Genomic DNA, 72089 nt, shown 5'->3' on the forward strand with positions numbered 1-72089 from the left:
GAGAGAGAGAGAGAGAGAGATGCTAGGCTTCTCTGAGAGAGAGAGACAGAGTGAGACAGAGAGATAGAGATTCTGGGTTCCTTTGAGAGAGAGAGAGCAATACATGCTGGCTCTTTGAGAGAGAGAGATAAACAGAGAGAGACAGAGAGGATATAGGCTCCTTTGAGAGAGACATGCTAGGATTCTTTGAGAGAATTAAGTAAAGAGAAAAAGTATGCAATTATACTGACTTTTATAATTACCTATAGAAGTACATTTCCCAGTATTTTCTGTTTGTTCGGATTCAGATAGCTGTCTCATTTAATTTAATTATTCAGTCTGAAGAAATTCCTGTAGCATTTATATTCCTTGTGTAGGTGTAATTCACATGTCATACAATTCATCCCCTTAAAATACACAATAGAGTGGTGGCTGGTATATTCGCAGAGCTGTGCCACCATTGCTACCATCAATTTTCAGATATTTTCATTATGACACAAGGGAGAACTGTCCCTAGCCGTAGGTAATCACGAATCTACTTTCTGTCCTGTAGGCTCGGCTCTTCTGGACATTTCCTATAAGTGAGAATCATACAATGTGTGAATCTTTGTGTTTTCCTCCAGTTAGCATGAAAACTTAGGGTTTCACCCATGTTGTGTGTATCAGAACTTCATATTTCTCATGGCTGAATAATTCTCTCCCTTTAATGTTCCTTGTAAGACATGTCAGCTAGCAACAAGTTTCCTCAGTTTTTATTTACTTAAGGATGTCTTTTTTCACCTTCATCTGTGAAAGGTAATTTGCTGGATATAAGATTCTTGTTTGAGTTTTTACTTCCAGCAATGAGAACATGTTGTCCCCACTGCCTTCCAACTGCTATCATGTCTGATGAGAAGTCAGCTGTTAAGCTTACTGGAGTGTACATGTATATCACTTTATTTTTCTCTTTTTGCCTATAAGATCTTTATCTTTGGCTTTCGGTATTTTGCCTATGATGTGCCCAGATGGAGTGCTCTTTGTGTGTATGCTACTTGGAATTTATAGAGTTTCTTGGATGTATGTATTGCTTTTTGGTCACATTTTGGGAATTTTCTGCCATTAAATACTTTAAATATTTTTCTGTTCCTTTCTCCAATCCTGCTTGTATTCGCAATGCACGTGTGGCTGCACTTATTGATGCCCCACATTTCTCTGTGGCTCTTCGTTTTGCTTCACTCATTAATTTTTCTCTCTGTTCTGCAAAATCCATAGTCTCCATGGATCTCGCTTTAAGTTGGCTGCTGGTTACTTCTGCCAGCTCAAATCCACATTTTGGTTATGGTTCTTAACTCCAAGATTTCCATTTGGTTCTAAAAAAATACAATTTCTACCTCTCAATAGTATTCTCTCTTTGATGAGCTTTTTTCACTGTACCTTCCTTTAGCTCTTTACGTATGAGAGCTGTGAGGAAAGGTACCCACTTTGTCCCTGCCTGCACCTCCCAGGAGTAGAGCACTCCAAGTAGAGCTTCTGATACACAGTGCATGGGTTTGGTAGGTAAGGTTACAAGTCATGCCTCAGATGCCACAAACTCACTATTCTTACCGACAAATACTCAGTTGTCCTGAATGAATATTTCTTAAAATGCTGTATACCTTTAGGATAACTTCTAGAGACTATAACGGCCTTAAAAGTAATTTTTACCTATTACTTTGTTGATTTACAATTTGTCTTTCTAGAAGTCCCAGTCCTCTTCCACATGATTTTTAAACAATATTTGTTGTGGCTAGAAGAGTTAACATAAGACCTACCGTCTACCAGATGTTTTTTTTAGTGTTTAGTGTAGTATTGTTGGCAGTGCCGTACAGCAGATCTCCAGAGTTTATTCATCTTCCTTAACTGAGACTTTACACTCCTTGTTTAGTAAATCCGCAATTCCCATGACCCTAACCCTGGCCAACACCATTCCACCATTTGGTTATATGAATTTGACTACTTTAGATACTACATGTTAAGTGTATTCATGCAGTATTTCTCTTTCTGTGACTGGCTTGTTTCATTTAATGTTCTCAAGGGTTTCATCCATGTTGTTGCATATTGCAAAATTTCCTTTTCTCAAGGATAAATTGGATTCCATTGTATGTATAAACCACATATTCTTTCCCCATTCATATGTCGATGGACATCTTGGTTGTTACCACCTCTTAGCTATTCAGAATCACGTTGCAGTGAACAATGGAGTGCAGGTGTCTCGTTGAGAGCCCGATTTTAGTCCTTTTGTGTCAATAACCACAAGTGTGGTTGCTTGATCATACGGTAGTTCTGCTGTTAGTGTTCTGAGGGAGCTCCCGTCCTTGCAAGCTTGGAAACCCTGCTTTCAGCTGCTCTACAAAAGCAGGTAAAAGGGGATCCTGCATCACTTCCAGTCAGTGTTCTTGATGCTTTCTGTTGTGCGTTTTCTAGATCAACTGGATGACTCTTCTGGCAGCTATGTTATCAAGGATGACACCAAGCCCCACATTCGAATGTGAGTTTGAACAGACATAGAACCTGGGCGTCCAACCAAAGTGTGGATATTTTTACCCTCCTTGTGTTCCCCCATAGCTCCTTCCTCACAGGGGCTTTAGCTCCACTCTGGGGAGAAGTGGTAGATTTCTCTGGGTGTATGTGGGAAGCTTTTCCAATATTCCTTCTATGTGGACATTACATAGATGGTCCCATGGGGACATATTCCCAGGAACCTGGGATAATAGGTAAAGTGAGAGAGATAGAAATACAGGGAGATTATAGTCTCCTTTTAGAGAAAGAGAGAGAGAGAGATGTTAGGCTCCTTTGAAAGAGGGAGAGTGTGAGTCTAGGCTTCGTAGGGAGAGAGATAAAGGGTGAGATGCTAGAATCCTTGGACAGAGAGAGAGATATGCTAGGCTTCTTTGAGAGAGAGAGGGGGGTGAGAGATGCTGGTCTACTTTGAGAGTGAGAGGGGGTAATGGTTGGCTCCTTTGAGAGAGAGAGTGAGAGAGAGAGAGAATCTAGGCTCCTTTGAGAAAAGAGAGATATACAGAGACAGAGAGGTGCTATGCTTCGAGAGAGAGAGGGATGCTAGTCTCTTTTGAAAGAGAGAGAGTTAAATGCTAGTCTCCTTTCACAGAGAGAGAAACAGAGAGAGATGCACAGAGAGAGATGATAGGCTCTTTTGTGAGAGAGAGAGAGGGATAATAGGCCACTCTGAGAGAGAGAGAGGGGGGCTGAGAGATTCTAGGTTCCTTAGAGAGTAAGAGAGATATACAGAGACAGAGAGATGCTAGGCTCCTTTGAGAGAGATGCTAGGCTCATTACAGAGAGAGACAGCGGGACAGTGAAGAGAGAGTATCTAGACTAATTTGAGAGAGAGAGAGAAAAGCTTGGCTTATTATAGAGAGAGAGACAGACAGAGATGCTATGCAACTCTTAGAGAGAGATTCTAGACTACTGTGAGAAAGAGAGAGAGATGCTAGACACCTTTGAGAGAAAGAGATAGATGCTGGGATCATTTGAGAAAGAGAGAGAGATACTAGACTCATTTGAGAGAGAGAGAGGGAGATACATGCTAGACAACTTAGAGAGAGGGATAGACAGAGAGACACTGAGAGATGATAGGCCCCTTTGTGAGAAGGAGAGATAGAAAGACAGGGAGTTGCTAGGCTCCTTTGGGAGAGACAGAGAGAGAGATGATTGGCTTCTTTGAGAGAGAGAAGGAGAGATATTCTAGGCTACTTTGAGAGAAAGAGAGAAATACAGTAACAAAGATATGCTAGGCTCCTTCGAGTGAGAGAGACATGCTCGGCTCCTTTGAATGAGAGAGATAAAGGGATACATGCAAGGCTCCGTTGAGAGACACAGGGAGAGAGTGAGGGATGCTTTGCTCCTTGGAGAGAAAGAGAGAAAAAAGACGGAGATTCTAGTCTCCTTTGAGAAAAAGAGAGATAGTTAGACAGAGAGATGGTAAGCTCTTTTGAAAGAGAGAGAGTGTGATGCTAGTCTTCTTAGTGAGAGTGAGAAAGAGAGAGATGCTAGAATCCTTTGAGAGAGAGAGAGAGATGCTAGTCTCCTTTGAAAGTGAGCGAGTGAGATGGTAGGTATCTTATCGAGAAGGAGAAAGATAGAGATCCTAGAATCCCTTTAGAGAGAGAGAGAAAGTGATGCTAGTACACTTTGACGGGGAGGGAGGGAGAGGGAGAGACGATTTACTCCTTGGAGAGAGAAAGAGTGAGAAGGTTGACACTGTTGAGAGCGAGAGAGAGAGAGGGAGAGAAATGCTAAGCTGCTTCGAGACAAAGAGAGAGGGAGAGATAGAGATATGCTAGGCTACTTTGAGAGAGAGGGAGGGAGAGATATGCTAGGCTCCTTAGAGAGAGAAAGCGGGATAGATTTGCTAGGCTTCTTTGAGAGAGAGAGAGAGCCCGGGAGAGACAGAGAGAGAGATGCTAGGGTCCTTTTAGAGAAAGAAAGATATAGAGAGACAGAGAGACCCCAGGCTACTTTGATAGAGAGAGTGATGCTAGACTCCTTTGAAAGAGAGACAGAGAGAGATACATGCTAGGTTCCGTTGCGAGAGAGAGAGACAGACAGAGAGAGATGAAAGACTCGTTAGAGAGAGGGAGAGAGAGTGAGGGATGCTCGGCGCTTTTGAGAGAAAGAGGGAGATAGAAAGACAGGGAGATTGTAGGCTCCTTTGAGAGAGAGAGAGAGAGAGAGAGAGAGAGAGAGAGAGAGAGAGATGCAAATCTTCTTGAGAGAGAGAGGAAGAGAGAGAGATGCTTGGCTCCATTGAGAGAGAGATGCTGAGCTCCTTTGAGAGACAGAGAGAGAGATGCTACTCTACTTTGAGAGTGAGAGACATAGGGATGCTAGACTCCTTTCAGAGAGAGAGAGTTATATATGCAAGGATTCTTTGAGAGAGGCAGAGTGAGGGAGAGTGACTCTAGTCTCCTTTGAGAGAAAGAGAGAAAGGTAGAAAGAGAGATGCTGGGCAGATTTGAAAGAGAAAGAGTGTGATGCAAGGTCTCTTACGGAGACAGAGAAAGTGAGATGCTAATATCCTTTGATATATATATATATGTATATATATGTATATATACTATACTTCTTTGAGAGAGACAGAGAGAGAGGGAGAGAGATGCTATTCTACTTTAAGAGAGAGAGAGAGAGGGCTGGTAGGCTCCTTTGAGATAGAGAGAGAGAGAGATGGTAGGCTTCTTTGAGAGAGAGAGTGAGAGAGAGAGTGTCTAGTCTGATTTGGGAGGAAGAGAGAAATGTAGACGGATAGATATTAGGCTCCTTTGAAAGACAGACAGTGTGATGCTAGGCTTCTTAGGGAGAGAGAGAAAGAGAGCGATGCTAGAATCCTTTGAGAGAGAGAGAGAGATGCTAGGCTTCTTTGAGAGAGAGAGAGTCAGAGTGAGACAGAGAGATAGAGATTCTAAGTTCCTTTGAGAGAGTGAGAGCAATACACGCTGGCTCCTTGAGAGAGAGATAAACAGAGAGACAGAGAGAGAGGGAGAGAGAAGATAGGCTCCTTAGAGAGAGAGAGAGGTTGAGGGATGCTAGGCTCCTTTGAGAGAAATAGAGAGAGATAGAAAGACTGAGATTCTAGTCTATTTGAGAGAAAGAGGGAGAGATAGAGAGATGTTATGCTCCTTTGAAAGAGGGAGAGTGTGGTGCTAGGCTTCTTACGGAGAGAGAGAATTTGAGAGATGCTAGAATCTTAGAGAGAGAGAGAGAGAGAGAGAGAGAGATGCTAGGCTTCTCTGAGAGAGAGACAGAGTGAGACAGAGAGATAGAGATTCTGGGTTCCTTTGAGAGAGAGAGAGCAATACATGCTGGCTCTTTGAGAGAGAGATAAACAGAGAGAGACAGAGAGGATATAGGCTCCTTTGAGAGAGAGATGCTAGGATTCTTTGAGAGAATTAAGTAAAGAGAAAAAGTATGCAATTATACTGACTTTTATAATTACCTATAGAAGTACATTTCCCAGTGTTTTCTGTTTGTTTGGATTCAGATAGCTGTCTCATTTAATTTAATTATTCAGTCTGAAGAAATTCCTGTAGCATTTATATTCCTTGTGAAGGTGTAATTCACATGTCATACAGTTCATCCCCTTAAAATACACAATAGAGTGGTGGCTGGTATATTCGCAGAGCTGTGCCACCATTGCTACCATCAATTTTCAGATATTTTCATTATGACACAAGGGAGAACTGTCCCTAGCCGTAGGTAATCACGAATCTACTTTCTGTCCTGTAGGCTCGGCTCTTCTGGACATTTCCTATAAGTGAGAATCATACAATGTGTGAATCTTTGTGTTTTCCTCCAGTTAGCATGAAAACTTAGGGTTTCACCCATGTTGTGTGTATCAGAACTTCATATTTCTCATGGCTGAATAATTCTCTCCCTTTAATGTTCCTTGTAAGACATGTCAGCTAGCAACAAGTTTCCTCAGTTTTTATTTACCTAAGGATGTCTTTTTTCACCTTCATCTGTGAAAGGTAATTTGCTGGATATAAGATTCTTGTTTGAGTTTTTACTTCCAGCAATGAGAACATGTTGTCCCCACTGCCTTCCAACTGCTATCATGTCTGATGATAAGTCAGCTGTTAAGCTTACTGGAGTGTACATCTATATCACTTTATTTTTCTCTTTTTGCCTATAAGATCTTTATCTTTGGCTTTCGGTATTTTGCCTATGATGTGCCCAGATGGAGTGCTCTTTGTGTGTATGCTACTTGGAATTTATAGAGTTTCTTGGATGTATGTATTGCTTTTTGGTCACATTTTGGGAATTTTCTGCCATTAAATACTTTAAATATTTTTCTGTTCCTTTCTCCAATCCTGCTTGTATTTGCATTGCACGTGTGGCTGCACTTATTGATGCCCCACATTTCTCTGTGGCTCTTCGTTTTGCTTCACTCATTAATTTTTCTCTCTGTTCTGCAAAATCCATAGTGTCCATGGATCTCGCTTTAAGTTGGCTGCTGGTTACTTCTGCCAGCTCAAATCTACATTTTGGTTATGGTTCTTAACTCCAAGATTTCCATTTGGTTCTAAAAAATACAATTTCTACCTCTCAATAGTATTCTCTCTTTGATGAGCTTTTTTCACTGTACCTTCCTTTAGCTCTTTACGTATGAGAGCTGTGAGGAAAGGTACCCACTTTGTCCCTGCCTGCACCTCCCAGGAGTAGAGCACTCCAAGTAGAGCTTCTGATACACAGTGCATGGGTTTGGTAGGTAAGGTTACAAGTCATGCCTCAGATGCCACAAACTCACTATTCTTACCGACAAATACTCAGTTGTCCTGAATGAATATTTCTTAAAATGCTGTATACCTTTAGGATAACTTCTAGAGACTTTAACTGCTTTAAAAATAATTTTTACCTATTACTTTGTTGATTTACCATTTGTCTTTCTAGAAGTCCCAGTCCTCTTCCACATGATTTTTAAACAATATTTGTTGTGGCTAGAAGAGTTAACATAAGACCTACCGTCTACCAGATGTTTTTTTTAGTGTTTAATGTGGTATTGTTGGCAGTGCCGTACAGCAGATCTCCAGAGTTTATTCATCTTCCTTAACTGAGACTTTACACTCCTTGTTTAGTAACTCCGCATTTCCCATGACCCTAAACCTGGCCAACACCATTCCACCATTTGGTTATATGAATTTGACTACTTTAGATACTACATGTTAAGTGTATTCATGCAGTATTTCTCTTTCTGTGACTGGCTTGTTTCATTTAATGTTCTCAAGGGGTTCATCCATGTTGTTGCATATTGCAAAATTTCCTTTTTTCAAGGATAAATTGTATTTCATTGTATGAATAAACCACATATTCTTTAACCATTCATATGTCGATGGGCATCTTGGTTGTTACCACCTCTTAGCTATTCAGAATCACGTTCCAGTGAACAATGGAGTGCAGTTGTCTCGTTGAGAGCCCGATTTTAGTCCTTTTTGGTCAATACCCACAAGTGTGGTTGCTGGATCATACGGTAGTTCTGCTGTTAGTGTTCTGAGGGAGCTCCCGTCCTTGCAAGCTTGGAAACCCTGCTTTCAGCTGCTCTACAAAAGCAGGTAAAAGGGGATCCTGCATCACTTCCAGTCAGTGTTCTTGATGCTTTCTGTTGTGCGTTTTCTAGATCAACTGGATGACTCTTCTGGCAGCTATGTTATCAAGGATGACACCAAGCCCCACATTCGAATGTGAGTTTGAACAGACTTAGAACCTGGGCGTCCAACCAAAGTGTGGATATTTTTACCCTCCTTGTGTTCCCCCATAGCTCCTTCCTCACAGGGGCTTTAGCTCCACTCTGGGGAGAAGTGGTAGATTTCTCTGGGTGTATGTGGGAAGCTTTTCCAATATTCCTTCTATCTGGACATCCCATAGATGGTACCATGGGGACATATTCCCAGGAACCTGGGATAATAGGTAAAGTGAGAGAGATAGAAATACAGGGAGATTATAGTCTCCTTTGAGAGAAAGAGAGAGAGAGAGATGTTAGGCTCCTTTGAAAGAGGGAGAGTGTGAGTCTAGGCTTCGTAGGGAGAGAGATAAAGGGTGAGATGCTAGAATCCTTGGACAGAGAGAGAGATATGCTAGGCTTCTTTGAGAGAGAGAGGGGGGAGAGAGATGCTGGTCTACTTTGAGAGAGAGAGGGGGTAATGGTTGGCTCCTTTGAGAGAGAGAGTGAGAGAGAGAGAGAATCTAGGCTCCTTTGAGAAAAGAGAGATATACAGAGACAGAGAGATGCTATGCTTCGAGAGAGAGAGGGATGCTAGTCTCTTTTGAAAGAGAGAGAGAGTTACATGCTAGTCTCCTTTCACAGAGAGAGAAACAGAGAGAGATGCACAGAGAGAGATGATAGGCTCTTTTGTGAGAGAGAGAGAGGGATAATAGGCCACTCTGAGAGAGAGAGAGGGGGGTTGAGAGATTCTAGGTTCCTTAGAGAGTAAGAGAGATATACAGAGACAGAGAGATGCTAGGCTCCTTTGAGAGAGATGCTAGGCTCATTACAGAGGGAGACAGCGGGACAGTGAAGAGAGAGTATCTAGACTAATTTGAGAGAGAGAGAGAAAAGCTTGGCTTATTATAGAGAGAGAGACAGACAGAGATGCTATGCAACTCTTAGAGAGAGATTCTAGACTACTGTGAGAAAGAGAGAGAGATGCTAGACACCTTTGAGAGAAAGAGATAGATGCTAGGATCATTTGAGAAAGAGAGAGAGATACTAGACTCATTTGAGAGAGAGAGAGGGAGATACATGCTAGACAACTTAGAGAGAGGGATAGACAGAGAGACACTGAGAGATGATAGGCCCCTTTGTGAGAAGGAGAGATAGAAAGACAGGGAGTTGCTAGGCTCCTTTGGGAGAGACAGAGAGAGAGAGATGATTGGCTTCTTTGAGAGAGAGAGGTAGAGATATTCTAGGCTACTTTGAGAGAAAGAGAGAAATACAGTAACAGAGATATGCTAGGCTCCTTCGAGTGAGAGAGACATGCTCGGCTCCTTTGAATGAGAGAGATAAAGGGATACATGCAAGGCTCCGTTGAGAGACACAGAGAGAGAGTGAGGGATGCTAGGCTCCTTGGAGAGAAAGAGAGAAAAAAGATGGAGATTCTAGTCTCCTTTGAGAAAAAGAGAGATAGTTAGACAGAGAGATGGTAAGCTCTTTTGAAAGAGAGAGAGTGTGATGCTAGTCTTCTTAGTGAGAGTGAGAAAGAGAGAGATGCTAGAATCCTTTGAGAGAGAGAGAGAGATGCTAGTCTCCTTTGAAAGAGAGCGAGTGTGATTGTAGGTATCCTATCGAGATGGAGAAAGATAGAGATCCTAGAATCCCTTTAGAGAGAGAGAGAAAGGGATGCTAGTACACTTTGACGGGGAGGGAGGGAGAGGGAGAGACGATTTACTCCTTGGAGAGAGAAAGAGTGAGAAGGTTGACACTGTTGAGAGCGAGAGAGAGAGAGGGAGAGAAATGCTAAGCTGCTTCGAGACAAAGAGAGAGGGAGAGATAGAGATATGCTAGGCTACTTTGAGAGAGAGGGAGGGAGAGATATGCTAGGCTCCTTAGAGAGAGAAAGCGGGATAGATTTGCTAGGCTTCTTTGAGAGAGAGAGAGAGAGAGCCCGGGAGAGACAGAGAGAGAGATGCTAGGCTCCATTTAGAGAAAGAAAGATATAGAGAGACAGAGAGACTGCAGGCTACTTTGATAGAGAGAGTGATGCTAGACTCCTTTGAAAGAGAGACAGAGAGAGTTACATGCTAGGTTCCGTTGCGAGAGAGAGAGACAGACAGAGAGAGATGAAAGCCTCGTTAGAGAGAGGGAGAGAGAGTGAGGGATGCTCGGCTCTTTTGAGAGAAAGAGGGAGATAGAAAGACAGGGAGATTGTAGGCTCCTTTGAGAGAGAGAGAGAGAGAGAAAGAGAGAGATGCAAATCTTCTTGAGAGAGAGGAAGAGAGAGAGATGCTTGGCTCCATTGAGAGAGAGAGATGCTGAGCTCCTTTGAGAGACAGAGAGAGAGAGATGCTACTCTACTTTGAGAGTGAGAGACATAGGGATGCTAGACTTCTTTCAGAGAGAGAGAGTTATATATGCAATGATTCTTTGAGAGAGGCAGAGTGAGGGAGAGTGATTCTAGTCTCCTTTGAGAGAAAGAGAGAAAGGTAGAAAGAGAGATGCTGGGCAGATTTGAAAGAGAAAGAGTGTGATGCAAGGTCTCTTACGGAGACAGAGAAAGTGAGATGCTAATATCCTTTGATATATATATATGTATATATATGTATATATACTATACTTCTTTGAGAGAGACAGAGAGAGAGGGAGAGAGATGCTATTCTACTTTAAGAGAGAGAGAGAGAGAGGGCTGGTAGGCTCCTTTGAGATAGAGAGAGAGAGATGGTAGGCTTCTTTGAGAGAGAGAGTGAGAGAGAGAGTGTCTAGTCTGCTTTGGGAGGAAGAGAGAAATGTAGACGGATAGATATTAGGCTCCTTTGAAAGACAGACAGTGTGATGCTAGGCTTCTTAGGGAGAGAGAGAAAGAGAGCGATGCTAGAATCCTTTGAGAGAGAGAGAGAGATGCTAGGCTTCTTTGAGAGAGAGAGAGTCAGAGTGAGACAGAGAGATAGAGATTCTAAGTTCCTTTGAGAGAGTGAGAGCAATACACGCTGGCTCCTTGAGAGAGAGATAAACAGAGAGACAGAGAGAGAGGGAGAGAGAAGATAGGCTCCTTAGAGAGAGAGAGAGGTTGAGGGATGCTAGGCTCCTTTGAGAGAAATAGAGAGAGATAGAAAGACTGAGATTCTAGTCTATTTGAGGAAAGAGGGAGAGATAGAGAGATGTTATGCTCCTTTGAAAGAGGGAGAGTGTGGTGCTAGGCTTCTTAGGGAGAGAGAGAATTTGAGAGATGCTAGAATCTTAGAGAGAGAGAGAGAGAGAGAGAGATGCTAGGCTTCTCTGAGAGAGAGAGACAGAGTGAGACAGAGAGATAGAGATTCTGGGTTCCTTTGAGAGAGAGAGAGCAATACATGCTGGCTCTTTGAGAGAGAGATAAACAGAGAGAGACAGAGAGGATATAGGCTCCTTTGAGAGAGAGATGCTAGGATTCTTTGAGAGAATTAAGTAAAGATAAAAAGTATGCAATTATACTGACTTTTATAATTACATATAGAAGTACATTTCCCAGTGTTTTCTGTTTGTTTGGATTCAGATAGCTGTCTCATTTAATTTAATTATTCAGTCTGAAGAAATTCCTGTAGCATTTATATTCCTTGTGTAGGTGTAATTCACATGTCATACAATTCATCCCCTTAAAATACACAATAGAGTGGTGGCTGGTATATTCGCAGAGCTGTGCCACCATTGCTACCATCAATTTTCAGATATTTTCATTATGACACAAGGGAGAACTGTCCCTAGCCGTAGGTAATCACGAATCTACTTTCTGTCCTGTAGGCTCGGCTCTTCTGGACATTTCCTATAAGTGAGAATCATACAATGTGTGAATCTTTGTGTTTTCCTCCAGTTAGCATGAAAACTTAGGGTTTCACCCATGTTGTGTGTATCAGAACTTCATATTTCTCATGGCTGAATAATTCTCTCCCTTTAATGTTCCTTGTAAGACATGTCAGCTAGCAACAAGTTTCCTCAGTTTTTATTTACCTAAGGATGTCTTTTTTCACCTTCATCTGTGAAAGGTAATTTGCTGGATATAAGATTCTTGTTTGAGTTTTTACTTCCAGCAATGAGAACATGTTGTCCCCACTGCCTTCCAACTGCTATCATGTCTGATGAGAAGTCAGCTGTTAAGCTTACTGGAGTGTACATGTATATCACTTTATTTTTCTCTTTTTGCCTATAAGATCTTTATCTTTGGCTTTCGGTATTTTGCCTATGATGTGCACAGATGGAGTGCTCTTTGTGTGTATGATACTTGGAATTTATAGAGTTTCTTGGATGTATGTATTGCTTTTTGGTCACATTTTGGGAATTTTCTGCCATTAAATACTTTAAATATTTTTCTGTTCCTTTCTCCAATCCTGCTTGTATTCGCATTGCACGTGTGGCTGCACTTATTGATGCCCCACATTTCTCTGTGGCTCTTCGTTTTGCTTCACTCATTAATTTTTCTCTCTGTTCTGCAAAATCCATAGTCTCCATGGATCTCGCTTTAAGTTGGCTGCTGGTTACTTCTGCCAGCTCAAATCTACATTTTGGTTATTGTTCTTAACTCCAAGATTTCCATTTGGTTCTAAAAAATACAATTTCTACCTCTCAATAGTATTCTCTCTTTGATGAGCTTTTTTCACTGTACCTTCCTTTAGCTCTTTACGTATGAGAGCTGTGAGGAAAGGTACCCACTTTGTCCCTGCCTGCACCTCCCAGGAGTAGAGCACTCCAAGTAGAGCTTCCGATACACAGTGCATGGGTTTGGTAGGTAAGGTTACAAGTCATGCCTCAGATGCCACAAACTCACTATTCTTACCGACAAATACTCAGTTGTCCTGAATGAATATTTCTTAAAATGCTGTATACCTTTAGGATAACTTCTAGAGACTTTAACTGCTTTAAAAATAATTTTTACCAATTACTTTGTTGATTTACAATTTGTCTTTCTAGAAGTCCCAGTCCTCTTCCACATGATTTTTAAACAATATTTGTTGTGGCTAGAAGAGTTAACATAAGACCTACCGTCTACCAGATGTTTTTTTTAGTGTTTAATGTAGTATTGTTGGCAGTGCCGTACAGCAGATCTCCAGAGTTTATTCATCTTCCTTAACTGAGACTTTACACTCCTTGTTTAGTAACTCCGCATTTCCCATGACCCTAAACCTGGCCAACACCATTCCACCATTTGGTTATATGAATTTGACTACTTTAGATACAACATGTTAAGTGTATTCATGCAGTATTTCTCTTTCTGTGACTGGCTTGTTTCATTTAATGTTCTCAAGGGGTTCATCCATGTTGTTGCATATTGCAAAATTTCCTTTTTTCAAGGCTAAATTGTATTCCATTGTATGAATAAACCACATATTCTTTCCCCATTCATATGTCGATGGGCATCTTGGTTGTTACCACTTCTTAGCTATTCAGAATCACGTTGCAGTGAACAATGGAGTGCAGGTGTCTCGTTGAGAGCCCGATTTTAGTCCTTTTGGGTCAATACCCACAAGTGTGGTTGCTGGATCATACGGTAGTTCTGCTGTTAGTGTTCTGAGGTAGCTCCCGTCCTTGCAAGCTTGGAAACCCTGCTTTCAGCTGCTCTACAAAAGCAGGTAAAAGGGGATCCTGCATCACTTCCAGTCAGTGTTCTTGATGCTTTCTGTTGTGCGTTTTCTAGATCAACTGGATGACTCTTCTGGCAGCTATGTTATCAAGGATGACACCAAGCCCCACATTCGAATGTGAGTTTGAACAGACTTAGAACCTGGGCGTCCAACCAAAGTGTGGATATTTTTACCCTCCTTGTGTTCCCCCATAGCTCCTTCCTCACAGGGGCTTTAGCTCCACTCTGGGGAGAAGTGGTAGATTTCTCTGGGTGTATGTGGGAAGCTTTTCCAATATTCCTTCTATCTGGACATCCCATAGATGGTCCCATGGGGACATATTCCCAGGAACCTGGGATAATAGGTAAAGTGAGAGAGATAGAAATACAGGGAGATTATAGTCTCCTTTGAGAGAAAGAGAGAGAGAGAGATGTTAGGCTCCTTTGAAAGAGGGAGAGTGTGAGTCTAGGCTTCGTAGGGAGAGAGATAAAGGGTGAGATGCTAGAATCCTTGGAGAGAGAGAGAGATATGCTAGGCTTCTTTGAGAGAGAGAGGGAGGAGAGAGATGCTGGTATACTTTGAGAGAGAGGGGGTAATGGTTGGCTCCTTTGAGAGAGAGAGTGAGAGAGAGAGAAAATCTAGGCTCCTTTGAGAAAAGAGAGATATACAGAGACAGAGAGATGCTATGCTTCGAGAGAGAGAGGGATGCTAGTCTCTTTTGAAAGAGAGAGAGAGTTACATGCTAGTCTCCTTTCACAGAGAGAGAAACAGAGAGAGATGCACAGAGAGAGATGATAGGCTCTTTTGTGTGAGAGAGAGAGGGATAATAGGCCACTCTGAGAGAGAGAGAGGGGGTTGAGAGATTCTAGGTTCCTTAGAGAGTGAGAGAGATATACAGAGACAGAGAGATGCTAGGCTCCTTTGAGAGAGATGCTAGGCTCATTACAGAGAGAGACAGCGGGACAGTGAAGAGAGAGTATCTAGACTAATTTGAGAGAGAGAGAGAAAAGCTTGGCTTATTATAGAGAGAGAGACAGACAGAGATGCTATGCAACTCTTAGAGAGAGATTCTAGACTACTGTGAGAAAGAGAGAGAGATGCTAGACACCTTTGAGATAAAGAGATAGATGCTAGGATCATTTGAGAAAGAGAGAGAGATACTAGACTCATTTGAGAGAGAGAGAGGGAGATACATGCTAGAAAACTTAGAGAGAGATAGACAGAGAGACACTGAGAGATGATAGGCCCCTTTGTGAGAAGGAGAGATAGAAAGACAGGGAGATGCTAGGCTCCTTTGGGAGAGACAGAGAGAGAGATGATTGGCTTCTTTGAGAGAGAGAGGGAGAGATATTCTAGGCTACTTTGAGAGAAAGAGAGATATACAGTAACAGAGATATGCTAGGCTCCTTCGAGAGAGAGAGACATGCTCGGCTCCTTTGAATGAGAGAGATAAAGGGATACATACAAGGCTCCGTTGAGAGACACAGAGAGAGTGAGGGATGCTAGGCTCCTTTGAGAGAAAGAGAGAAAAAAGACGGAGATTCTAGTCTCCTTTGAGAAAAAGAGAGATAGTTAGACAGAGAGATGGTAAGCTCTTTTGAAATAGAGTGTGATGCTAGTCTTCTTAGTGAGAGTGAGAAAGAGAGAGATGCTAGAATCCTTTGAGAGAGAGAGAGAGAGATGCTAGTCTCCTTTGAAAGAGAGCGAGTGTGATGGTAGATATCCTATCGAGATGGAGAAAGATAGAGATCCTAGAATCCCTTTAGAGAGAGAGAGAAAAGGATGCTAGTACACTTTGACGGGGAGGGAGGGAGAGGGAGAGACGATTTAGTCCTTGGAGAGAGAAAGAGTGAGAAGGTTGACACTGTTGAGAGCGAGATAGAGAGAGGGAGAGAAATGCTAAGCTGCTTCGAGACAAAGAGAGAGGGAGAGATAGAGATATGCTAGGCTACTTTGAGAGAGAGGGAGGGAGAGATATGCTAGGCTCCTTAGAGAGAGAAAGCAGGATAGATTTGCTAGGCTTCTTTGAGAGAGAGAGAGAGCCCGGGAGAGACAGAGAGAGAGATGCTAGGCTCCTTTTAGAGAAAGAAAGATATAGAGAGACAGAGAGACCCCAGGCTACTTTGATAGAGAGAGTGATGCTAGACTCCTTTGAAAGAGAGACAGAGAGAGATACATGCTAGGTTCCGTTGCGAGAGAGACAGACAGACAGAGAGAGATGGAAGACTCGTTAGAGAGAGGGAGAGAGAGTGAGGGATGCTCGGCGCTTTTGAGAGAAAGAGGGAGATAGAAAGACAGGGAGATTGTAGGCTCCTTTGAGAGAGAGAGAGAGAGAGAGAGAGAGAGAGAGATGCAAATCTTCTTGAGAGAGAGGAAGAGAGAGAGATGCTTGGCTCCATTGAGAGAGAGAGATGCTGAGCTCCTTTGAGAGACAGAGAGAGAGAGATGCTACTCTACTTTGAGAGTGAGAGACATAGGGATGCTAGACTCCTTTCAGAGAGAGAGAGTTATATATGCAAGGACTCTTTGAGAGAGGCAGAGTGAGGGAGAGTGACTCTAGTCTCCTTTGAGAGAAAGAGAGAAAGGTAGAAAGAGAGATGCTGGGCAGATTTGAAAGAGAAAGAGTGTGATGCAAGGTCTCTTACGGAGACAGAGAAAGTGAGATGCTAATATCCTTTGATATATATATATGTATATATATGTATATATACTATACTTCTTTGAGAGAGACAGAGAGAGAGGGAGAGAGATGCTATTCTACTTTAAGAGAGAGAGAGAGAGAGGGCTGGTAGGCTCCTTTGAGATAGAGATAGAGAGAGATGGTAGGCTTCTTTGAGAGAGAGAGTGAGAGAGAGAGTGTCTAGTCTGCTTTGGGAGGAAGAGAGAAATGTAGACGGATAGATATTAGGCTCCTTTGAAAGACAGACAGTGTGATGCTATGCTTCTTAGGGAGAGAGAGAAAGAGAGAGATGCTAGAATCCTTTGAGAGAGAGAGAGAGATGCTAGGCTACTTTGAGAGAGAGAGAGTCAGAGTGAGACAGAGAGATAGAGATTCTAAGTTCCTTTGAGAGAGTGAGGGCAATACACGCTGGCTCCTTGAGAGAGAGATAAACAGAGAGACAGAGAGAGAGGGAGAGAGAAGATAGGCTCCTTAGAGAGAGAGAGAGGTTGAGGGATGCTAGGCTCCTTTGAGAGAAATAGGGAGAGATAGAAAGACTGAGATTCTAGTCTATTTGAGGAAAGAGGGAGAGATAGAGAGATGTTATGCTCCTTTGAAAGAGGGAGAGTGTGGTGCTAGGCTTCTTAGGGAGAGAGAGAATTTGAGAGATGCTAGAATCTTAGAGAGAGAGAGAGAGAGAGATGCTAGGCTTCTCTGAGAGAGAGAGAGACAGTGTGAGACAGAGAGATAGAGATTCTGGGTTCCTTTGAGAGAGAGAGAGCAATACATGCTGGCTCTTTGAGAGAGAGATAAACAGAGAGAGACAGAGAGGATATAGGCTCCTTTGAGAGAGAGATGCTAGGATTCTTTGAGAGAATTAAGTAAAGATAAAAAGTATGCAATTATACTGACTTTTATAATTACCTATAGAAGTACATTTCCCAGTGTTTTCTGTTTGTTTGGATTCAGATAGCTGTCTCATTTAATTTAATTATTCAGTCTGAAGAAATTCCTGTAGCATTTATATTCCTTGTGTAGGTGTAATTCACATGTCATACAATTCATCCCCTTAAAATACACAATAGAGTGGTGGCTGGTATATTCGCAGAGCTGTGCCACCATTGCTACCATCAATTTTCAGATATTTTCATTATGACACAAGGGAGAACTGTCCCTAGCCGTAGGTAATCACGAATCTACTTTCTGTCCTGTAGGCTCGGCTCTTCTGGACATTTCCTATAAGTGAGAATCATACAATGTGTGAATCTTTGTGTTTTCCTCCAGTTAGCATGAAAACTTAGGGTTTCACCCATGTTGTGTGTATCAGAACTTCATATTTCTCATGGCTGAATAATTCTCTCCCTTTAATGTTCCTTGTAAGACATGTCAGCTAGCAACAAGTTTCCTCAGTTTTTATTTACCTAAGGATGTCTTTTTTCACCTTAATCTGTGAAGGTAATTTGCTGGATATAAGATTCTTGTTTGAGTTTTTACTTCCAGCAATGAGAACATGTTGTCCCCACTGCCTTCCAACTGCTATCATGTCTGATGAGAAGTCAGCTGTTAAGCTTACTGGAGTGTACATGTATATCACTTTATTTTTCTCTTTTTGCCTATAAGATCTTTATCTTTGGCTTTCGGTATTTTGCCTATGATGTGCACAGATGGAGTGCTCTTTGTGTGTATGCTACTTGGAATTTATAGAGTTTCTTGGATGTATGTATTGCTTTTTGGTCACATTTTGGGAATTTTCTGCCATTAAATACTTTAAATATTTTTCTGTTCCTTTCTCCAATCCTGCTTGTATTCGCATTGCACGTGTGGCTGCACTTATTGATGCCCCACATTTCTCTGTGGCTCTTCGTTTTCCTTCACTCATTAATTTTTCTCTCTGTTCTGCAAAATCCATAGTCTCCATGGATCTCGCTTTAAGGTGGCTGCTGGTTACTTCTGCCAGCTCAAATCTACATTTTGGTTATGGTTCTTAACTCCAAGATTTCCATTTGGTTCTAAAAAATACAATTTCTACCTCTCAATAGTATTCTCTCTTTGATGAGCTTTTTTCACTGTACCTTCCTTTAGCTCTTTACGTATGAGAGCTGTGAGGAAAGGTACCCAATTTGTCCCTGCCTGCACCTCCCAGGAGTAGAGCACTCCAAGTAGAGCTTCCGATACACAGTGCATGGGTTTGGTAGGTAAGGTTACAAGTCATGCCTCAGATGCCACAAACTCACTATTCTTACCGACAAATACTCAGTTGTCCTGAATGAATATTTCTTAAAATGCTGTATACCTTTAGGATAACTTCTAGAGACTTTAACTGCTTTAAAAATAATTTTTACCAATTACTTTGTTGATTTACAATTTGTCTTTCTAGAAGTCCCAGTCCTCTTCCACATGATTTTTAAACAATATTTTTTGTGGCTAGAAGAGTTAACATAAGACCTACCGTCTACCAGATGTTTTTTTTAGTGTTTAATGTAGTATTGTTGGCAGTGCCGTACAGCAGATCTCCAGAGTTTATTCATCTTCCTTAACTGAGACTTTACACTCCTTGTTTAGTAACTCCGCATTTCCCATGACCCTAAACCTGGCCAACACCATTCCACCATTTGGTTATATGAATTTGACTACTTTAGATACAACATGTTAAGTGTATTCATGCAGTATTTCTCTTTCTGTGACTGGCTTGTTTCATTTAATGTTCTCAAGGGGTTCATCCATGTTGTTGCATATTGCAAAATTTCCTTTTTTCAAGGATAAATTGTATTCCATTGTATGAATAAACCACATATTCTTTCCCCATTCATATGTCGATGGGCATCTTGGTTGTTACCACCTCTTAGCTATTCAGAATCACGTTGCAGTGAACAATGGAGTGCAGGTGTCTCGTTGAGAGCCCGATTTTAGTCCTTTTTGGTCAATACCCACAAGTGTGGTTGCTGGATCATACGGTAGTTCTGCTGTTAGTGTTCTGAGGTAGCTCCCGTCCTTGCAAGCTTGGAAACCCTGCTTTCAGCTGCTCTACAAAAGCAGGTAAAAGGGGATCCTGCATCACTTCCAGTCAGTGTTCTTGATGCTTTCTGTTGTGCGTTTTCTAGATCAACTGGATGACTCTTCTGGCAGCTATGTTATCAAGGATGACACCAAGCCCCACATTCGAATGTGAGTTTGAACAGACTTAGAACCTGGGCGTCCAACCAAAGTGTGGATATTTTTACCCTCCTTGTGTTCCCCCATAGCTCCTTCCTCACAGGGGCTTTAGTTCGACTCTGGGGAGAAGTGGTAGATTTCTCTGGGTGTATGTGGGAAGCTTTTCCAATATTCCTTCTATCTGGACATCCCATAGATGGTCCCATGGGGACATATTCCCAGGAACCTGGGATAATAGGTAAAGTGAGAGAGATAGAAATACAGGGAGATTATAGTCTCCTTTGAGAGAAAGAGAGAGAGAGAGATGTTAGGCTCCTTTGAAAGAGGGAGAGTGTGAGTCTAGGCTTCGTAGGGAGAGAGATAAAGGGTGAGATGCTAGAATCCTTGGAGAGAGAGAGAGATATGCTAGGCTTCTTTGAGAGAGAGAGGGAGGAGAGAGATGCTGGTCTACTTTGAGAGAGAGAGGGGGTAATGGTTGGCTCCTTTGAGAGAGAGAGTGAGAGAGAGAGAGAATCTAGGCTCCTTTCAGAAAAGAGAGATATACAGAGACAGAGAGATGCTATGCTTCGAGAGAGAGAGGGATGCTAGTCTCTTTTGAAAGAGAGAGAGAGTTACATGCTAGTCTCCTTTCACAGAGAGAGAAACAGAGAGAGATGCACAGAGAGAGATGATAGGCTCTTTTGTGAGAGAGAGAGAGGGATAATAGGCCACTCTGAGAGAGAGAGAGGGGGTTGAGAGATTCTAGGTTCCTTAGAGAGTAAGAGAGATATACAGAGACATAGAGATGCTAGGCTCCTTTGAGAGAGATGCTAGTCTCATTACAGAGAGAGACAGCGGGACAGTGAAGAGAGAGTATCTAGACTAATTTGAGAGAGAGAGAGAAAAGCTTGGCTTATTATAGAGAGAGAGACAGACAGAGATGCTATGCAACTCTTAGAGAGAGATTCTAGACTACTGTGAGAAAGAGAGAGAGATGCTAGACACCTTTGAGATAAAGAGATAGATGCTAGGATCATTTTAGAAAGAGAGAGAGATACTAGACTCATTTGAGAGAGAGAGAGGGAGATACATGCTAGACAACTTAGAGAGAGATAGACAGAGAGACACTGAGAGATGATAGGCCCCTTTGTGAGAAGGAGAGATAGAAAGACAGGGAGATGCTAGGCTCCTTTGGGAGAGACAGAGAGAGAGATGATTGGCTTCTTTGAGAGAGAGAGGGAGAGATATTCTAGGCTACTTTGAGAGAAAGAGAGATATACAGTAACAGAGATATGCTAGGCTCCTTCGAGAGAGAGAGACATGCTCGGCTCCTTTGAATGAGAGAGATAAAGGGATACATACAAGTCTCCGTTGAGAGACACAGAGAGAGAGTGAGGGATGCTAGGCTCCTTTGAGAGAAAGAGAGAAAAAAGACGGAGATTCTAGTCTCCTTTGAGAAAAAGAGAGATAGTTAGACAGAGAGATGGTAAGCTCTTTTGAAAGAGAGAGAGTGTGATGCTAGTCTTCTTAGTGAGAGTGAGAAAGAGAGAGATGCTAGAATCCTTTGAGAGAGAGAGAGAGAGAGATGCTAGTCTCCTTTGAAAGAGAGCGAGTGTGATGGTAGGTATCCTATCGAGATGGAGAAAGATAGAGATCCTAGAATCCCTTTAGAGAGAGAGAGAAAGGGATGCTAGTACACTTTGACGGGGAGGGAGGGAGAGGGAGAGACAATTTACTCCTTGGAGAGAGAAAGAGTGAGAAGGTTGACACTGTTGAGAGCGAGAGAGAGAGAGGGAGAGAAATGCTAAGCTGCCTCGAGACAAAGAGAGAGGGAGAGATAGAGATATGCTAGGCTACTTTGAGAGAGAGGGAGGGAGAGATATGCTAGGCTCCTTAGAGAGAGAAAGCGGGATAGATTTGCTAGGCTTCTTTGAGAGAGAGAGAGAGAGAGAGCCCGGGAGAGACAGAGAGAGAGATGCTAGGCTCCATTTAGAGAAAGAAAGATATAGAGGGACAGAGAGACTGCAGGCTACTTTGATAGAGAGAGTGATGCTAGACTCCTTTGAAAGAGAGACAGAGAGAGATACGTGCTAGGTTCCGTTGCGAGAGAGACAGACAGACAGAGAGAGATGAAAGACTCGTTAGAGAGAGGGAGAGAGAGTGAGGGATGCTCGCCTCTTTTGAGAGAAAGAGGGAGATAGAAAGACAGGGAGATTGTAGGCTCCTTTGAGAGAGAGAGAGAGAGAGAGAGAAAGAGAGAGAGATATGCAAATCTTCTTGAGAGAGAGGAAGAGAGAGAGATGCTTGGCTCCATTGAGAGAGAGAGATGCTGAGCTCCTTTGAGGGACAGAGAGAGAGAGATGCTACTCTAATTTGAGAGTGAGAGACATAGGGATGCTAGACTCCTTTCAGAGAGAGAGAGTTATATATGCAAGGATTCTTTGAGAGAGGCAGAGTGAGTTAGAGTGATTCTAGTCTCCTTTGAGAGAAAGAGAGAAAGGTAGAAAGAGAGATGCTGGGCAGATTTGAAAGAGAAAGAGTGTGATGCAAGATCTCTTACGGAGACAGAGAAAGTGAGATGCTAATATCCTTTCATATATATATATGTATATATATGTATATATACTATATTTCTTTGAGAGAGACAGAGAGAGAGGGAGAGAGATGCTATTCTACTTTAAGAGAGAGAGAGAGAGAGGGCTGGTAGGCTCCTTTGAGATAGAGATAGAGAGAGATGGTAGGCTTCTTTGAGAGAGAGAGTGAGAGAGAGAGTGTCTAGTCTGCTTTGGGAGGAAGAGAGAAATGTAGACGGATAGATATTAGGCTCCTTTGAAAGACAGACAGTGTGATGCTAGGCTTCTTAGGGAGAGAGAGAAAGAGAGCGATGCTAGAATCCTTTGAGAGAGAGAGAGAGATGCTAGGCTTCTTTGAGAGAGAGAGAGTCAGAGTGAGACAGAGAGATAGAGATTCTAAGTTCCTTTGAGAGAGTGAGAGCAATACACGCTGGCTTCTTGAGAGAGAGATAAACAGAGAGACAGAGAGAGAGGGAGAGAGAAGATAGGCTCCTTAGAGAGAGAGAGAGGTTGAGGGATGCTAGGCTCCTTTGAGAGAAATAGAGAGAGATAGAAAGACTGAGATTCTAGTCTATTTGAGGAAAGAGGGAGAGATAGAGAGATGTTATGCTAATTTGAAAGAGGGAGAGTGTGGTGCTAGGCTTCTTAGGGAGAGAGAGAATTTGAGAGATGCTAGAATCTTAGAGAGAGAGAGAGAGAGAGAGATGCCAGGCTTCTCTGAGAGAGAGAGACAGAGTGAGACAGAGAGATAGAGATTCTGGGTTCCTTTGAGAGAGAGAGAGCAATACATGCTGGCTCTTTGAGAAAGAGATATACAGAGAGAGACAGAGAGGATATAGGCTCCTTTGAGAGAGACATACTAGGATTCTTTGAGAGAATTAAGTAAAGATAAAAAGTATGCAATTATACTGACTTTTATAATTACCTAAAGAAGTACATTTCCCAGTGTTTTCTGTTTGTTTGGATTCAGATAGCTGTCTCATTTAATTTAATTATTCAGTCTGAAGAAATTCCTGTAGCATTTATATTCCTTGTGTAGGTGTAATTCACATGTCATACAATTCATCCCCTTAAAATACACAATAGAGTGGTGGCTGGTATATTCGCAGAGCTGTGCCACCATTGCTACCATCAATTTTCAGATATTTTCATTATGACACAAGGGAGAACTGTCCCTAGCCGTAGGTAATCACGAATCTACTTTCTGTCCTGTAGGCTCGGCTCTTCTGGACATTTCCTATAAGTGAGAATCATACAATGTGTGAATCTTTGTGTTTTCCTCCAGTTAGCATGAAAACTTAGGGTTTCACCCATGTTGTGTGTATCAGAACTTCATATTTCTCATGGCTGAATAATTCTCTCCCTTTAATGTTCCTTGTAAGACATGTCAGCTAGCAACAAGTTTCCTCAGTTTTTATTTACCTAAGGATGTCTTTTTTCACCTTCATCTGTGAAAGGTAATTTGCTGGATATAAGATTCTTGTTTGAGTTTTTACTTCCAGCAATGAGAACATGTTGTCCCCACTGCCTTCCAACTGCTATCATGTCTGATGAGAAGTCAGCTGTTAAGCTTACTGGAGTGTACATGTATATCACTTTATTTTTCTCTTTTTGCCTATAAGATCTTTATCTTTGGCTTTCGGTATTTTGCCTATGATGTGCCCAGATGGAGTGCTCTTTGTGTGTATGCTACTTGGAATTTATAGAGTTTCTTGGATGTATGTATTGCTTTTTGGTCACATTTTGGGAATTTTCTGCCATTAAATACTTTAAATATTTTTCTGTTCCTTTCTCCAATCCTGCTTGTATTCGCATTGCACGTGTGGCTGCACTTATTGATGCCCCACATTTCTCTGTGGCTCTTCGTTTTCCTTCACTCATTAATTTTTCTCTCTGTTCTGCAAAATCCATAGTGTCCATGGATCTCGCTTTAAGTTGGCTGCTGGTTACTTCTGCCAGCTCAAATCTACATTTTGGTTATGGTTCTTAACTCCAAGATTTCCATTTGGTTCTAAAAAATACAATTTCTACCTCTCAATAGTATTCTCTCTTTGATGAGCTTTTTTCACTGTACCTTCCTTTAGCTCTTTACTTATGAGAGCTGTGAGGAAAGGTACCCAATTTGTCCCTGCCTGCACCTCCCAGGAGTAGAGCACTCCAAGTAGAGCTTCCGATACACAGTGCATGGGTTTGGTAGGTAAGGTTACAAGTCATGCCTCAGATGCCACAAACTCACTATTCTTACCGACAAATACTCAGTTGTCCTGAATGAATATTTCTTAAAATGCTGTATACCTTTAGGATAACTTCTAGAGACATTAACTGCTTTAAAAATAATTTTTACCTATTACTTTGTTGATTTACAATTTGTCTTTCTAGAAGTCCCAGTCCTCTTCCACATGATTTTTAAACAATATTTGTTGTGGCTAGAAGAGTTAACATAAGACCTACCGTCTACCAGATGTTTTTTTTAGTGTTTAATGTTGTATTGTTGGCAGTGCCGTACAGCAGATCTCCAGAGTTTATTCATCTTCCTTAACTGAGACTTTACACTCCTTGTTTAGTAACTCCGCATTTCCCATGACCCTAAACCTGGCCAACACCATTCCACCATTTGGTTATATGAATTTGACTACTTTAGATACAACATGTTAAGTGTATTCATGCAGTATTTCTCTTTCTGTGACTGGCTTGTTTCATTTAATGTTCTCAAGGGGTTCATCCATGTTGTTGCATATTGCAAAATTTCCTTTTTTCAAGGATAAATTGTATTCCATTGTATGAATAAACCACATATTCTTTCCCCATTCATATGTCGATGGGCATCTTGGTTGTTACCACCTCTTAGCTATTCAGAATCACGTTGCAGTGAACAATGGAGTGCAGGTGTCTCGTTGAGAGCCCGATTTTAGTCCTTTTTGGTCAATACCCACAAGTGTGGTTGCTGGATCATACGGTAGTTCTGCTGTTAGTGTTCTGAGGTAGCTCCCGTCCTTGCAAGCATGGAAACCCTGCTTTCAGCTGCTCTACAAAAGCAGGTAAAAGGGGATCCTGCATCACTTCCAGTCAGTGTTCTTGATGCTTTCTGTTTTGCGTTTTCTAGTTCAACTGGATGACTCTTCTGGCAGCTATGTTATCAAGGATGACACCAAGCCCCACATTCGAATGTGAGTTTGAACAGACTTAGAACCTGGGCGTCCAACCAAAGTGTGGATATTTTTACCCTCCTTGTGTTCCCCCATAGCTCCTTCCTCACAGGGGCTTTAGCTCCACTCTGGGGAGAAGTGGTAGATTTCTCTGGGTGTATGTGGGAAGCTTTTCCAATATTCCTTCTATCTGGACATCCCATAGATGGTCCCATGGGGACATATTCCCAGGAACCTGGGATAATAGGTAAAGTGAGAGAGATAGAAATACAGGGAGATTATAGTCTCCTTTGAGAGAAAGAGAGAGAGAGAGATGTTAGGCTCCTTTGAAAGAGGGAGAGTGTGAGTCTAGGCTTCGTAGGGAGAGAGATAAAGGGTGAGATGCTAGAATCCTTGGAGAGAGAGAGAGATATGCTAGGCTTCTTTGAGAGAGGGAGGGAGGAGAGAGATGCTGGTCTACTTTGAGAGAGAGAGGGGGTAATGGTTGGATCCTTTGAGAGAGAGAGTGAGAGAGAGAGAGAATCTAGGCTCCATTGAGAAAAGAGAGATATACAGAGACAGAGAGATGCTATGCTTCGAGAGAGAGAGGGATGCTAGTCTCTTTTGAAAGAGAGAGAGAGTTACATGCTAGTCTCCTTTCACAGAGAGAGAAACAGAGAGAGATGCACAGAGAGAGATGATAGGCTCTTTTGTGAGAGAGAGAGAGGGATAATAGGCCACTCTGAGAGAGAGAGAGGGGGTTGAGAGATTCTAGGTTCCTTAGAGAGTAAGAGAGATATACAGAGACAGAGAGATGCTAGGCTCCTTTGAGAGAGATGCTAGGCTCATTACAGAGAGAGACAGCGGGACAGTGAAGAGAGAGTATCTAGACTAATTTGAGAGAGAGAGAGAAAAGCTTGGCTTATTATAGAGAGAGAGACAGACAGAGATGCTATGCAACTCTTAGAGAGAGATTCTAGACTACTGTGAGAAAGAGAGAGAGATGCTAGACACCTTTGAGATAAAGAGATAGATGCTAGGATCATTTTAGAAAGAGAGAGAGATACTAGACTCATTTGAGAGAGAGAGAGGGAGATACATGCTAGACAACTTAGAGAGAGATAGACAGAGAGACACTGAGAGATGATAGGCCCCTTTGTGAGAAGGAGAGATAGAAAGACAGGGAGATGCTAGGCTCCTTTGGGAGAGACAGAGAGAGAGATGATTGGCTTCTTTGAGAGAGAGAGGGAGAGATATTCTAGGCTACTTTGAGAGAAAGAGAGAAATACAGTAACAGAGATATGCTAGGCTCCTTCGAGAGAGAGAGACATGCTCGGCTCCTTTGAATGAGAGAGATAAAGGGATACATACAAGGCTCCGTTGAGAGACACAGAGAGAGTGAGGGATGCTAGGCTCCTTTGAGAGAAAGAGAGAAAAAAGACGGAGATTCTAGTCTCCTTTGAGAAAAAGAGAGATAGTTAGACAGAGAGATGGTAAGCTCTTTTGAAAGAGAGAGAGTGTGATGCTAGTCTTCTTAGTGAGAGTGAGAAAGAGAGAGATGCTAGAATCCTTTGAGAGAGAGAGAGAGATGCTAGTCTCCTTTGAAAGAGAGCGAGTGTGATGGTAGGTATTGTATCGAGATGGAGAAAGATAGAGATCCTAGAATCCCTTTAGAGAGAGAGAGAAAGGGATGCTAGTACACTTTGACGGGGAGGGAGGGAGAGGGAGAGACGATTTACTCCTTGGAGAGAGAAAGAGTGAGAAGGTTGACACTGTTGAGAGCGAGAGAGAGAGAGGGAGAGAAATGCTAAGCTGCTTCGAGACAAAGAGAGAGGGAGAGATAGAGATATGCTAGGCTACTTTGAGAGAGAGGGAGGGAGAGATATGCTAGGCTCCTTAGAGAGAGAAAGCGGGATAGATTTGCTAGGCTTCTTTGAGAGAGAGAGAGAGAGAGCCCGGGAGAGACAGAGAGAGAGATGCTAGGCTCCATTTAGAGAAAGAAAGATATAGAGAGACAGAGAGACTGCAGGCTACTTTGATAGAGAGAGTGATGCTAGACTCCTTTGAAAGAGAGACAGAGAGAGATACATGCTAGGTTCCGTTGCGAGAGAGAGAGACAGACAGAGAGAGATTAAAGCCTCGTTAGAGAGAGGGAGAGAGAGTGAGGGATGCTCGGCTCTTTTGAGAGAAAGAGGGAGATAGAAAGACAGGGAGATTGTAGGCTCCTTTGAGAGAGAGAGAGAGAGAGAGAAAGAGAGAGATGCAAATCTTCTTGAGAGAGAGGAAGAGAGAGAGATGCTTGGCTCCATTGAGAGAGAGAGATGCTGAGCTCCTTTGAGAGACAGAGAGAGAGATGCTACTCTACTTTGAGAGTGAGAGACATAGGGATGCTAGACTCCTTTCAGAGAGAGAGTGTTATATATGCAAGGATTCTTTGAGAGAGGCAGAGTGAGGGAGAGTGACTCTAGTCCCCTATGAGAGAAAGAGAGAAAGGTAGAAAGAGAGATGCTGCGCAGATTTGAAAGAGAAAGAGTGTGATGCAAGGTCTCTTACGGAGACAGAGAAAGTGAGATGCTAATATCCTTTGATATATATATATATGTATATATATGTATATATACTATACTTCTTTGAGAGAGACAGAGAGAGAGGGAGAGAGATGCTATTCTACTTTAAGAGAGAGAGAGAGAGGGCTGGTAGGCTCCTTTGAGATAGAGAGAGAGAGAGATGGTAGGCTTCTTTGAGAGAGAGAGTGAGAGAGAGAGTGTCTAGTCTGCTTTGGGAGGAAGAGAGAAATGTAGACGGATAGATATTAGGCTCCTTTGAAAGACAGACAGTGTGATGCTAGGCTTCTTAGGGAGAGAGAGAAAGAGAGCGATGCTAGAATCCTTTGAGAGAGAGAGAGAGATGCTAGGCTTCTTTGAGAGAGAGAGAGTCAGAGTGAGACAGAGAGATAGAGATTCTAAGTTCCTTTGAGAGAGTGAGAGCAATACACGCTGGCTCCTTGAGAGAGAGATAAACAGAGAGACAGAGAGAGAGGGAGAGAGAAGATAGGCTCCTTAGAGAGAGAGAGAGGTTGAGGGATGCTAGGATCCTTTGAGAGAAATAGAGAGAGATAGAAAGACTGAGATTCTAGTCTATTTGAGAGAAAGAGGGAGAGATAGAGAGATGTTATGCTCCTTTGAAAGAGGGACAGTGTGGTGCTAGGCTTCTTACGGAGAGAGAGAATTTGAGAGATGCTAGAATCTTAGAGAGAGAGAGAGAGAGAGAGAGATGCTAGGCTTCTCTGAGAGAGAGACAGAGTGAGACAGAGAGATAGAGATTCTGGGTTCCTTTGAGAGAGAGAGAGCAATACATGCTGGCTCTTTGAGAGAGAGATAAACAGAGAGAGACAGAGAGGATATAGGCTCCTTTGAGAGAGACATGCTAGGATTCTTTGAGAGAATTAAGTAAAGAGAAAAAGTATGCAATTATACTGACTTTTATAATTACCTATAGAAGTACATTTCCCAGTGTTTTCTGTTTGTTTGGATTCAGATAGCTGTCTCATTTAATTTAATTATTCAGTCTGAAGAAATTCCTGTAGCATTTATATTCCTTGTGTAGGTGTAATTCACATGTCATACAGTTCATCCCCTTAAAATACACAATAGAGTGGTGGCTGGTATATTCGCAGAGCTGTGCCACCATTGCTACCATCAATTTTCAGATATTTTCATTATGACACAAGGGAGAACTGTCCCTAGCCGTAGGTAATCACGAATCTACTTTCTGTCCTGTAGGCTCGGCTCTTCTGGACATTTCCTATAAGTGAGAATCATACAATGTGTGAATCTTTGTGTTTTCCTCCAGTTAGCATGAAAACTTAGGGTTTCACCCATGTTGTGTGTATCAGAACTTCATATTTCTCATGGCTGAATAATTCTCTCCCTTTAATGTTCCTTGTAAGACATGTCAGCTAGCAACAAGTTTCCTCAGTTTTTATTTACCTAAGGATGTCTTTTTTCACCTTCATCTGTGAAAGGTAATTTGCTGGATATAAGATTCTTGTTTGAGTTTTTACTTCCAGCAATGAGAACATGTTGTCCCCACTGCCTTCCAACTGCTATCATGTCTGATGAGAAGTCAGCTGTTAAGCTTACTGGAGTGTACATGTATATCACTTTATTTTTCTCTTTTTGCCTATAAGATCTTTATCTTTGGCTTTCGGTATTTTGCCTATGATGTGCCCAGATGGAGTGCTCTTTGTGTGTATGCTACTTGGAATTTATAGAGTTTCTTGGATGTATGTATTGCTTTTTGGTCACATTTTGGGAATTTTCTGCCATTAAATACTTTAAATATTTTTCTGTTCCTTTCTCCAATCCTGCTTGTATTCGCAATGCACGTGTGGCTGCACTTATTGATGCCCCACATTTCTCTGTGGCTCTTCGTTTTGCTTCACTCATTAATTTTTCTCTCTGTTCTGCAAAATCCATAGTCTCCATGGATCTCGCTTTAAGTTGGCTGCTGGTTACTTCTGCCAGCTCAAATCTACATTTTGGTTATGGTTCTTAACTCCAAGATTTCCATTTGGTTCTAAAAAAATACAATTTCTACCTCTCAATAGTATTCTCTCTTTGATGAGATTTTTTCACTGTACCTTCCTTTAGCTCTTTACGAATGAGAGCTGTGAGGAAAGGTACCCACTTTGTCCCTGCCTGCACCTCCCAGGAGTAGAGCACTCCAAGTAGAGCTTCTGATACACAGTGCATGGGTTTGGTAGGTAAGGTTACAAGTCATGCCTCAGATGCCACAAACTCACTATTCTTACCGACAAATACTCAGTTGTCCTGAATGAATATTTCTTAAAATGCTGTATACCTTTAGGATAACTTCTAGAGACTATAACGGCCTTAAAAATAATTTTTACCTATTACTTTGTTGATTTACAATTTGTCTTTCTAGAAGTCCCAGTCCTCTTCCACATGATTTTTAAACAATATTTGTTGTGGCTAGAAGAGTTAACATAAGACCTACCGTCTAACAGATGTTTTTTTTAGTGTTTAATGTAGTATTGTTGGCAGTGCCGTACAGCAGATCTCCAGAGTTTATTCATCTTCCTTAACTGAGACTTTAAACTCCTTGTTTAGTAAATCCGCAATTCCCATGACCCTAACCCTGGCCAACACCATTCCACCATTTGGTTATATGAATTTGACTACTTTAGATACTACATGTTAAGTGTATTCATGCAGTATTTCTCTTTCTGTGACTGGCTTGTTTCATTTAATGTTCTCAAGGGGTTCATCCATGTTGTTGCATATTGCAAAATTTCCTTTTCTCAAGGATAAATTGGATTCCATTGTATGTATAAACCACATATTCTTTCCCCATTCATATGTCGATGGGCATCTTGGTTGTTACCACCTCTTAGCTATTCAGAATCACGTTGCAGTGAACAATGGAGTGCAAGTGTCTCGTTGAGAGCCCGATTTTAGTCCTTTTGGGTCAATAACCACAAGTGTGGTTGCTGGATCATACGGTAGTTCTGCTGTTAGTGTTCTGAGGGAGCTCCCGTCCTTGCAAGCTTGGAAACCCTGCTTTCAGCTGCTCTACAAAAGCAGGTAAAAGGGGATCCTGCATCACTTCCAGTCAGTGTTCTTGATGCATTCTGTTGTGCGTTTTCTAGATCAACTGGATGACTCTTCTGGCAGCTATGTTATCAAGGATGACACCAAGCCCCACATTCGAATGTGAGTTTGAACAGACTTAGAACCTGGGCGTCCAACCAAAGTGTGGATATTTTTACCCTCCTTGTGTTCCCCCATAGCTCCTTCCTCACAGGGGCTTTAGCTCCACTCTGGGGAGAACTGGTAGATTTCTCTGGGTGTATGTGGGAAGCTTTTCCAATATTCCTTCTATGTGGGCATCCCATAGATGGTCCCATGGGGACATATTCCCAGGAACCTGGGATAATAGGTAAAGTGAGAGAGATAGAAATACAGGGAGATTATAGTCTCCTTTGAGAGAAAGAGAGAGAGAGAGATGTTAGGCTCCTTTGAAAGAGGGAGAGTGTGAGTCTAGGCTTCGTAGGGAGAGAGATAAAGGGTGAGATGCTAGAATCCTTGGACAGAGAGAGAGATATGCTAGGCTTCTTTGAGAGAGAGGGTGTAGAGAGATGCTGGTCTACTTTGAGAGAGAGAGGGGGTAATGGTTGGCTCCTTTGAGAGAGAGAGTGAGAGAGAGAGAGAATCTAGGCTCCTTTGAAAAAAGAGAGATATACAGAGACAGAGAGATGCTATGCTTCGAGAGAGAGAGGGATGCTAGTCTCTTTTGAAAGAGAGAGAGAGTTACATGCTAGTCTCCTTTCACAGAGAGAGAAACAGAGAGAGATGCACAGAGAGAGATGATAGGCTCTTTTGTGTGAGAGAGAGAGGGATAATAGGCCACTCTGAGAGAGAGAGAGGGGGGTTGAGAGATTCTAGGTTCCTTAGAGAGTAAGAGAGATATACAGAGACAGAGAGATGCTAGGCTCCTTTGAGAGAGATGCTAGGCTCATTACAGAGAGAGACAGCGGGACAGTGAAGAGAGAGTATCTAGACTAATTTGAGAGAGAGAGATAAAAGCTTGGCTTATTATAGAGAGAGAGACAGACAGAGATGCTATGCAACTCTTAGAGAGAGATTCTAGACTACTGTGAGAAAGAGAGAGAGATGCTAGACACCTTTGAGAGAAAGAGATAGATGCTAGGATCATTTGAGAAAGAGAGAGAGATACTAGACTCATTTGAGAGAGAGAGAGGGAGATACATGCTAGACAACTTAGAGAGAGAGATAGACAGAGAGACACTGAGAGATGATAGGCCCCTTTGTGAGAAGGAGAGATAGAAAGACAGGGAGTTGCTATGCTCCTTTGGGAGAGACAGAGAGAGAGATGATTGGCTTCTTTGAGAGAGAGAGGGAGAGATATTCTAGGCTACTTTGAGAGAAAGAGAGATATACAGTAACAGAGATATGCTAGGCTCCTTCGAGTGAGAGAGACATGCTCGGCTCCTTTGAATGAGAGAGATAAAGGGATACATGCAAGGCTCCGTTGAGAGACACAGAGAGAGAGTGAGGGATGCTAGGCTCCTTGGAGAGAAAGAGAGAAAAAAGATGGAGATTCTAGTCTCCTTTGAGAAAAAGAGAGATAGTTAGACAGAGAGATGGTAAGCTCTTTTGAAAGAGAGAGAGTGTGATGCTAGACTTCTTACTGAGAGTGAGAAAGAGAGAGATGCTAGAATCCTTTGAGAGAGAGAGAGAGAGATGCTAGTCTCCTTTGAAAGAGAGCGAGTGTGATGGTAGGTATCTTATCGAGATGGAGAAAGATAGAGATCCTAGAATCCCTTTAGAGAGAGAGAGAAAGGGATGCTAGTACACTTTGACGGGGAGGGAGGGAGAGGGAGAGACGATTTACTCCTTGGAGAGAGAAAGAGTGAGAAGGTTGACACTGTTGAGAGCGAGAGAGAGAGAGGGAGAGAAATGCTAAGCTGCTTCGACACAAAGAGAGAGGGAGAGATAGAGATATGCTAGGCTACTTTGAGAGAGAGGGAGGGAGAGATATGCTAGGCTCCTTAGAGAGAGAAAGCGGGATTGATTTGCTAGGCTTCTTTGAGAGAGAGAGAGAGAGCCCGGGAGAGACAGAGAGAGAGATGCTAGGCTCCTTTTAGAGAAAGAAAGATATAGAGAGACAGAGAGACTCCAGGCTACTTTGATAGAGAGAGTGATGCTAGACTCCTTTGAAAGAGAGACAGAGAGAGATACATGCTAGGTTCCGTTGCGAGAGAGAGAGACAGACAGAGAGAGATGAAAGACTCGTTAGAGAGAGGGAGAGAGAGTGAGGGATGCTCGGCGCTTTTGAGAGAAAGAGGGAGATAGAAAGACAGGGAGATTGTAGGCTCCTTTGAGAGAGAGAGAGAGAGAGAGAGAGAGAGAGAGAGAGAGAGAGAGAGAGATGCAAATCTTCTTGAGAGAGAGGAAGAGAGAGAGATGCTTGGCTAAATTGAGAGAGAGAGATGGTGAGCTCCTTTGAGAGACAGAGAGAGAGAGATGCTACTCTACTTTGAGAGTGAGAGACATAGGGATGCTAGACTCCTTTCAGAGAGAGAGAGTTATATATGCAAGGATTCTTTGAGAGAGGCAGAGTGAGGGAGAGTGATTCTAGTCTCCTTTGAGAGAAAGAGAGAAAGGTAGAAAGAGAGATGCTGGGCAGATTTGAAAGAGAAAGAGTGTGATGCAAGGTCTCTTACGGAGACAGAGAAAGTGAGATGCTAATATCCTTTGATATATATATATATATATATATATATATATATATATATATATATATATATATATGTATATATACTATACTTCATTGAGAGAGACAGAGAGAGAGGGAGAGAGATGCTATTCTACTTTAAGAGAGAGAGAGAGAGAGGGCTGGTAGGCTCCTTTGAGATAGAGATAGAGAGAGATGGTAGGCTTCTTTGAGAGAGAGAGTGAGAGAGAGAGTGTCTAGTCTGCTTTGGGAGGAAGAGAGAAATGTAGACGGATAGATATTAGGCTCCTTTGAAAGACAGACAGTGTGATGCTAGGCTTCTTAGGGAGAGAGAGAAAGAGAGCGATGCTAGAATCCTTTGAGAGAGAGAGATGCTATGCTTCTTTGAGAGAGAGAGAGTCAGAGTGAGACAGAGAGATAGAGATTCTAAGTTCCTTTGAGAGAGTGAGAGCAATACACGCTGGCTCCTTGAGAGAGAGATAAACAGAGAGACAGAGAGAGAGGGAGAGAGAAGATAGGATCCTTAGAGAGAGAGAGGTTGAGGGATGCTAGGCTCCTTTGAGAGAAATAGAGAGAGATAGAAAGACTGAGATTCTAGTCTATTTGAGAGAAAGAGGGAGAGATAGAGAGATGTTATGCTCCTTTGAAAGAGGGAGAGTGTGGTGCTAGGCTTCTTAGGGAGAGAGAGAATTTGAGAGATGCTAGAATCTTAGAGAGAGAGAGAGAGAGAGAGAGAGAGAGAGAGAAGCTAGGCTTCTCTGAGAGAGAGACAGAGTGAGACAGAGAGATAGAGATTCTGGGTTCCTTTGAGAGAGAGAGAGCAATACATGCTGGCTCTTTGAGAGAGAGATAAAGAGAGAGAGACAGAGAGGATATAGGCTCCTTTGAGAGAGACATGCTAGGATTCTTTGAGAGAATTAAGTAAAGAGAAAAAGTATGCAATTATACTGACTTTTATAATTACCTATAGAAGTACATTTACCAGTGTTTTCTGTTTGTTTGGATTCAGATAGCTGTCTCATTTAATTTAATTATTCAGTCTGAAGAAATTCCTGTAGCATTTATATTCCTTGTGTAGGTGTAATTCACATGTCATACAATTCATCCCCTTAAAATACACAATAGAGTGGTGGCTGGTATATTCGCAGAGCTGTGCCACCATTGCTACCATCAATTTTCAGATATTTTCATTATGACACAAGGGAGAACTGTCCCTAGCCGTAGGTAATCACGAATCTACTTTCTGTCCTGTAGGCTCGACTCTTCTGGACATTTCCTATAATTGAGAATCATACAATGTGTGAATCTTTGTGTTTTCCTCCAGTTAGCATGAAAACTTAGGGTTTCACCCATGTTGTGTGTATCAGAACTTCATATTTCTCATGGCTGAATAATTCTCTCCCTTTAATGTTCCTTGTAAGACATGTCAGCTAGCAACAAGTTTCCTCAGTTTTTATTTACCTAAGGATGTCTTTTTTCACCTTCATCTGTGAAAGGTAATTTGCTGGATATAAGATTCTTGTTTGAGTTTTTACTTCCAGCAATGAGAACATGTTGTCCCCACTGCCTTCCAACTGCTATCATGTCTGATGAGAAGTCAGCTGTTAAGCTTACTGGAGTGTACATGTATATCACTTTATTTTTCTCTTTTTGCCTATAAGATCTTTATCTTTGGCTTTCGGTATTTTGCCTATGATGTGCCCAGATGGAGTCATCTTTGTGTGTATGCTACTTGGAATTTATAGAGTTTCTTGGATGTATGTATTGCTTTTTGGTCACATTTTGGGAATTTTCTGCCATTAAATACTTTAAATATTTTTCTGTTCCTTTCTCCAATCCTGCTTGTATTCGCAATGCACGTGTGGCTGCACTTATTGATGCCCCACATTTCTCTGTGGCTCTTCGTTTTGCTTCACTCATTAATTTTTCTCTCTGTTCTGCAAAATCCATAGTCTCCATGGATCTCGCTTTAAGTTGGCTGCTGGTTACTTCTGCCACCTCAAATCTACATTTTGGTTATGGTTCTTAACTCCAAGATTTCCATTTGGTTCTAAAAAAATACAATTTCTACCTCTCAATAGTATTCTCTCTTTGATGAGATTTTTTCACTGTACCTTCCTTTAGCTCTTTACGAATGAGAGCTGTGAGGAAAGGTACCCACTTTGTCCCTGCCTGCACCTCCCAGGAGTAGAGCACTCCAAGTAGAGCTTCTGATACACAGTGCATGGGTTTGGTAGGTAAGGTTACAAGTCATGCCTCAGATGCCACAAACTCACTATTCTTACCGACAAATACTCAGTTGTCCTGAATGAATATTTCTTAAAATGCTGTATACCTTTAGGATAACTTCTAGAGACTATAACGGCCTTAAAAATAATTTTTACCTATTACTTTGTTGATTTACAATTTGTCTTTCTAGAAGTCCCAGTCCTCTTCCACATGATTTTTAAACAATATTTGTTGTGGCTAGAAGAGTTAACATAAGACCTACCGTCTAACAGATGTTTTTTTTAGTGTTTAATGTAGTATTGTTGGCAGTGCCGTACAGCAGATCTCCAGAGTTTATTCATCTTCCTTAACTGAGACTTTACACTCCTTGTTTAGTAAATCCGCAATTCCCATGACCCTAACCCTGGCCAACACCATTCCACCATTTGGTTATATGAATTTGACTACTTTAGATACTACATGTTAAGTGTATTCATGCAGTATTTCTCTTTCTGTGACTGGCTTGTTTCATTTAATGTTCTCAAGGGTTTCATCCATGTTGTTGCATATTGCAAAATTTCCTTTTCTCAAGGATAAATTGGATTCCATTGTATGTATAAACCACATATTCTTTCCCCATTCATATGTCGATGGGCATCTTGGTTGTTACCACCTCTTAGCTATTCAGAATCACGTTGCAGTGAACAATGGAGTGCAGGTGTCTCGTTGAGATTCCGATTTTAGTCCTTTTGGGTCAATAACCACAAGTGTGGTTGCTGGATCATACGGTAGTTCTGCTGTTAGTGTTCTGAGGGAGCTCCCGTCCTTGCAAGCTTGGAAACCCTGCTTTCAGCTGCTCTACAAAAGCAGGTAAAAGGGGATCCTGCATCACTTCCAGTCAGTGTTCTTGATGCTTTCTGTTGTGCGTTTTCTAGTTCAACTGGATGACTCTTCTGGCAGCTATGTTATCAAGGATGACACCAAGCCCCACATTCGAATGTGAGTTTGAACAGACTTTTAACCTGGGCGTCCAACCAAAGTGTGGATATTTTTACCCTCCTTGTGTTCCCCCATAGCTCCTTCCTCACAGGGGCTTTAGCTCCACTCTGGGGAGAACTGGTAGATTTCTCTGGGTGTATGTGGGAAGCTTTTCCAATATTCCTTCTATGTGGACATCCCATAGATGGTCCCATGGGGACATATTCCCAGGAAAAAGGGATAATAGGTAAAGTGAGAGAGATAGAAATACAGGGAGATTATAGTCTCCTTTGAGAGAAAGAGAGAGAGAGAGATGTTAGGCTCCTTTGAAAGAGGGAGAGTGTGAGTCTAGGCTTCGTAGGGAGAGAGATAAAGGGTGAGATGCTAGAATCCTTGGACAGAGAGAGAGATATGCTAGGCTTCTTTGAGAGAGAGAGGGGGGAGAGAGATGCTGGTCTACTTTGAGAGAGAGAGGGGGTAATGGTTGGCTCCTTTGAGAGAGAGAGTGAGAGAGAGAGAGAATCTAGGCTCCTTTGAAAAAAGAGAAATATACAGAGACAGAGAGATGCTATGCTTCGAGAGAGAGAGGGATGCTAGTCTCTTTTGAAAGAGAGAGAGAGTTACATGCTAGTCTCCTTTCACAGAGAGAGAAACAGAGAGAGATGCACAGAGAGAGATGATAGGCTCTTTTGTGAGAGAGAGAGAGGGATAATAGGCCACTCTGAGAGAGAGAGAGGGGGTTTGAGAGATTCTAGGTTCCTTAGAGAGTAAGAGAGATATACAGAGACAGAGAGATGCTAGGCTCCTTTGAGAGAGATGCTAGGCTCATTACAGAGAGAGACAGTAGGACAGTGAAGAGAGAGTATCTAGACTAATTTGAGAGAGAGAGAGAAAAGCTTGGCTTATTATAGAGAGAGAGACAGACAGAGATGCTATGCAACTCTTAGAGAGAGATTCTAGACTACTGTGAGAAAGAGACAGAGATGCTAGACACCTTTGAGAGAAAGAGATAGATGCTAGGATCATTTGAGAAAGAGAGAGAGATACTAGACTCATTTGAGAGAGAGAGAGGGAGATACATGCTAGACAACTTAGAGAGAGAGATAGACAGAGAGACACTGAGAGATGATAGGCCCCTTTGTGAGAAGGAGAGATAGAAAGACAGGGAGTTGCTAGGCTCCTTTGGGAGAGACAGAGAGAGAGATGATTGGCTTCTTTGAGAGAGAGAGGGAGAGATATTCTAGGCTACTTTGAGAGAAAGAGAGATATACAGTAACAGAGATATGCTAGGCTCCTTCGAGTGAGAGAGGCATGCTCGGCTCCTTTGAATGAGAGAGATAAAGGGATACATGCACGGCTCCGTTGAGAGACACAGAGAGAGAGTGAGGGATGCTAGGCTCCTTGGAGAGAATGAGAGAAAAAAGATGGAGATTCTAGTCTCCTTTGAGAAAAAGAGAGATAGTTAGACAGAGAGATGGTAAGCTCTTTTGAAAGAGAGAGAGTGTGATGCTAGACTTCTTACTGAGAGTGAGAAAGAGAGAGATGCTAGAATCCTTTGAGAGAGAGAGAGAGAGATGCTAGTCTCCTTTGAAAGAGAGCGAGTGTGATGGTAGGTATCTTATCGAGATGTAGAAAGATAGAGATCCTAGAATCCCTTTAGAGAGAGTGAGAAAGGGATGCCTGTACACTTTGACGGGGAGGGAGGGAGAGGGAGAGACGATTTACTCCTTGGAGAGAGAAAGAGTGAGAAGGTTGACACTGTTGAGAGCGAGAGAGAGAGAGGGAGAGAAATGCTAAGCTGCTTCGACACAAAGAGAGAGGGAGAGATAGAGATATGCTAGGCTACTTTGAGAGAGAGGGAGGGAGAGATATGCTAGGCTCCTTAGAGAGAGAAAGCGGGATAGATTTGCTAGGCTTCTTTGAGAGAGAGAGAGAGAGCCCGGGAGAGACAGAGAGAGAGATGCTAGGCTCCTTTTAGAGAAAGAAAGATATAGAGAGACAGAGAGACTCCAGGCTACTTTGATAGAGAGAGTGATGCTAGACTCCTTTGAAAGAGAGACAGAGAGAGATACATGCTAGGTTCCGTTGCGAGAGAGAGAGACAGACAGAGAGAGATGAAAGACTCGTTAGAGAGAGGGAGAGAGAGTGAGGGATGCTCGGCGCTTTTGAGAGAAAGAGGGAGATAGAAAGACAGGGAGATTGTAGGCTCCTTTGAGAGAGAGAGAGAGAGAGAGAGAGAGAGAGAGAGAGAGAGAGAGAGAGATGCAAATCTTCTTGAGAGAGAGGAAGAGAGAGAGATGCTTGGCTAAATTGAGAGAGAGAGATGCTGAGCTCCTTTGAGAGACAGAGAGAGAGAGATGCTACTCTACTTTGAGAGTGAGAGACATAGGGATGCTAGACTCCTTTCAGAGAGAGAGAGTTATATATGCAAGGATTCTTTGAGAGAGGCAGAGTGAGGGAGAGTGATTCTAGTCTCCTTTGAGAGAAAGAGAGAAAGGTAGAAAGAGAGATGCTGGGCAGATTTGAAAGAGAAAGAGTGTGATGCAAGGTCACTTACGGAGACAGAGAAAGTGAGATGCTAATATCCTTTGATATATATATATATATGTATATATACTATACTTCTTTGAGAGAGACAGAGAGAGAGGGAGAGAGATGCTATTCTACTTTAAGAGAGAGAGAGAGAGAGGGCTGGTAGGCTCCTTTGAGATAGAGAGAGAGAGAGATGGTAGGCTTCTTTGAGAGAGAGAGTGAGAGAGAGTGTGTCTAGTCTGCTTTGGGAGGAAGAGAGAAATGTAGACGGATAGATATTAGGCTCCTTTGAAAGACAGACAGTGTGATACTAGGCTTCTTAGGGAGAGAGAGAAAGAGAGCGATGCTAGAATCCTTTGAGAGAGAGAGATGCTAGGATTCTTTGAGAGAATTAAGTAAAGAGAAAAAGTATGCAATTATACTGACTTTTATAATTACCTATAGAAGTACATTTCCCAGTGTTTTCTGTTTGTTTGGATTCAGATAGCTGTCTCATTTAATTTAATTATTCAGTCTGAAGAAATTCCTGTAGCATTTATATTCCTTGTGTAGGTGTAATTCACATGTCATACAATTCATCCCCTTAAAATACACAATAGAGTGGTGGCTGGTATATTCGCAGAGCTGTGCCACCATTGCTACCATCAATTTTCAGATATTTTCATTATGACACAAGGGAGAACTGTCCCTAGCCGTAGGTAATCACGAATCTACTTTCTGTCCTGTAGGCTCGGCTCTTCTGGACATTTCCTATAAGTGAGAATCATACAATGTGTGAATCTTTGTGTTTTCCTCCAGTTAGCATGAAAACTTAGGGTTTCACCCATGTTGTGTGTATCAGAACTTCATATTTCTCATGGCTGAATAATTCTCTCCCTTTAATGTTCCTTGTAAGACATGTCAGCTAGCAACAAGTTTCCTCAGTGTTTATTTACCTAAGGATGTCTTTTTTCACCTTCATCTGTGAAAGGTAATTTGCTGGATATAAGATTCTTGTTTGAGTTTTTACTTCCAGCAATGAGAACATGTTGTCCCCACTGCCTTCCAACTGCTATCATGTCTGATGAGAAGTCAGCTGTTAAGCTTACTGGAGTGTACATGTATATCACTTTATTTTTCTCTTTTTGCCTATAAGGTCTTTATCTTTGGCTTTCGGTATTTTGCCTATGATGTGCCCAGATGGAGTGCTCTTTGTGTGTATGCTACTTGGAATTTATAGAGTTTCTTGGATGTATGTATTGCTTTTTGGTCACATTTTGGGAATTTTCTGCCATTAAATACTTTAAATATTTTTCTGTTCCTTTCTCCAATCCTGCTTGTATTCGCAATGCACGTGTGGCTGCACTTATTGATGCCCCACATTTCTCTGTGGCTCTTCGTTTTGCTTCACTCATTAATTTTTCTCTCTGTTCTGCAAAATCCATAGTCTCCATGGATCTCGCTTTAAGTTGGCTGTTGGTTACTTCTGCCAGCTCAAATCTACATTTTGGTTATGGTTCTTAACTCCAAGATTTCCATTTGGTTCTAAAAAAATACAATTTCTACCTCTCAATAGTATTCTCTCTTTGATGAGCTTTTTTCACTGTACCTTCCTTTAGCTCTTTACGAATGAGAGCTGTGAGGAAAGGTACCCACTTTGTCCCTGCCTGCACCTCCCAGGAGTAGAGCACTCCAAGTAGAGCTTCTGATACACAGTGCATGGGTTTGGTAGGTAAGGTTACAAGTCATGCCTCAGATGCCACAAACTCACTATTCTTACCGACAAATACTCAGTTGTCCTGAATGAATATTTCTTAAAATGCTGTATACCTTTAGGATAACTTCTAGAGACTATAACGGCCTTAAAAATAATTTTTACCTATTACTTTGTTGATTTACAATTTGTCTTTCTAGAAGTCCCAGTCCTCTTCCACATGATTTTTAAACAATATTTGTTGTGGCTAGAAGAGTTAACATAAGACCTACCGTCTACCAGATGTTTTTTTTAGTGTTTAATGTAGTATTGTTGGCAGTGCCGTACAGCAGATCTCCAGAGTTTATTCATCTTCCTTAACTGAGACTTTACACTCCTTGTTTAGTAAATCCGCAATTCCCATGACCCTAACCCTGGCCAACACCATTCCACCATTTGGTTATATGAATTTGACTACTTTAGATACTACATGTTAAGTGTATTCATGCAGTATTTCTCTTTCTGTGACTGGCTTGTTTCATTTAATGTTCTCAAGGGGTTCATCCATGTTGTTGCATATTGCAAAATTTCCTTTTCTCAAGGATAAATTGGATTCCATTGTATGTATAAACCACATATTCTTTCCCCATTCATATGTCGATGGGCATCTTTGTTGTTACCACCTCTTAGCTATTCAGAATCACGTTGCAGTGAACAATGGAGTGCAAGTGTCTCGTTGAGAGCCCGATTTTAGTCCTTTTGGGTCAATAACCACAAGTGTGGTTGCTGGATCATACGGTAGTTCTGCTGTTAGTGTTCTGAGGGAGCTCCCGTCCATGCAAGCTTAGAAACCCTGCTTTCAGCTGCTCTACAAAAGCAGGTAAAAGGGGATCCTGCATCACTTCCAGTCAGTGTTCTTGATGCATTCTGTTGTGCGTTTTCTAGATCAACTGGATGACTCTTCTGGCAGCTATGTTATCAAGGATGACACCAAGCCCCACATTCGAATGTGAGTTTGAACAGACTTAGAACCTGGGCGTCCAACCAAAGTGTGGATATTTTTACCCTCCTTGTGTTCCCCCATAGCTCCTTCCTCACAGGGGCTTTAGCTCCACTCTGGGGAGAACTGGTAGATTTCTCTGGGTGTATGTGGGAAGCTTTTCCAATATTCCTTCTATGTGGGCATCCCATAGATGGTCCCATGGGGACATATTCCCAGGAACCTGGGATAATAGGTAAAGTGAGAGAGATAGAAATACAGGGAGATTATAGTCTCCTTTGAGAGAAAGAGAGAGAGAGAGATGTTAGGCTCCTTTGAAAGAGGGAGAGTGTGAGTCTAGGCTTCGTAGGGAGAGAGATAAAGGGTGAGATGCTAGAATCCTTGGACAGAGAGAGAGATATGCTAGGCTTCTTTGAGAGAGAGGGTGTAGAGAGATGCTGGTCTACTTTGAGAGAGAGAGGGGGTAATGGTTGGCTCCTTTGAGAGAGAGAGTGAGAGAGAGAGAGAATCTAGGCTCCTTTGAAAAAAGAGAGATATACAGAGACAGAGAGATGCTATGCTTCGAGAGAGAGAGGGATGCTAGTCTCTTTTGAAAGAGAGAGAGAGTTACATGCTAGTCTCCTTTCACAGAGAGAGAAACAGAGAGAGATGCACAGAGAGAGATGATAGGCTCTTTTGTGTGAGAGAGAGAGGGATAATAGGCCACTCTGAGAGAGAGAGTGGGGGGTTGAGAGATTCTAGGTTCCTTAGAGAGTAAGAGAGATATACAGAGACAGAGAGATGCTAGGCTCCTTTGCGAGAGATGCTAGGCTCATTACAGAGAGAGACAGCGGGACAGTGAAGAGAGAGTATCTAGACTAATTTGAGAGAGAGAGAGAAAAGCTTGGCTTATTAGAGAGAGAGAGACAGACAGAGATGCTATGCAACTCTTAGAGAGAGATTCTAGACTACTGTGAGAAAGAGAGAGAGATGCTAGACACCTTTGAGAGAAAGAGATAGATGCTAGGATCATTTGAGAAAGAGAGAGAGATACTAGACTCATTTGAGAGAGAGAGAGGGAGATACATGCTAGACAACTTAGAGAGAGAGATAGACAGAGAGACACTGAGAGATGATAGGCCCCTTTGTGAGAAGGAGAGATAGAAAGACAGGGAGTTGCTAGGCTCCTTTGGGAGAGACAGAGAGAGAGATGATTGGCTTCTTTGAGAGAGAGAGGGAGAGATATTCTAGGCTACTTTGAGAGAAAGAGAGATATACAGTAACAGAGATATGCTAGGCTCCTTCGAGTGAGAGAGACATGCTCGGCTCCTTTGAATGAGAGAGATAAAGGGATACATGCAAGGCTCCGTTGAGAGACACAGAGAGAGAGTGAGGGATGCTAGGCTCCTTGGAGAGAAAGAGAGAAAAAAGATGGAGATTCTAGTCTCCTTTGAGAAAAAGAGAGATAGTTAGACAGAGAGATGGTAAGCTCTTTTGAAAGAGAGAGAGTGTGATGCTAGACTTCTTACTGAGAGTGAGAAAGAGAGAGATGCTAGAATCCTTTGAGAGAGAGAGAGAGAGATGCTAGTCTCCTTTGAAAGAGAGCGAGTGTGATGGTAGGTATCTTATCGAGATGGAGAAAGATAGAGATCCTAGAATCCCTTTAGAGAGAGAGAGAAAGGGATGCTAGTACACTTTGACGGGGAGGGAGGGAGAGGGAGAGACGATTTACTCCTTGGAGAGAGAAAGAGTGAGAAGGTTGACACTGTTGAGAGCGAGAGAGAGAGAGGGAGAGAAATGCTAAGCTGCTTCGACACAAAGAGAGAGGGAGAGATAGAGATATGCTAGGCTACTTTGAGAGAGAGGGAGGGAGAGATATGCTAGGCTCCTTAGAGAGAGAAAGCGGGATAGATTTGCTAGGCTTCTTTGAGAGAGAGAGAGAGAGCCCGGGAGAGACAGAGAGAGAGATGCTAGGCTCCTTTTAGAGAAAGAAAGATATAGAGAGACAGAGAGACTCCAGGCTACTTTGATAGAGAGAGTGATGCTAGACTCCTTTGAAAGAGAGACAGAGAGAGATACATGCTAGGTTCCGTTGCGAGAGAGAGAGAGACAGACAGAGAGAGATGAAAGACTCGTTAGAGAGAGGGAGAGAGAGTGAGGGATGCTCGGCGCTTTTGAGAGAAAGAGGGAGATAGAAAGACAGGGAGATTGTAGGCTCCTTTGAGAGAGAGAGAGAGAGAGAGAGAGAGAGAGAGCGAGAGAGAGAGAGAGAGAGATGCAAATCTTCTTGAGAGAGAGGAAGAGAGAGAGATGCTTGGCTAAATTGAGAGAGAGAGATGCTGAGCTCCTTTGAGAGACAGAGAGAGAGAGATGCTACTCTACTTTGAGAGTGAGAGACATAGGGATGCTAGACTCCTTTCAGAGAGAGAGAGTTATATATGCAAGGATTCTTTGAGAGAGGCAGAGTGAGGGAGAGTGATTCTAGTCTCCTTTGAGAGAAAGAGAGAAAGGTAGAAAGAGAGATGCTGGGCAGATTTGAAAGAGAAAGAGTGTGATGCAAGGTCACTTACGGAGACAGAGAAAGTGAGATGCTAATATCCTTTGATATATATATATATATATATATATATATATATATATATATATATATATATATATATATATGTATATATACTATACTTCTTTGAGAGAGACAGAGAGAGAGGGAGAGAGATGCTATTCTACTTTAAGAGAGAGAGAGAGAGAGGGCTGGTAGGCTCCTTTGAGATAGAGATAGAGAGAGATGGTAGGCTTCTTTGAGAGAGAGAGTGAGAGAGAGAGTGTCTAGTCTGCTTTGGGAGGAAGAGAGAAATGTAGACGGATAGATATTAGGCTCCTTTGAAAGACAGACAGTGTGATGCTAGGCTTCTTAGGGAGAGAGAGAAAGAGAGCGATGCTAGAATCCTTTGAGAGAGAGAGAGAGAGATGCTATGCTTCTTTGAGAGAGAGAGAGTCAGAGTGAGACAGAGAGATAGAGATTCTAAGTTCCTTTGAGAGAGTGAGAGCAATACACGCTGGCTCCTTGAGAGAGAGATAAACAGAGAGACAGAGAGAGAGGGAGAGAGAAGATAGGCTCCTTAGAGAGAGAGAGAGGTTGAGGGATGCTAGGCTCCTTTGAGAGAAATAGAGAGAGATAGAAAGACTGAGATTCTAGTCTATTTGAGAGAAAGAGGGAGAGATAGAGAGATGTTATGCTCCTTTGAAAGAGGGAGAGTGTGGTGCTAGGCTTCTTAGGGAGAGAGAGAATTTGAGAGATGCTAGAATCTTAGAGAGAGAGAGAGAGAGAGAGAGAGAGAGAGAGAGAGAGAGAGAGAGAGATGCTAGGCTTCTCTGAGAGAGAGACAGAGTGAGACAGAGAGATAGAGATTTTGGGTTCCTTTGAGAGAGAGAGAGCAATACATGCTGGCTCTTTGAGAGAGAGATAAACAGAGAGAGACAGAGAGGATATAGGCTCCTTTGAGAGAGACATGCTAGGATTCTTTGAGAGAATTAAGTAAAGAGAAAAAGTATGCAATTATACTGACTTTTATAATTACCTATAGAAGTACATTTACCAGTGTTTTCTGTTTGTTTGGATTCAGATAGCTGTCTCATTTAATTTAATTATTCAGTCTGAAGAAATTCCTGTAGCATTTATATTCCTTGTGTAGGTGTAATTCACATGTCATACAATTCATCCCCTTAAAATACACAATAGAGTGGTGGCTGGTATATTCGCAGAGCTGTGCCACCATTGCTACCATCAATTTTCCGATATTTTCATTATGACACAAGGGAGAACTGTCCCTAGCCGTAGGTAATCACGAATCTACTTTCTGTCCTGTAGGCTCGGCTCTTCTGGACATTTCCTATAAGTGAGAATCATACAATGTGTGAATCTTTGTGTTTTCCTCCAGTTAGCATGAAAACTTAGGGTTTCACCCATGTTGTGTGTATCAGAACTTCATATTTCTCATGGCTGAATAATTCTCTCCCTTTAATGTTCCTTGTAAGACATGTCAGCTAGCAACAAGTTTCCTCAGTTTTTATTTACCTAAGGATGTCTTTTTTCACCTTCATCTGTGAAAGGTAATTTGCTGGATATAAGATTCTTGTTTGAGTTTTTACTTCCAGCAATGAGAACATGTTGTCCCCACTGCCTTCCAACTGCTATCATGTCTGATGAGAAGTCAGCTGTTAAGCTTACTGGAGTGTACATGTATATCACTTTATTTTTCTCTTTTTGCCTATAAGATCTTTATCTTTGGCTTTCGGTATTTTGCCTATGATGTGCCCAGATGGAGTGCTCTTTGTGTGTATGCTACTTGGAATTTATAGAGTTTCTTGGATGTATGTATTGCTTTTTGGTCACATTTTGGGAATTTTCTGCCATTAAATACTTTAAATATTTTTCTGTTCCTTTCTCCAATCCTGCTTGTATTCGCAATGCACGTGTGGCTGCACTTATTGATGCCCCACATTTCTCTGTGGCTCTTCGTTTTGCTTCACTCATTAATTTTTCTCTCTGTTCTGCAAAATCCATAGTCTCCATGGATCTCGCTTTAAGTTGGCTGCTGGTTACTTCTGCCAGCTCAAATCTACATTTTGGTTATGGTTCTTAACTCCAAGATTTCCATTTGGTTCTAAAAAAATACAATTTCTACCTCTCAATAGTATTCTCTCTTTGATGAGCTTTTTTCACTGTACCTTCCTTTAGCTCTTTACGAATGAGAGCTGTGAGGAAAGGTACCCACTTTGTCCCTGCCTGCACCTCCCAGGAGTAGAGCACTCCAAGTAGAGCTTCTGATACACAGTGCATGGGTTTGGTAGGTAAGGTTACAAGTCATGCCTCAGATGCCACAAACTCACTATTCTTACCGACAAATACTCAGTTGTCCTGAATGAATATTTCTTAAAATGCTGTATACCTTTAGGATAACTTCTAGAGACTATAACGGCCTTAAAAATAATTTTTACCTATTACTTTGTTGATTTACAATTTGTCTTTCTAGAAGTCCCAGTCCTCTTCCAGATGATTTTTAAACAATATTTGTTGTGGCTAGAAGAGTTACCATAAGACCTACCGTCTACCAGATGTTTTTTTTAGTGTTTAATGTAGTATTGTTGGCAGTGCCGTACAGCAGATCTCCAGAGTTTATTCATCTTCCTTAACTGAGACTTTACACTCCTTGTTTAGTAAATCCGCAATTCCCATGACCCTAACCCTGGCCAACACCATTCCACCATTTGGTTATATGAATTTGACTACTTTAGATACTACATGTTAAGTGTATTCATGCAGTATTTCTCTTTCTGTGACTGGCTTGTTTCATTTAATGTTCTCAAGGGGTTCATCCATGTTGTTGCATATTGCAAAATTTCCTTTTCTCAAGGATAAATTGGATTCCATTGTATGTATAAACCACATATTCTTTCCCCATTCATATGTCGATGGGCATCTTGGTTGTTACCACCTCTTAGCTATTCAGAATCACGTTGCAGTGAACAATGGAGTGCAAGTGTCTCGTTGAGAGCCCGATTTTAGTCAATTTGGGTCAATAACCACAAGTGTGGTTGCTGGATCATACGGTAGTTCTGCTGTTAGTGTTCTGAGGGAGCTCCCGTCCATGCAAGCTTAGAAACCCTGCTTTCAGCTGCTCTACAAAAGCAGGTAAAAGGGGATCCTGCATCACTTCCAGTCAGTGTTCTTGATGCATTCTGTTGTGCGTTTTCTAGATCAACTGGATGACTCTTCTGGCAGCTATGTTATCAAGGATGACACCAAGCCCCACATTCGAATGTGAGTTTGAACAGACTTAGAACCTGGGCGTCCAACCAAAGTGTGGATATTTTTACCCTCCTTGTGTTCCCCCATAGCTCCTTCCTCACAGGGGCTTTAGCTCCACTCTGGGGAGAACTGGTAGATTTCTCTGGGTGTATGTGGGAAGCTTTTCCAATATTCCTTCTATGTGGGCATCCCATAGATGGTCCCATGGGGACATATTCCCAGGAACCTGGGATAATAGGTAAAGTGAGAGAGATAGAAATACAGGGAGATTATAGTCTCCTTTGAGAGAAAGAGAGAGAGAGAGATGTTAGGCTCCTTTGAAAGAGGGAGAGTGTGAGTCTAGGCTTCGTAGGGAGAGAGATAAAGGGTGAGATGCTAGAATCCTTGGACAGAGAGAGAGATATGCTAGGCTTCTTTGAGAGAGAGGGTGTAGAGAGATGCTGGTCTACTTTGAGAGAGAGAGGGGGTAATGGTTGGCTCCTTTGAGAGAGAGAGTGAGAGAGAGAGAGAATCTAGGCTCCTTTGAAAAAAGAGAGATATACAGAGACAGAGAGATGCTATGCTTCGAGAGAGAGAGGGATGCTAGTCTCTTTTGAAAGAGAGAGAGAGTTACATGCTAGTCTCCTTTCACAGAGAGAGAAACAGAGAGAGATGCACAGAGAGAGATGATAGGCTCTTTTGTGTGAGAGAGAGAGGGATAATAGGCCACTCTGAGAGAGAGAGTGGGGGGTTGAGAGATTCTAGGTTCCTTAGAGAGTAAGAGAGATATACAGAGACAGAGAGATGCTAGGCTCCTTTGCGAGAGATGCTAGGCTCATTACAGAGAGAGACAGCGGGACAGTGAAGAGAGAGTATCTAGACTAATTTGAGAGAGAGAGAGAAAAGCTTGGCTTATTAGAGAGAGAGAGACAGACAGAGATGCTATGCAACTCTTAGAGAGAGATTCTAGACTACTGTGAGAAAGAGAGAGAGATGCTAGACACCTTTGAGAGAAAGAGATAGATGCTAGGATCATTTGAGAAAGAGAGAGAGATACTAGACTCATTTGAGAGAGAGAGAGGGAGATACATGCTAGACAACTTAGAGAGAGAGATAGACAGAGAGACACTGAGAGATGATAGGCCCCTTTGTGAGAAGGAGAGATAGAAAGACAGGGAGTTGCTAGGCTCCTTTGGGAGAGACAGAGAGAGAGATGATTGGCTTCTTTGAGAGAGAGAGGGAGAGATATTCTAGGCTACTTTGAGAGAAAGAGAGATATACAGTAACAGAGATATGCTAGGCTCCTTCGAGTGAGAGAGACATGCTCGGCTCCTTTGAATGAGAGAGATAAAGGGATACATGCAAGGCTCCGTTGAGAGACACAGAGAGAGAGTGAGGGATGCTAGGCTCCTTGGAGAGAAAGAGAGAAAAAAGATGGAGATTCTAGTCTCCTTTGAGAAAAAGAGAGATAGTTAGACAGAGAGATGGTAAGCTCTTTTGAAAGAGAGAGAGTGTGATGCTAGACTTCTTACTGAGAGTGAGAAAGAGAGAGATGCTAGAATCCTTTGAGAGAGAGAGAGAGAGATGCTAGTCTCCTTTGAAAGAGAGCGAGTGTGATGGTAGGTATCTTATCGAGATGGAGAAAGATAGAGATCCTAGAATCCCTTTAGAGAGAGAGAGAAAGGGATGCTAGTACACTTTGACGGGGAGGGAGGGAGAGGGAGAGACGATTTACTCCTTGGAGAGAGAAAGAGTGAGAAGGTTGACACTGTTGAGAGCGAGAGAGAGAGAGGGAGAGAAATGCTAAGCTGCTTCGAGACAAAGAGAGAGGGAGAGATAGAGATATGCTAGGCTACTTTGAGAGAGAGGGAGGGAGAGATATGCTAGGCTCCTTAGAGAGAGAAAGCGGGATAGATTTGCTAGGCTTCTTTGAGAGAGAGAGAGAGAGCCCGGGAGAGACAGAGAGAGAGATGCTAGGCTCCTTTTAGAGAAAGAAAGATATAGAGAGACAGAGAGACTCCAGGCTACTTTGATAGAGAGAGTGATGCTAGACTCCTTTGAAAGAGAGACAGAGAGAGATACATGCTAGGTTCCGTTGCGAGAGAGAGAGACAGACAGAGAGAGATGGAAGACTCGTTAGAGAGAGGGAGAGAGAGTGAGGGATGCTCGGCGCTTTTGAGAGAAAGAGGGAGATAGAAAGACAGGGAGATTGTAGGCTCCTTTGAGAGAGAGAGAGAGAGAGAGAGAGAGAGAGAGAGAGAGAGAGAGCGAGAGAGAGAGAGAGAGAGATGCAAATCTTCTTGAGAGAGAGGAAGAGAGAGAGATGCTTGGCTAAATTGAGAGAGAGAGATGCTGAGCTCCTTTGAGAGACAGAGAGAGAGAGATGCTACTCTACTTTGAGAGTGAGAGACATAGGGATGCTAGACTCCTTTCAGAGAGAGAGTTATATATGCAAGGATTCTTTGAGAGAGGCAGAGTGAGGGAGAGTGATTCTAGTCTCCTTTGAGAGAAAGAGAGAAAGGTAGAAAGAGAGATGCTGGGCAGATTTGAAAGAGAAAGAGTGTGATGCAAGGTCACTTACGGAGACAGAGAAAGTGAGATGCTAATATCCTTTGATATATATATATATATATATATATATATATATATATATATATATATATATGTATATATACTATACTTCTTTGAGAGAGACAGAGAGAGAGGGAGAGAGATGCTATTCTACTTTAAGAGAGAGAGAGAGAGAGGGCTGGTAGGCTCCTTTGAGATAGAGATAGAGAGAGATGGTAGGCTTCTTTGAGAGAGAGAGTGAGAGAGAGAGTGTCTAGTCTGCTTTGGGAGGAAGAGAGAAATGTAGACGGATAGATATTAGGCTCCTTTGAAAGACAGACAGTGTGATGCTAGGCTTCTTAGGGAGAGAGAGAAAGAGAGCGATGCTAGAATCCTTTGAGAGAGAGAGATGCTATGCTTCTTTGAGAGAGAGAGAGTCAGAGTGAGACAGAGAGATAGAGATTCTAAGTTCCTTTGAGAGAGTGAGAGCAATACACGCTGGCTCCTTGAGAGAGAGATAAACAGAGAGACAGAGAGAGAGGGAGAGAGAAGATAGGCTCCTTAGAGAGAGAGAGAGGTTGAGGGATGCTAGGCTCCTTTGAGAGAAATAGAGAGAGATAGAAAGACTGAGATTCTAGTCTATTTGAGAGAAAGAGGGAGAGATAGAGAGATGTTATGCTCCTTTGAAAGAGGGAGAGTGTGGTGCTAGGCTTCTTAGGGAGAGAGAGAATTAGAGAGATGCTAGAATCTTAGAGAGAGAGAGAGAGATGCTAGGCTTCTCTGAGAGAGAGACAGAGTGAGACAGAGAGATAGAGATTCTGGGTTCCTTTGAGAGAGAGAGAGCAATACATGCTGGCTCTTTGAGAGAGAGATAAACAGAGAGAGACAGAGAGGATATAGGCTCCTTTGAGAGAGACATGCTAGGATTCTTTGAGAGAATTAAGTAAAGAGAAAAAGTATGCAATTATACTGACTTTTATAATTACCTATAGAAGTACATTTACCAGTGTTTTCTGTTTGTTTGGATTCAGATAGCTGTCTCATTTAATTTAATTATTCAGTCTGAAGAAATTCCTGTAGCATTTATATTCCTTGTGTAGGTGTAATTCACATGTCATACAATTCATCCCCTTAAAATACACAATAGAGTGGTGGCTGGTATATTCGCAGAGCTGTGCCACCATTGCTACCATCAATTTTCAGATATTTTCATTATGACACAAGGGAGAACTGTCCCTAGCCGTAGGTAATCACGAATCTACTTTCTGTCCTGTAGGCTCGGCTCTTCTGGACATTTCCTATAAGTGAGAGTCATACAATGTGTGAATCTTTGTGTTTTCCTCCAGTTAGCATGAAAACTTAGGGTTTCACCCATGTTGTGTGTATCAGAACTTCATGTTTCTCATGGCTGAATAATTCTCTCCCTTTAATGTTCCTTGTAAGACATGTCAGCTAGCAACAAGTTTCCTCAGTTTTTATTTACCTAAGGATGTCTTTTTTCACCTTCATCTGTGAAAGGTAATTTGCTGGATATAAGATTCTTGTTTGAGTTTTTACTTCCAGCAATGAGAACATGTTGTCCCCACTGCCTTCCAACTGCTATCATGTCTGATGAGAAGTCAGCTGTTAAGCTTACTGGAGTGTACATGTATATCACTTTATTTTTCTCTTTTTGCCTATAAGATCTTTATCTTTGGCTTTCGGTATTTTGCCTATGATGTGCCCAGATGGAGTGCTCTTTGTGTGTATGCTACTTGGAATTTATAGAGTTTCTTGGATGTATGTATTGCTTTTTGGTCACATTTTGGGAATTTTCTGCCATTAAATACTTTAAATATTTTTCTGTTCCTTTCTCCAATCCTGCTTGTATTCGCAATGCACGTGTGGCTGCACTTATTGATGCCCCACATTTCTCTGTGGCTCTTCGTTTTGCTTCACTCATTAATTTTTCTCTCTGTTCTGCAAAATCCATAGTCTCCATGGATCTCGCTTTAAGTTGGCTGCTGGTTACTTCTGCCAGCTCAAATCTACATTTTGGTTATCGTTCTTAACTCCAAGATTTCCATTTGGTTCTAAAAAAATACAATTTCTACCTCTCAATAGTATTCTCTCTTTGATGAGCTTTTTTCACTGTACCTTCCTTTAGCTCTTTACGAATGAGAGCTGTGAGGAAAGGTACCCACTTTGTCCCTGCCTGCACCTCCCAGGAGTAGAGCACTCCAAGTAGAGCTTCTGATACACAGTGCATGGGTTTGGTAGGTAAGGTTACAAGTCATGCCTCAGATGCCACAAACTCACTATTCTTACCGACAAATACTCAGTTGTCCTGAATGAATATTTCTTAAAATGCTGTATACCTTTAGGATAACTTCTAGAGACTATAACGGCCTTAAAAATAATTTTTACCTATTACTTTGTTGATTTACAATTTGTCTTTCTAGAAGTCCCAGTCCTCTTCCAGATGATTTTTAAACAATATTTCTTGTGGCTAGAAGAGTTACCATAAGACCTACCGTCTACCAGATGTTTTTTTTAGTGTTTAATGTAGTATTGTTGGCAGTGCCGTACAGCAGATCTCCAGAGTTTATTCATCTTCCTTAACTGAGACTTTACACTCCTTGTTTAGTAAATCCGCAATTCCCATGACCCTAACCCTGGCCAACACCATTCCACCATTTGGTTATATGAATTTGACTACTTTAGATACTACATGTTAATTGTATTCATGCAGTATTTCTCTTTCTGTGACTGGCTTGTTTCATTTAATGTTCTCAAGGGTTTCATCCATGTTGTTGCATATTGCAAAATTTCCTTTTCTCAAGGATAAATTGGATTCCATTGTATGTATAAACCACATATTCTTTCCCCATTCATATGTCGATGGGCATCTTGGTTGTTACCACCTCTTAGCTATTCAGAATCACGTTGCAGTGAACAATGGAGTGCAGGTGTCTCGTTGAGATTCCGATTTTAGTCCTTTTGGGTCAATAACCACAAGTGTGGTTGCTGGATCATACGGTAGTTCTGCTGTTAGTGTTCTGAGGGAGCTCCCGTCCTTGCAAGCTTGGAAACCCTGCTTTCAGCTGCTCTACAAAAGCAGGTAAAAGGGGATCCTGCATCACTTCCAGTCAGTGTTCTTGATGCTTTCTGTTGTGCGTTTTCTAGTTCAACTGGATGACTCTTCTGGCAGCTATGTTATCAAGGATGACACCAAGCCCCACATTCGAATGTGAGTTTGAACAGACTTAGAACCTGGGCGTCCAACCAAAGTGTGGATATTTTTACCCTCCTTGTGTTCCCCCATAGCTCCTTCCTCACAGGGGCTTTAGCTCCACTCTGGGGAGAAGTGGTAGATTTCTCTGGGTGTATGTGGGAAGCTTTTCCAATATTCCTTCTATGTGGACATCCCATAGATGGTCCCATGGGGACATATTCCCAGGAACCTGGGATAATAGGTAAAGTGAGAGAGATAGAAATACAGGGAGATTATAGTCTCCTTTGAGAGAAAGAGAGAGAGAGAGATGTTAGGCTCCTTTGAAAGAGGGAGAGTGTGAGTCTAGGCTTCGTAGGGAGAGAGATAAAGGGTGAGATGCTAGAATCCTTGGACAGAGAGAGAGATATGCTAGGCTTCTTTGAGAGAGAGAGGGGGTAGAGAGATGCTGGTCTACTTTGAGAGAGAGAGGGGGTAATGGTTGGCTCCTTTGAGAGAGAGAGTGAGAGAGAGAGAGAATCTAGGCTCCTTTGAAAAAAGAGAGATATACAGAGACAGAGAGATGCTATGCTTCGAGAGAGAGAGGGATGCTAGTCTCTTTTGAAAGAGAGAGAGAGTTACATGCTAGTCTCCTTTCACAGAGAGAGAAACAGAGAGAGATGCACAGAGAGAGATGATAGGCTCTTTTGTGAGAGAGAGAGTGGGATAATAGGCCACTCTGAGAGAGAGAGAGGGGGGTTGAGAGATTCTAGGTTCCTTAGAGAGTAAGAGAGATATACAGAGACAGAGAGATGCTAGGCTCCTTTGAGAGAGATGCTAGGCTCATTACAGAGAGAGACAGCGGGACAGTGAAGAGAGAGTATCTAGACTGATTTGAGAGAGAGAGAGAAAAGCTTGGCTTATTATAGAGAGAGAGACAGACAGAGATGCTATGCAACTCTTAGAGAGAGATTCTAGACTACTGTGAGAAAGAGAGAGAGATGCTAGACACCTTTGAGAGAAAGAGATAGATGCTAGGATCATTTGAGAAAGAGAGAGAGATACTAGACTCATTTGAGAGAGAGAGAGGGAGATACATGCTAGACAACTTAGAGAGAGAGATAGACAGAGAGACACTGAGAGATGATAGGCCCCTTTGTGAGAAGGAGAGATAGAAAGACAGGGAGTTGCTAGGCTCCTTTGGGAGAGACAGAGAGAGAGATGATTGGCTTCTTTGAGAGAGAGAGGGAGAGATATTCTAGGCTACTTTGAGAGAAAGAGAGATATACAGTAACAGAGATATGCTAGGCTCCTTCGAGTGAGAGAGACATGCTCGGCTCCTTTGAATGAGAGAGATAAAGGGATACATGCAAGGCTCCGTTGAGAGACACAGAGAGAGAGTGAGGGATGCTAGGCTCCTTTGAGAGAAAGAGAGAAAAAAGACGGAGATTCTAGTCTCCTTTGAGAAAAAGAGAGATAGTTAGACAGAGAGATGGTAAGCTCTTTTGAAAGAGAGAGAGTGTGATGCTAGACTTCTTACTGAGAGTGAGAAAGAGAGAGATGCTAGAATCCTTTGAGAGAGAGAGAGAGAGATGCTAGTCTCCTTTGAAAGAGAGCGAGTGTGATGGTAGGTATCTTATCGAGATGGAGAAAGATAGAGATCCTAGAATCCCTTTAGAGAGAGAGAGAAAGGGATGCTAGTACACTTTGACGGGGAGGGAGGGAGAGGGAGAGACGATTTACTCCTTGGAGAGAGAAAGAGTGAGAAGGTTGACACTGTTGAGAGCGAGAGAGAGAGAGGGAGAGAAATGCTAAGCTGCTTCGAGACAAAGAGAGAGGGAGAGATAGAGATATGCTAGGCTACTTTGAGAGAGAGGGAGGGAGAGATATGCTAGGCTCCTTAGAGAGAGAAAGCGGGATAGATTTGCTAGGCTTCTTTGAGAGAGAGAGAGAGAGCCCGGGAGAGACAGAGAGAGAGATGCTAGGCTCCTTTTAGAGAAAGAAAGATATAGAGAGACAGAGAGACTCCAGGCTACTTTGATAGAGAGAGTGATGCTAGACTCCTTTGAAAGAGAGACAGAGAGAGATACATGCTAGGTTCCGTTGTGAGAGAGAGAGACAGACAGAGAGAGATGAAAGACTCGTTAGAGAGAGGGAGAGAGAGTGAGGGATGCTCGGCGCTTTTGAGAGAAAGAGGGAGATTGAAAGACAGGGAGATTGTAGGCTCCTTTGAGAGAGAGAGAGAGAGAGAGATGCAAATCTTCTTGAGAGAGAGGAAGAGAGAGAGATGCTTGGCTCCATTGAGAGAGAGAGATGCTGAGCTCCTTTGAGAGACAGAGAGAGAGAGATGCTACTCTACCTTGAGAGTGAGAGACATAGGGATGCTAGACTCCTTTCAGAGAGAGAGAGTTATATATGCAAGGATTCTTTGAGAGAGGCAGAGTGAGGGAGAGTGACTCTAGTCTCCTTTGAGAGAAAGAGAGAAAGGTAGAAAGAGAGATGCTGGGCAGATTTGAAAGAGAAAGAGTGTGATGCAAGGTCTCTTACGGAGACAGAGAAAGTGAGATGCTAATATCTTTTGATATATATATATATGTATATATATGTATATATACTATACTTCTTTGAGAGAGACAGAGAGAGAGGGAGAGAGATGCTCTTCTACTTTAAGAGAGAGAGAGAGAGTGCTGGTAGGCTCCGTTGAGATAGAGATAGAGAGAGATGGTAGGCTTCTTTGAGAGAGAGAGTGAGAGAGAGAGTGTCTAGTCTGCTTTGGGCGGAAGAGAGAAATGTAGACGGATAGATATTAGGCTCCTTTGAAAGACAGACAGTGTGATGCTAGGCTTCTTAGGGAGAGAGAGAAAGAGAGCGATGCTAGAATCCTTTGAGAGAGAGAGAGAGATGCTAGGCTTCTTTGAGAGAGAGAGAGTCAGAGTGAGACAGAGAGATAGAGATTCTAAGTTCCTTTGAGAGAGTGAGAGCAATACACGCTGGCTCCTTGAGAGAGAGATAAATAGAGAGACAGAGAGAGAGGGAGAGAGAAGATAGGCTCCTTAGAGAGAGAGAGAGGTTGAGGGATGCTAGGCTCCTTTGAGAGAAATAGAGAGAGATAGAAAGACTGAGATTCTAGTCTATTTGAGGAAAGAGGGAGAGATAGAGAGATGTTATGCTCCTTTGAAAGAGGGAGAGTGTGGTGCTAGGCTTCTTAGGGAGAGAGAGAATTTGAGAGATGCTAGAATCTTAGAGAGAGAGAGAGAGAGAGTGATGCTAGGCTTCTCTGAGAGAGAGACAGAGTGAGACAGAGAGATAGAGATTCTGGGTTCCTTTGAGAGAGTGAGAGCAATACATGCTGGCTCTTTGAGAGAGAGATAAACAGAGAGAGACAGAGAGGATATAGGCTCCTTTGAGAGAGACATGCTAGGATTCTTTGAGAGAATTAAGTAAAGAGAAAAAGTATGCAATTATACTGACTTTTATAATTACCTATAGAAGTACATTTCCCAGTGTTTTCTGTTTGTTTGGATTCAGATAGCTGTCTCATTTAATTTAATTATTCAGTCTGAAGAAATTCCTGTAGCATTTATATTCCTTGTGTAGGTGTAATTCACATGTCATACAGTTCATCCCCTTAAAATACACAATAGAGTGGTGGCTGGTATATTCGCAGAGCTGTGCCACCATTGCTACCATCAATTTTCAGATATTTTCATTATGACACAAGGGAGAACTGTCCCTAGCCGTAGGTAATCACGAATCTACTTTCTGTCCTGTAGGCTCGGCTCTTCTGGACATTTCCTATAAGTGAGAATCATACAATGTGTGAATCTTTGTGTTTTCCTCCAGTTAGCATGAAAACTTAGGGTTTCACCCATGTTGTGTGTATCAGAACTTCATATTTCTCATGGCTGAATAATTCTCTCCCTTTAATGTTCCTTGTAAGACATGTCAGCTAGCAACAAGTTTCCTCAGTTTTTATTTACCTAAGGATGTCTTTTTTCACCTTCATCTGTGAAAGGTAATTTGCTGGATATAAGATTCTTGTTTGAGTTTTTACTTCCAGCAATGAGAACATGTTGTCCCCACTGCCTTCCAACTGCTATCATGTCTGATGAGAAGTCAGCTGTTAAGCTTACTGGAGTGTACATGTATATCACTTTATTTTTCTCTTTTTGCCTATAAGATCTTTATCTTTGGCTTTCGGTATTTTGCCTATGATGTGCCCAGATGGAGTGCTCTTTGTGTGTATGCTACTTGGAATTTATAGAGTTTCTTGGATGTATGTATTGCTTTTTGGTCACATTTTGGGAATTTTCTGCCATTAAATACTTTAAATATTTTTCTGTTCCTTTCTCCAATCCTGCTTGTATTCGCAATGCACGTGTGGCTGCACTTATTGATGCCCCACATTTCTCTGTGGCTCTTCGTTTTGCTTCACTCATTAATTTTTCTCTCTGTTCTGCAAAATCCATAGTCTCCATGGATCTCGCTTTAAGTTGGCTGCTGGTTACTTCTGCCAGCTCAAATCTACATTTTGGTTATGGTTCTTAACTCCAAGATTTCCATTTGGTTCTAAAAAAATACAATTTCTACCTCTCAATAGTATTCTCTCTTTGATGAGCTTTTTTCACTGTACCTTCCTTTAGCTCTTTACGTATGAGAGCTGTGAGGAAAGGTACCCACTTTGTCCCTGCCTGCACCTCCCAGGAGTAGAGCACTCCAAGTAGAGCTTCTGATACACAGTGCATGGGTTTGGTAGGTAAGGTTACAAGTCATGCCTCAGATGCCACAAACTCACTATTCTTACCGACAAATACTCAGTTGTCCTGAATGAATATTTCTTAAAATGCTGTATACCTTTAGGATAACTTCTAGAGACTATAACGGCCTTAAAAGTAATTTTTACCTATTACTTTGTTGATTTACAATTTGTCTTTCTAGAAGTCCCAGTCCTCTTCCACATGATTTTTAAACAATATTTGTTGTGGCTAGAAGAGTTAACATAAGACCTACCGTCTACCAGATGTTTTTTTTAGTGTTTAGTGTAGTATTGTTGGCAGTGCCGTACAGCAGATCTCCAGAGTTTATTCATCTTCCTTAACTGAGACTTTACACTCCTTGTTTAGTAAATCCGCAATTCCCATGACCCTAACCCTGGCCAACACCATTCCACCATTTGGTTATATGAATTTGACTACTTTAGATACTACATGTTAAGTGTATTCATGCAGTATTTCTCTTTCTGTGACTGGCTTGTTTCATTTAATGTTCTCAAGGGTTTCATCCATGTTGTTGCATATTGCAAAATTTCCTTTTCTCAAGGATAAATTGGATTCCATTGTATGTATAAACCACATATTCTTTGCCCATTCATATGTCGATGGGCATCTTGGTTGTTACCACCTCTTAGCTATTCAGAATCACGTTGCAGTGAACAATGGAGTGCAGGTGTCTCGTTGAGAGCCCGATTTTAGTCCTTTTGGGTCAATAACCACAAGTGTGGTTGCTGGATCATACGGTAGTTCTGCTGTTAGTGTTCTGAGGGAGCTCCCGTCCTTGCAAGCTTGGAAACCCTGCTTTCAGCTGCTCTACAAAAGCAGGTAAAAGGGGATCCTGCATCACTTCCAGTCAGTGTTCTTGATGCTTTCTGTTGTGCGTTTTCTAGATCAACTGGATGACTCTTCTGGCAGCTATGTTATCAAGGATGACACCAAGCCCCACATTCGAATGTGAGTTTGAACAGACTTAGAACCTGGGCGTCCAACCAAAGTGTGGATATTTTTACCCTCCTTGTGTTCCCCCATAGCTCCTTCCTCACAGGGGCTTTAGCTCCACTCTGGGGAGAAGTGGTAGATTTCTCTGGGTGTATGTGGGAAGCTTTTCCAATATTCCTTCTATCTGGACATCCCATAGATGGTCCCATGGGGACATATTCCCAGGAACCTGGGATAATAGGTAAAGTGAGAGAGATAGAAATACAGGGAGATTATAGTCTCCTTTTAGAGAAAGAGAGAGAGAGAGATGTTAGGCTCCTTTGAAAGAGGGAGAGTGTGAGTCTAGGCATCGTAGGGAGAGAGATAAAGGGTGAGATGCTAGAATCCTTGGACAGAGAGAGAGATATGCTAGGCTTCTTTGAGAGAGAGAGGGGGTAGAGAGATGCTGGTCTACTTTGAGAGAGAGAGGGGGTAATGGTTGGCTCCTTTGAGATAGAGAGTGAGAGAGAGAGAGAATCTAGGCTCCTTTGAAAAAAGAGAGATATACAGAGACAGAGAGATGCTATGCTTCGAGAGAGAGAGGGATGCTAGTCTCTTTTGAAAGAGAGAGAGAGTTACATGCTAGTCTCCTTTCACAGAGAGAGAAACAGAGAGAGATGCACAGAGAGAGATGATAGGCTCTTTTGTGAGAGAGAGAGAGGGATAATAGGCCACTCTGAGAGAGAGAGAGGGGGGTTGAGAGATTCTAGGTTCCTTAGAGAGTAAGAGAGATATACAGAGACAGAGAGATGCTAGGCTCCTTTGAGAGAGATGCTAGGCTCATTACAGAGAGAGACAGCGGGACAGTGAAGAGAGAGTATCTAGACTAATTTGAGAGAGAGAGAGAAAAGCTTGGCTTATTATAGAGAGAGAGACAGACAGAGATGCTATGCAACTCTTAGAGAGAGATTCTAGACTACTGTGAGAAAGAGAGAGAGATGCTAGACACCTTTGAGAGAAAGAGATAGATGCTAGGATCATTTGAGAAAGAGAGAGAGATACTAGACTCATTTGAGAGAGAGAGAGGGAGATACATGCTAGACAACTTAGAGAGAGAGATAGACAGAGAGACACTGAGAGATGATAGGCCCCTTTGTGAGAAGGAGAGATAGAAAGACAGGGAGTTGCTAGGCTCCTTTGGGAGAGACAGAGAGAGAGATGATTGGCTTCTTTGAGAGATAGAGGGAGAGATATTCTAGGCTACTTTGAGAGAAAGAGAGATATACAGTAACAGAGATATGCTAGGCTCCTTCGAGTGAGAGAGACATGCTCGGCTCCTTTGAATGAGAGAGATAAAGGGATACATGCAAGGCTCCGTTGAGAGACACAGAGAGAGAGTGAGGGATGCTAGGCTCCTTTGAGAGAAAGAGAGAAAAAAGACGGAGATTCTAGTCTCCTTTGAGAAAAAGAGAGATAGTTAGACAGAGAGATGGTAAGCTCTTTTGAAAGAGAGAGATTGTGATGCTAGTCTTCTTAGTGAGAGTGAGAAAGAGAGAGATGCTAGAATCCTTTGAGAGAGAGAGAGAGATGCCAGTCTCCTTTGAAAGAGAGCGAGTGTGATGGTAGGTATCTTATCGAGATGGAGAAAGATAGAGATCCTAGAATCCCTTTAGAGAGAGAGAGAAAGGGATGCTAGTACACTTTGACGGGGAGGGAGGGAGAGGGAGAGACGATTTACTCCTTGGAGAGAGAAAGAGTGAGAAGGTTGACACTGTTGAGAGCGAGAGAGAGAGAGGGAGAGAAATGCTAAGCTGCTTCGAGACAAAGAGAGAGGGAGAGATAGAGATATGCTAGGCTACTTTGAGAGAGAGGGAGGGAGAGATATGCTAGGCTCCTTAGAGAGAGAAAGCGGGATAGATTTGCTAGGCTTCTTTGAGAGAGAGAGAGAGAGCCCGGGAGAGACAGAGAGAGAGATGCTAGGCTCCTTTTAGAGAAAGAAAGATATAGAGAGACAGAGAGACTCCAGGCTACTTTGATAGAGAGAGTGATGCTAGACTATTTTGAAAGAGAGACAGAGAGAGATACATGCTAGGTACCGTTGCGAGAGAGAGAGACAGACAGAGAGAGATGGAAGACTCGTTAGAGAGAGGGAGAGAGAGTGAGGGATGCTCGGCGCTTTTGAGAGAAAGAGGGAGATAGAAAGACAGGGAGATTGTAGGCTCCTTTGAGAGAGAGAGAGGGAGAGAGAGAGAGAGAGAGAGAGAGAGAGATATGCAAATCTTCTTGAGAGAGAGGAAGAGAGAGAGATGCTTGGCTCCATTGAGAGAGAGAGATGCTGAGCTCCTTTGAGGGACAGAGAGAGAGAGATGCTACTCTACTTTGAGAGTGAGAGACATAGTGATGCTAGACTCCTTTCAGAGAGAGAGAGTTATATATGCAAGGATTCTTTGAGAGAGGCAGAGTGAGGGAGAGTGATTCTAGTCTCCTTTGAGAGAAAGAGAGAAAGGTAGAAAGAGAGATGCTGGGCAGATTTGAAAGAGAAAGAGTGTGATGCAAGGTCTCTTACGGAGACAGAGAAAGTGAGATGCTAATATCCTTTGATATATATATATGTATATATATGTATATTTACTATACTTCTTTGAGAGAGACAGAGAGAGAGGGAGAGAGATGCTATTCTACTTTAAGAGAGAGAGAGAGAGAGGGCTGGTAGGCTCCTTTGAGATAGAGATAGAGAGAGATGGTAGGCTTCTTTGAGAGAGAGAGTGAGAGAGAGAGTGTCTAGTCTGCTTTGGGAGGAAGAGAGAAATGTAGACGGATAGATATTAGGCTCCTTTGAAAGACAGACAGTGTGATGCTAGGCTTCTTAGGGAGAGAGAGAAAGAGAGCGATGCTAGAATCCTTTGAGAGAGAGAGAGAGAGATGCTAGGCTTCTTTGAGAGAGAGAGAGTCAGAGTGAGACAGAGAGATAGAGATTCTAAGTTCCTTTGAGAGAGTGAGAGCAATACACGCTGGCTCCTTGAGAGAGAGATAAACAGAGAGACAGAGAGAGAGGGAGAGAGAAGATAGGCTCCTTAGAGAGAGAGAGAGGTTGAGGGACGCTAGGCTCCTTTGAGAGAAATAGAGAGAGATAGAAAGACTGAGATACTAGTCTATTTGAGAGAAAGAGGGAGAGATAGAGAGATGTTATGCTCCTTTGAAAGAGGGAGAGTGTGGTGCTAGGCTTCTTACGGAGAGAGAGAATTTGAGAGATGCTAGAATCTTAGAGAGAGAGAGAGAGAGATGCTAGGCTTCTCTGAGAGAGAGACAGAGTGAGACAGAGAGATAGAGATTCTGGGTTCCTTTGAGAGAGAGAGAGCAATACATGCTGGCTCTTTGAGAGAGAGATAAACAGAGAGAGACAGAGAGGATATAGGCTCCTTTGAGAGAGACATGCTAGGATTCTTTGAGAGAATTAAGTAAAGAGAAAAAGTATGCAATTATACTGACTTTTATAATTACCTATAGAAGTACATTTCCCAGTGTTTTCTGTTTGTTTGGATTCAGATAGCTGTCTCATTTAATTTAATTATTCAGTCTGAAGAAATTCCTGTAGCATTTATATTCCTTGTGTAGGTGTAATTCACATGTCATACAGTTCATCCCCTTAAAATACACAATAGAGTGGTGGCTGGTATATTCGCAGAGCTGTGCCACCATTGCTACCATCAATTTTCAGATATTTTCATTATGACACAAGGGAGAACTGTCCCTAGCCGTAGGTAATCACGAATCTACTTTCTGTCCTGTAGGCTCGGCTCTTCTGGACATTTCCTATAAGTGAGAATCATACAATGTGTGAATCTTTGTGTTTTCCTCCAGTTAGCATGAAAACTTAGGGTTTCACCCATGTTGTGTGTATCAGAACTTCATATTTCTCATGGCTGAATAATTCTCTCCCTTTAATGTTCCTTGTAAGACATGTCAGCTAGCAACAAGTTTCCTCAGTTTTTATTTACCTAAGGATGTCTTTTTTCACCTTCATCTGTGAAAGGTAATTTGCTGGATATAAGATTCTTGTTTGAGTTTTTACTTCCAGCAATGAGAACATGTTGTCCCCACTGCCTTCCAACTGCTATCATGTCTGATGAGAAGTCAGCTGTTAAGCTTACTGGAGTGTACATGTATATCACTTTATTTTTCTCTTTTTGCCTATAAGATCTTTATCTTTGGCTTTCGGTATTTTGCCTATGATGTGCCCAGATGGAGTGCTCTTTGTGTGTATGCTACTTGGAATTTATAGAGTTTCTTGGATGTATGTATTGCTTTTTGGTCACATTTTGGGAATTTTCTGCCATTAAATACTTTAAATATTTTTCTGTTCCTTTCTCAATCCTGCTTGTATTCGCAATGCACGTGTGGCTGCACTTATTGATGCCCCACATTTCTCTGTGGCTCTTCGTTTTGCTTCACTCATTAATTTTTCTCTCTGTTCTGCAAAATCCATAGTCTCCATGGATCTCGCTTTAAGTTGGCTGCTGGTTACTTCTGCCAGCTCAAATCCACATTTTGGTTATGGTTCTTAACTCCAAGATTTCCATTTGGTTCTAAAAAAATACAATTTCTACCTCTCAATAGTATTCTCTCTTTGATGAGCTTTTTTCACTGTACCTTCCTTTAGCTCTTTACGTATGAGAGCTGTGAGGAAAGGTACCCACTTTGTCCCTGCCTGCACCTCCCAGGAGTAGAGCACTCCAAGTAGAGCTTCTGATACACAGTGCATGGGTTTGGTAGGTAAGGTTACAAGTCATGCCTCAGATGCCACAAACTCACTATTCTTACCGACAAATACTCAGTTGTCCTGAATGAATATTTCTTAAAATGCTGTATACCTTTAGGATAACTTCTAGAGACTATAACGGCCTTAAAAGTAATTTTTACCTATTACTTTGTTGATTTACAATTTGTCTTTCTAGAAGTCCCAGTCCTCTTCCACATGATTTTTAAACAATATTTGTTGTGGCTAGAAGAGTTAACATAAGACCTACCGTCTACCAGATGTTTTTTTTAGTGTTTAGTGTAGTATTGTTGGCAGTGCCGTACAGCAGATCTCCAGAGTTTATTCATCTTCCTTAACTGAGACTTTACACTCCTTGTTTAGTAAATCCGCAATTCCCATGACCCTAACCCTGGCCAACACCATTCCACCATTTGGTTATATGAATTTGACTACTTTAGATACTACATGTTAAGTGTATTCATGCAGTATTTCTCTTTCTGTGACCGGCTTGTTTCATTTAATGTTCTCAAGGGTTTGATCCATGGTGTTGCATATTGCAAAATTTCCTTTTCTCAAGGATAAATTGGATTCCATTGTATGTATAAACCACATATTCTTTCCCCATTCATATGTCGATGGGCATCTTGGTTGTTACCACCTCTTAGCTATTCAGAATCACGTTGCAGTGAACAATGGAGTGCAGGTGTCTCGTTGAGAGCCCGATTTTAGTCCTTTTGGGTCAATAACCACAAGTGTGGTTGCTGGATCATACGGTAGTTCTGCTGTTAGTGTTCTGAGGGAGCTCCCGTCCTTGCAAGCTTGGAAACCCTGCTTTCAGCTGCTCTACAAAAGCAGGTAAAAGGGGATCCTGCATCACTTCCAGTCAGTGTTCTTGATGCTTTCTGTTGTGCGTTTTCTAGATCAACTGGATGACTCTTCTGGCAGCTATGTTATCAAGGATGACACCAAGCCCCACATTCGAATGTGAGTTTGAACAGACTTAGAACCTGGGCGTCCAACCAAAGTGTGGATATTTTTACCCTCCTTGTGTTCCCCCATAGCTCCTTCCTCACAGGGGCTTTAGCTCCACTCTGGGGAGAAGTGGTAGATTTCTCTGGGTGTATGTGGGAAGCTTTTCCAATATTCCTTCTATGTGGACATCCCATAGATGGTCCCATGGGGACATATTCCCAGGAACCTGGGATAATAGGTAAAGTGAGAGAGATAGAAATACAGGGAGATTATAGTCTCCTTTTAGAGAAAGAGAGAGAGAGAGATGTTAGGCTCCTTTGAAAGAGGGAGAGTGTGAGTCTAGGCGTCGTAGGGAGAGAGATAAAGGGTGAGATGCTAGAATCCTTGGACAGAGAGAGAGATATGCTAGGCTTCTTTGAGAGAGAGAGGGGGGAGAGAGATGCTGGTCTACTTTGAGAGAGAGAGGGGGTAATGGTTGGCTCCTTTGAGAGAGAGAGTGAGAGAGAGAGAGAATCTAGGCTCCTTTGAGAAAAGAGAGATAAACAGAGACAGAGAGATGCTATGCTTCGAGAGAGAGAGGGATGCTAGTCTCTTTTGAAAGAGAGAGAGAGTTACATGCTAGTCTCCTTTCACAGAGAGAGAAACAGAGAGAGATGCACAGAGAGAGATGATAGGCTCTTTTGTGAGAGAGAGAGAGGGAAAATAGGCCACTCTGAGAGAGAGAGAGGGGATTGAGAGATTCTAGGTTTCTTAGAGAGTAAGAGAGATATACAGAGACAGAGAGATGCTAGGCTCCTTTGAGAGAGATGCTAGGCTCATTACAGAGAGAGACAGCGGGACAGTGATGAGAGAGTATCTAGACTAATTTGAGAGAGAGAGAGAAAAGCTTGGCTTATTATAGAGAGAGAGAGACAGACAGAGATGCTATGCAACTCTTAGAGAGAGATTCTAGACTACTGTGAGAAAGAGAGAGAGATGCTAGACACCTTTGAGAGAAAGAGATAGATGCTAGGATCATTTGAGAAAGAGAGAGAGATACTAGACTCATTTGAGAGAGAGAGAGGGAGATACATGCTAGACAACTTAGAGAGATATAGACAGAGAGACACTGAGAGATGATAGGCCCCTTTGTGAGAAGGAGAGATAGAAAGACAGGGAGTTGCTAGGCTCCTTTGGGAGAGACAGAGAGAGAGATGATTGGCTTCTTTGAGAGATAGAGGGAGAGATATTCTAGGCTACTTTGAGAGAAAGAGAGATATACAGTAACAGAGATATGCTAGGCTCCTTCGAGTGAGAGAGACATGCTCGGCTCCTTTGAATGAGAGAGATAAAGGGATACATGCAAGGCTCCGTTGAGAGACACAGAGAGAGAGTGAGGGATGCTAGGCTCCTTTGAGAGAAAGAGAGAAAAAAGACGGAGATTCTAGTCTCCTTTGAGAAAAAGAGAGATAGTTAGACAGAGAGATGGTAAGCTCTTTTGAAAGAGAGAGAGTGTGATGCTAGTCTTCTTAGTGAGAGTGAGAAAGAGAGAGATGCTAGAATCCTTTGAGAGAGAGAGAGAGATGCCAGTCTCCTTTGAAAGAGAGCGAGTGTGATGGTAGGTATCTTATCGAGATGGAGAAAGATAGAGATCCTAGAATCCCTTTAGAGAGAGAGAGAAAGGGATGCTAGTACACTTTGACGGGGAGGGAGGGAGAGGGAGAGACGATTTACTCCTTGGAGAGAGAAAGAGTGAGAAGGTTGACACTGTTGAGAGCGAGAGAGAGAGAGGGAGAGAAATGCTAAGCTGCTTCGAGACAAAGAGAGAGGGAGAGATAGAGATATGCTAGGCTACTTTGAGAGAGAGGGAGGGAGAGATATGCTAGGCTCCTTAGAGAGAGAAAGCGGGATAGATTTGCTAGGCTTCTTTGAGAGAGAGAGAGAGAGCCCGGGAGAGACAGAGAGAGAGATGCTAGGCTCCTTTTAGAGAAAGAAAGATATAGAGAGACAGAGAGACTCCAGGCTACTTTGATAGAGAGAGTGATGCTAGACTCCTTTGAAAGAGAGACAGAGAGAGATACATGCTAGGTTCCGTTGCGAGAGAGAGAGACAGACAGAGAGAGATGGAAGACTCGTTAGAGAGAGGGAGAGAGAGTGAGGGATGCTCGGCGCTTTTGAGAGAAAGAGGGAGATAGAAAGACAGGGAGATTGTAGGCTCCTTTGAGAGAGAGAGAGAGAGAGAGAGAGAGATATGCAAATCTTCTTGAGAGAGAGGAAGAGAGAGAGATGCTTGGCTCCATTGAGAGAGAGAGATGCTGAGCTCCTTTGAGGGACAGAGAGAGAGAGATGCTACTCTACTTTGAGAGTGAGAGACATAGGGATGCTAGACTCCTTTCAGAGAGAGAGAGTTATATATGCAAGGATTCTTTGAGAGAGGCAGAGTGAGGGAGAGTGATTCTAGTCTCCTTTGAGAGAAAGAGAGAAAGGTAGAAAGAGAGATGCTGGGCAGATTTGAAAGAGAAAGAGTGTGATGCAAGGTCTCTTACGGAGACAGAGAAAGTGAGATGCTAATATCCTTTGATATATATATATATATATATATATATGTATATATGTATATATACTATACTTCTTTGAGAGAGACAGAGAGAGAGGGAGAGAGATGCTAATCTACTTTAAGAGAGAGAGAGAGAGGGGGCTGGTAGGCTCCTTTGAGATAGGGATAGAGAGAGATGGTAGGCTTCTTTGAGAGAGAGAGTGAGAGAGAGAGTGTCTAGTCTGCTTTGGGAGGAAGAGAGAAATGTATACCGATAGATATTTGGCTCCTTTGAAAGACAGACAGTGTGATGCTAGGCTTCTTAGGGAGAGAGAGAAAGAGAGCGATGCTAGAATCCTTTGAGAGAGAGAGAGAGATGCTAGGCTTCTTTGAGAGAGAGAGAGTCAGAGTGAGACAGAGAGATAGAGATTCGAAGTTCCTTTGAGAGAGTGAGAGCAATACACGCTGGCTCCTTGAGAGAGAGATAAACAGAGAGACAGAGAGAGAGGGAGAGAGAAGATAGGCTCCTTAGAGAGAGAGAGAGGTTGAGGGATGCTAGGATCCTTTGAGAGAAATAGAGAGAGATAGAAAGACTGAGATTCTAGTCTATTTGAGAGAAAGAGGGAGAGATAGAGAGATGTTATGCTCCTTTGAAAGAGGGAGAGTGTGGTGCTAGGCTTCTTAGGGAGAGAGAGAATTTGAGAGATGCTAGAATCTTAGAGAGAGAGAGAGAGAGAGAGAGATGCTAGGCTTCTCTGAGAGAGAGAGACAGAGTGAGACAGAGAGATAGAGATTCTGGGTTCCTTTGAGAGAGAGAGAGCAATACATGCTGGCTCTTTGAGAGAGAGATAAACAGAGAGAGACAGAGAGGATATAGGCTCCTTTGAGAGAGACATGCTAGGATTCTTTGAGAGAATTAAGTAAAGAGAAAAGGTATGCAATTATACTGACTTTTATAATTACCTATAGAAGTACATTTCCCAGTATTTTCTGTTTGTTTGGATTCAGATAGCTGTCTCATTTAATTTAATTATTCAGTCTGAAGAAATTCCTGTAGCATTTATATTCCTTGTGTAGGTGTAATTCACATGTCATACAATTCATCCCCTTAAAATACACAATAGAGTGGTGGCTGGTATATTCGCAGAGCTGTGCCACCATTGCTACCATCAATTTTCAGATATTTTCATTATGACACAAGGGAGAACTGTCCCTAGCCGTAGGTAATCACGAATCTACTTTCTGTCCTGTAGGCTCGGCTCTTCTGGACATTTCCTATAAGTGAGAATCATACAATGTGTGAATCTTTGTGTTTTCCTCCAGTTAGCATGAAAACTTAGGGTTTCACCCATGTTGTGTGTATCAGAACTTCATATTTCTCATGGCTGAATAATTCTCTCCCTTTAATGTTCCTTGTAAGACATGTCAGCTAGCAACAAGTTTCCTCAGTTTTTATTTACCTAAGGATGTCTTTTTTCACCTTCATCTGTGAAAGGTAATTTGCTGGATATAAGATTCTTGTTTGAGTTTTTACTTCCAGCAATGAGAACATGTTGTCCCCACTGCCTTCCAACTGCTATCATGTCTGATGAGAAGTCAGCTGTTAAGCTTACTGGAGTGTACATGTATATCACTTTATTTTTCTCTTTTTGCCTATAAGATCTTTATCTTTGGCTTTCGGTATTTTGCCTATGATGTGCCCAGATGGAGTGCTCTTTGTGTGTATGCTACTTGGAATTTATAGAGTTTCTTGGATGTATGTATTGCTTTTTGGTCACATTTTGGGAATTTTCTGCCATTAAATACTTTAAATATTTTTCTGTTCCTTTCTCCAATCCTGCTTGTATTCGCAATGCACGTGTGGCTGCACTTATTGATGCCCCACATTTCTCTGTGGCTCTTCGTTTTGCTTCACTCATTAATTTTTCTCTCTGTTCTGCAAAATCCATAGTCTCCATGGATCTCGCTTTAAGTTGGCTGCTGGTAACTTCTGCCAGCTCAAATCCACATTTTGGTTATGGTTCTTAACTCCAAGATTTCCATTTGGTTCTAAAAAAATACAATTTCTACCTCTCAATAGTATTCTCTCTTTGATGAGCTTTTTTCACTGTACCTTCCTTTAGCTCTTTACGTATGAGAGCTGTGAGGAAAGGTACCCACTTTGTCCCTGCCTGCACCTCCCAGGAGTAGAGCACTCCAAGTAGAGCTTCTGATACACAGTGCATGGGTTTGGTAGGTAAGGTTACAAGTCATGCCTCAGATGCCACAAACTCACTATTCTTACCGACAAATACTCAGTTGTCCTGAATGAATATTTCTTAAAATGCTGTATACCTTTAGGATAACTTCTAGAGACTATAACGGCCTTAAAAGTAATTTTTACCTATTACTTTGTTGATTTACAATTTGTCTTTCTAGAAGTCCCAGTCCTCTTCCACATGATTTTTAAACAATATTTGTTGTGGCTAGAAGAGTTAACATAAGACCTACCGTCTACCAGATGTTTTTTTTAGTGTTTAGTGTAGTATTGTTGGCAGTGCCGTACAGCAGATCTCCAGAGTTTATTCATCTTCCTTAACTGAGACTTTACACTCCTTGTTTAGTAAATCCGCAATTCCCATGACCCTAACCCTGGCCAACACCATTCCACCATTTGGTTATATGAATTTGACTACTTTAGATACTACATGTTAAGTGTATTCATGCAGTATTTCTCTTTCTGTGACCGGCTTGTTTCATTTAATGTTCTCAAGGGTTTGATCCATGGTGTTGCATATTGCAAAATTTCCTTTTCTCAAGGATAAATTGGATTCCATTGTATGTATAAACCACATATTCTTTCCCCATTCATATGTCGATGGGCATCTTGGTTGTCACCACCTCTTAGCTATTCAGAATCACGTTGCAGTGAACAATGGAGTGCAGGTGTCTCGTTGAGAGCCCGATTTTAGTCCTTTTGGGTCAATAACCACAAGTGTGGTTGCTGGATCATACGGTAGTTCTGCTGTTAGTGTTCTGAGGGAGCTCCCGTCCTTGCAAGCTTGGAAACCCTGCTTTCAGCTGCTCTACAAAAGCAGGTAAAAGGGGATCCTGCATCACTTCCAGTCAGTGTTCTTGATGCTTTCTGTTGTGCGTTTTCTAGATCAACTGGATGACTCTTCTGGCAGCTATGTTATCAAGGATGACACCAAGCCCCACATTCGAATGTGAGTTTGAACAGACTTAGAACCTGGGCGTCCAACCAAAGTGTGGATATTTTTACCCTCCTTGTGTTCCCCCATAGCTCCTTCCTCACAGGGGCTTTAGCTCCACTCTGGGGAGAAGTGGTAGATTTCTCTGGGTGTATGTGGGAAGCTTTTCCAATATTCCTTCTATGTGGACATCCCATAGATGGTCCCATGGGGACATATTCCCAGGAACCTGGGATAATAGGTAAAGTGAGAGAGATAGAAATACAGGGAGATTATAGTCTCCTTTTAGAGAAAGAGAGAGAGAGAGATGTTAGGCTCCTTTGAAAGAGGGAGAGTGTGAGTCTAGGCGTCGTAGGGAGAGAGATAAAGGGTGAGATGCTAGAATCCTTGGACAGAGAGAGAGATATGCTAGGCTTCTTTGAGAGAGAGAGGGGGGAGAGAGATGCTGGTCTACTTTGAGAGAGAGAGGGGGTAATGGTTGGCTCCTTTGAGAGAGAGAGTGAGAGAGAGAGAGAATCTAGGCTCCTTTGAGAAAAGAGAGATAAACAGAGACAGAGAGATGCTATGCTTCGAGAGAGAGAGGGATGCTAGTCTCTTTTGAAAGAGAGAGAGAGTTACATGCTAGTCTCCTTTCACAGAGAGAGAAACAGAGAGAGATGCACAGAGAGAGATGATAGGCTCTTTTGTGAGAGAGAGAGAGGGAAAATAGGCCACTCTGAGAGAGAGAGAGGGGATTGAGAGATTCTAGGTTTCTTAGAGAGTAAGAGAGATATACAGAGACAGAGAGATGCTAGGCTCCTTTGAGAGAGATGCTAGGCTCATTACAGAGAGAGACAGCGGGACAGTGAAGAGAGAGTATCTAGACTAATTTGAGAGAGAGAGAGAAAAGCTTGGCTTATTATAGAGAGAGAGAGACAGACAGAGATGCTATGCAACTCTTAGAGAGAGATTCTAGACTACTGTGAGAAAGAGAGAGAGATGCTAGACACCTTTGAGAGAAAGAGATAGATGCTAGGATCATTTGAGAAAGAGAGAGAGATACTAGACTCATTTGAGAGAGAGAGAGGGAGATACATGCTAGACAACTTAGAGAGATATAGACAGAGAGACACTGAGAGATGATAGGCCCCTTTGTGAGAAGGAGAGATAGAAAGACAGGGAGATGCTAGGCTCCTTTGGGAGAGACAGAGAGAGAGATGATTGGCTTCTTTGAGAGATAGAGGGAGAGATATTCTAGGCTACTTTGAGAGAAAGAGAGATATACAGTAACAGAGATATGCTAGGCTCCTTCGAGTGAGAGAGACATGCTCGGCTCCTTTGAATGAGAGAGATAAAGGGATACATGCAAGGCTCCGTTGAGAGACACAGAGAGAGAGTGAGGGATGCTAGGCTCCTTTGAGAGAAAGAGAGAAAAAAGACGGAGATTCTAGTCTCCTTTGAGAAAAAGAGAGATAGTTAGACAGAGAGATGGTAAGCTCTTTTGAAAGAGAGAGAGTGTGATGCTAGTCTTCTTAGTGAGAGTGAGAAAGAGAGAGATGCTAGAATCC

The sequence above is a fragment of the Manis pentadactyla genome, chromosome 15 (genome assembly GCF_030020395.1).
Source record: "Manis pentadactyla isolate mManPen7 chromosome 15, mManPen7.hap1, whole genome shotgun sequence".
Classification (NCBI taxonomy): Eukaryota; Metazoa; Chordata; class Mammalia; order Pholidota; family Manidae; genus Manis; species Manis pentadactyla.